Source organism: Saccostrea cucullata, unplaced genomic scaffold (assembly GCF_032062105.1).
Source record: "Saccostrea cucullata isolate Sc308-1 unplaced genomic scaffold, CSIRO_AGI_Scuc_v1 ctg2126, whole genome shotgun sequence".
NCBI classification, from domain to species: domain Eukaryota; kingdom Metazoa; phylum Mollusca; class Bivalvia; order Ostreida; family Ostreidae; genus Saccostrea; species Saccostrea cuccullata.
In genome coordinates, this window is record NW_026936710.1 from 12,501 (window position 1) to 73,967 (window position 61,467).

At 34.2% G+C, this 61,467-nt stretch overlaps 1 protein-coding gene and 1 pseudogene across 1 annotated transcript; one reads left to right on the plus strand and one right to left on the minus strand.

Moving 5' to 3' along the window:
* Positions 1 to 2,114: 2,114 nt before the first annotated feature.
* On the minus strand, positions 2,115 to 25,569 carry LOC134246316 (probable ATP-dependent DNA helicase RecS; annotated as a pseudogene).
* Positions 25,570 to 58,357: 32,788 nt separating this feature from the next.
* LOC134246317 (uncharacterized) lies at positions 58,358 to 61,431 on the plus strand (the record flags this gene model as incomplete). The annotated part of the gene is made up of 6 exons (XM_062728639.1): positions 58,358 to 58,422; positions 58,521 to 58,846; positions 58,949 to 59,766; positions 59,856 to 59,936; positions 60,313 to 60,402; positions 60,522 to 61,431. Coding segments are annotated over exons 2-6 (2,144 nt in total), but the record flags the coding sequence as incomplete, so codon positions are not given.
* Between the last annotated feature and the right edge of the window lie 36 nt (positions 61,432 to 61,467).

Below are 61,467 nucleotides of genomic sequence, written 5' to 3' on the forward strand. Positions count from 1 at the left end.
AAAATAATCTATGTCCCTATTGGGCCTCCATACTTATGAAAATAGTCAAAAATCTTAAAGAGATGAAAAAAAATGTAAAAGGAATGAGCTACATCACCCAATATGACACTATCAACACTCTAGAGTTAATCTGGAAATATCAATACTAATTCTTATAGGCTCTAAAAATAACTGACCCAGAAAATAAACAACACCCAAAAATAAATAATAAATAGTGGTTCTAGAAAATAAACCTGTTATCTACATATCCCTAGACCAGACAGGACTTGGAAGGGGGAAACTAAATTTACTTTAAATACCCTACATCCTAACTGTTTCCTAACATGTGAAAAACGTGAAACTAAATCCAAACCAAAACCTAGAGAACTGTTAAACCATGAGGTTTTCTTAGCCCGCTAAGTATCTAATCAAATAGTGCTCATAAACCATGAGGTTTTCTTAGCACAGAAAAGAGGAACTAACCATGAGGTTGTGTTCCCCAACCCAAGTGAAGAAAACTGCTCGAACACGGGTTTAAATACCCTGACAAGGCCCAAAATAAAAGCCAATGACTATCAAAGATCCTAAAGCTAAGTTAACCAATCAGAACGCAGCTATCAAAAGTACTACGGAAAGACTGCCAACATGGATGACATTTCCTGTGTAAAAAGTAAAACATGTGGAATGTCAACTCATGTTCTAACTTACAAAAGACTTATAATAATGGACTTTTTACGTAAGTAACAACTGAAAACAAATGGTAAATGGAATTATCAGACTGAAATACCAGCAAATACTTGTAAATTAGGAATTACGAAACGATGGCTATGAAATAAAAATCTAAACCACTACACAAGAAATATTTTTATATACAAAAGTAATCAATTTTTGTAATTTCTAACTGAGTAATTCGATGCCCTAGCATCGTTTTAGATAACTATAGGGCTTGAGTAAAAAAAAAAGCCAGCAAATTTCAGTAAATAATTTCACCAGTTATATAAATTGGATTGCGGCCGATTGTTTACGCTTGCGTCAATATGTTTCTTGTGATTATTGTGATGTACAAATACATATACAGATTATGATTTTTTCACGAATGTACATCGTACGGTTTGATATTTAGCTCCACAAGCGACTAATATTAATTTGTTCCTACATTGGCTCGTATAAAGAATTTGCAACTCTTATATGTCTTATGCTCAAGAGCCTACTTGACCAGATAGGAACAAAGCAAATTTACAAGAAGGTACCGAATGTCATCGGTGGGAACAGATGCCAAGGAAGAGTGAGCATCTCTCGTAGGCTGTCCTGTTCGGGAAATAGAGGATAAATCCGCCCACTATTCAGTGTTTAAAGATGGCCTAACAATCAGTTTGATACTGTAGTGAAATTGCTTATGTTAACCAACATCTCCACTATGACCTTTCACCCTAACCTCATAACGATCTACTGGTGCGGGCACGCTTATTACCTCAATTATTAAATAAAGAACATGCAGAAATTGGAGACTCTGTCATCGACTTAAAAGCCAGATCCATGAGAGACAATCTAGTGTTTTCAGGCATTCCAGAACAGGGAGGAGAGGACACAGAGGAGGTTCTGCAAGTTTTCCTTCGGAGGAAATTTAGGCTTGATTGCGAACTTTCATTTCAACGGGTCCACAGGATGGGAAAATTCAGATAAATTCAGTGAAAAACCTCGTCTTGGGGGAACTCGCTTAGTTGATGGTACTCAGGATCAAACTGCTACAAAATATATGCAGCAGTCCCGGGTGTTATACCCTTAGGATTTCTCCACCAAATTATCACCGGGGAAAATGAGCGTCGAACTTTCCGGCAACAATAGGACATAAAAATGCTAACGATGGAATAGCACTTTATTATAAACTTAGGTCGGTAGGGTGAATTCTGGAAATCCAAAAATTGCACCCGAACAATCCAAAGCCTAGGAATTAACTGATTAATAATGGTACATGTAAGATATAAATAATAAAATATAACAATGGTAATTAGCACAATTCTGAGCATGAGTGACAGATGGCTTAAATGGAATAACTCATGACATGTTGAGTAAGTATATAAGATAATTAATTTCCAGATTCATAGTACAATGTATTACTATTGTGTACACAACTTTTATAAGTGGGGAATTACATATTCCTTTGCCAACATAATCTTCTTAATGTCAACGTCTGCTACTCTTTCATGATATCCATTATACAAGATCAAGGCAACAGAGGGCATTCTGTCTCTTCCTAATTCCTGGGTGAAGTTTGAGCAGTTTGTCTGTGCCCCAAACAAAATGACATTATGGAACGCTTTGGCATCCACTCCCATTCCTAATGCACTAGTTGAAATTACAACTCGTAGAGGACTGTCACAGTTTTTCAGTTCCTTAACGATGTACTCCTTCTTCATCTCTTCTGTCTTCGAGTGGTACAATTCAATATACTGGACACTGGATGGTACTTCTTCAACTAAAATGTTATAGATTTTAGAGGAATCATTAATAGAGGTGCAATAAAAGAGTTCCCGTGGAAACTTCTCTTGTAACTCTTGAAGTGGATCAAAAATCCAGAACATTGAGGTCTCAAATCTTTTGAAACCATATTTACTGATAACTTAATGTTCGACTTGTCAGGAGAGACAATTATTTCCACAATTTTGTCACTTAAGTTCAATTTTTTGACACGACTGGCAGTTTCCTTTGTGCAGGTTGTTCTCAAAGCCAACACATTCACATCTAGGAACAGAGATCTGAGGTCGCCAAGATTTCCAAACCATTTTCTGAAGGCTTCTTTGCCATTTTCATTTTGTCCCCTGTCAAACAAATACCAAAAAATATAAACACTTTTTTCAAACCAGGAATGGTTAAAATTTGCTAGAGTTTCAAGACGTCCAGGTACATGAAATATAAGTGGCAAATATATATTTTTTGGTTCGTCTTAGACTTACCATGTTGCTATGGTGTGAAATTCATCGATGACAATGGTTGTAACATCAAGATGACAATGGTTGTAACATCAAGATGACAATTGGTTGTAACATCAAGATGACAATGGTTGTAACATTAAGATGCTTCATAGATTCCCTCCATTCTGGATTGCCTACTCAAGCCTCTGGGGAGCCATAAGATATATCTACTCAAGATGCTTCATGCCTAACAAAAAAATACTATAGTTAACTATAGTTTACTATAGTTTACTATATAGTTAACTATGGTAAATCAAAATGTCAAAGTTTTCGTCAAAGTTTTTCAAAGTGTCAAAGTTTTCGCCAAAGTTTTTCAAAGTGTCAAAGTTTTCGCCAAAGTTTTTCAAAGTATCAAAGTTTTTCAAAGTGTTCAAAGTTTTCGTCAAAATTTTTCAGAGTGTCAAAGTTATCACTATAGTTAATCAAAGTTTTCAAAGTGTCAAAGTTATCACTATAGTTAACTATAGTAAACTAAAGTTAACTATAGTATTTTTTGTTAGGGTAGACCACTGGACGAAAATGAAGACAATTCATACTCAATCGCATTATCTGAGGAATCGCAAGGAAATTCGGATGAAGAACCGGATACGGATGTGACGAATGAATTAGACAAAATTGCTGGTTCAGCCGCAATCGAGGATGATATTATAGACAACAAGAGGCCCATGGGCCACATCGCTCACCTGAGAAGCTTTGACCATTCTGTACTTTACCAGATTTCCCCCTTGTTATACATAATGCATCCCCACCCTACCCCACTGATCATAATTTAGACATTTTGAAATCAACTTATATGGAAGCATCCTGGGGTAGTGTAGATTTCAAAATGTCTAAATTATGATCAGTGGGGTAGGGTGGGGATGCATTATGTATAACAAGGGTGAAATCTGGTAAAGTACAGAATGGTCAAAGCTTCTCAGGTGAGCGATGTGGCCCATGGGCCTCTTGTTGTCTATAATATCATCCTCGATTGCGGCTGAACCAGCAATTTTGTCTAATTCATTCGTCCAATCCTTATCCGGTTCTGATACTTCCATGGGCACATATGTTTCAGCTTTTTTGGTCCAGTGGTTCCTGAGAAGATTTTCAAAGATTTTTCCTCTATATTTCTATGTAAAACTTTGATTCCCCATTGTGGCCCCGCCCTTCCCCCGGGAGTCATTATTTGAACAATTTAGAATCTACATTATACCAGGAAGCAACCACATAAGTTTCAGCTTTTTCTGGCCCAGTGGTTCTTGAGAAGAAGATTTTCAAAGATTTTTCCTATATATTTCTATGTAAAACTTTGATTCCCAATTGAGGCCCCGCCCTTCCCCCGGGGGTCATGATTTTAACAATTTCGAATCTACATTATACTAGGATGCTTCAACATAAGTTTCAGCTTTTCTGGCCCAGTGGTTCTTGAGAAGATTTTCAAAGATTTTTCCTATATATTTCTATGTAAAACTTTGATTCCCAATTGAGGCCCCGCCCTTCCCCCGGGGGTCATGATTTTAACAATTTAGAATCTACACTATACCAGGATACTTCCATATAAGTTTCAGCTTTTCTGGCTTAGTGGTTCTTGAGAAGAAGATTTTCAAAGATTTTTCCTACATAATTCTATATAAAAATTTGATTCCCCATTGTGGCCCCGCCCTTCCCCCGGGTGTCATTATTTGAACAATTTAGAATCTACATTATATCAGGAAGCAACCACATAAGTTTCAGCTTTTCTGGCCCAGTGGTTCTTGAGAAGAAGATTTTCAAAGATTTTTCCTATATATTTCTAAATAAAACCTTGATTCCCCATTGTGGCCCCGCCCTTCCCCCGGGGGTCATGATTTTAACAATTTAGAATCTAAACTACCCCAAGATGCTTCCACATAAGTTTCAGCTTTACTGGCCGAGTGGTTCTTGAGAAGAAAATTTTCAAAGATTTTTCCTATATATTTCTATGTAAAACTTTGATTCCCCATTGTGGCCCCGCCCTTCCCCCGGGAGTCATTATTTGAACAATTTAGAATCTACATTATAGCAGGAAGCAACCACATAAGTTTCAGCTTTTTCTGGCCCAGTGGTTCTTGAGAAGAAGATTTTCAAAGATTTTTCCTATATATTTCTATGTAAAACTTTGATTCCCAATTGAGGCCCCGCCCTTCCCCCGGGGGTCATGATTTTAACAATTTCGAATCTACATTATACTAGGATGCTTCAACATAAGTTTCAGCTTTTCTGGCCCAGTGGTTCTTGAGAAGATTTTCAAAGATTTTTCCTATATATTTCTATGTAAAACTTTGATTCCCAATTGAGGCCCCGCCCTTCCCCCGGGGGTCATGATTTTAACAATTTAGAATCTACACTATACCAGGATACTTCCATATAAGTTTCAGCTTTTCTGGCTTAGTGGTTCTTGAGAAGAAGATTTTCAAAGATTTTTCCTACATAATTCTATATAAAAATTTGATTCCCCATTGTGGCCCCGCCCTTCCCCCGGGTGTCATTATTTGAACAATTTAGAATCTACATTATATCAGGAAGCAACCACATAAGTTTCAGCTTTTCTGGCCCAGTGGTTCTTGAGAAGAAGATTTTCAAATATTTTTCCTATATATTTCTATGTAAAACTTTGATTCCCCATTGAGGCCCCGCCCTTCCACCGGGGTTCATGATTTTAACAATTTAGAATCTACATTATACCAGGATGCTTCAACATAAGTTTCAGCTTTTCTGGCCCAGTGGTTCTTGAAAATAAGATTTTCAAAGATTTTTCCTATATATTTCTAAATAAAACCTTGATTCCCCATTGTGGCCCCGCCCTTCCCCCGGGGGTCATGATTTTAACAATTTAGAATCTAAACTACCCCAAGATGCTTCCACATAAGTTTCAGCTTTACTGGCCGAGTGGTTCTTGAGAAGAAAATTTTCAAAGATTTTTCCTATATATTTCTATGTAAAACTTTGATTCCCCCTTGTGGCCCCGCCCTTCCCCCGGGAGTCATTATTTGAACAATTTAGAATCTACATTATACCAGGAAGCAACCACATAAGTTTCAGCTTTTTCTGGCCCAGTGGTTCTTGAGAAGAAGATTTTCAAAGATTTTTCCTATATATTTCTATGTAAAACTTTGATTCCCAATTGAGGCCCCGCCCTTCCCCCGGGGGTCATGATTTTAACAATTTCGAATCTACATTATACTAGGATGCTTCAACATAAGTTTCAGCTTTTCTGGCCCAGTGGTTCTTGAGAAGATTTTCAAAGATTTTTCCTATATATTTCTATGTAAAACTTTGATTCCCAATTGAGGCCCCGCCCTTCCCCCGGGGGTCATGATTTTAACAATTTAGAATCTACACTATACCAGGATACTTCCATATAAGTTTCAGCTTTTCTGGCTTAGTGGTTCTTGAGAAGAAGATTTTCAAAGATTTTTCCTACATAATTCTATATAAAAATTTGATTCCCCATTGTGGCCCCGCCCTTCCCCCGGGTGTCATTATTTGAACAATTTAGAATCTACATTATATCAGGAAGCAACCACATAAGTTTCAGCTTTTCTGGCCCAGTGGTTCTTGAGAAGAAGATTTTCAAATATTTTTCCTATATATTTCTATGTAAAACTTTGATTCCCCATTGAGGCCCCGCCCTTCCCCCGGGGTTCATGATTTTAACAATTTAGAATCTACATTATACCAGGATGCTTCAACATAAGTTTCAGCTTTTCTGGCCCAGTGGTTCTTGAACATAAGATTTCAAAGATTTTTCCTATATATTTCTAAATAAAACCTTGATTCCCCATTGTGGCCCCGCCCTTCCCCCGGGGGTCATGATTTTAACAATTTAGAATCTAAACTACCCCAAGATGCTTCCACATAAGTTTCAGCTTTACTGGCCGAGTGGTTCTTGAGAAGAAAATTTTCAAAGATTTTTCCTATATATTTCTATGTAAAACTTTGATTCCCCATTGTGGCCCCGCCCTTCCCCCGGGGGTCATGATTTGAACAATTTAGAATCTACACTATACCAGGATGCTTCCACATAAGTTTCAGCTTTTCTGGCCCAGTGGTTCTTGAGAAGAAGATTTTCAAAGATTTTTCCTACATATTTCTATGTAAAACTTTGATTCCCCATTGTGGCCTCGCCCTTCCCCCGGGGGTCATGATTTTTACAATTTAGAATCTACACTACCCAAAAATGCCCCCACATAAGTTTCAGTCTACTGGCTCAGTTGTTCTTGAGAAGATTTTTTTATGACCTCACCCTATTTTTGTCTTTTTTGATTATCTCCCCTTGCGAGGGGATATGTCCCTTCATTTTAACAATTTAAATTCCCCATAACCCAAGGATGCTTTGTACCAAGTTTGGTCAAAATCGGCCCAGTGGTTCTTTAGAAGAAGTCGAAAATGTGAAAAGTTTACAGACGGACAGACAGACAGACGGACGGACGACGGACAAAATGTTATCAGAAAAGCTCACTTGAGCCTTCGGCTCAGGTGAGCTAAAAAGGAAAAGTAAATAATTTGATTGTATTTGAAAATGGAAATATAATAAAAATGGTTTTGAAATGCTTTATTTTTTTTTTACATACAAACATATATGGCATATATTGGACTGTGACAAAAAAGGGAAATTACCATTTTTGTAACAAATTCATCAGTTGTTTTGGGAAATTAATAATCATTTGCACAAAAATGTTTTAATAATTTTATTGACTTTAGACTATAGTCTCTATGAAACTAGCATGGCTTTTTATTTGGCTGTGGGGTTTTTAGAAATTTTTGATAGACAAAAATCCTTAAAAAAAATGGATATTTTACATTTTTTTGCCAATATGGATTATCTCCCCTTTGTAGCTTAAAATTAGAACACATTACTGGTCATAACAATATTTAAACTAGATATGGATAGTAACTACTTATGCTGTATATTAATAAGAAATAAACGTAAATTTGTTTTATTGTTTAGTTTTCTTTTCGTTTAATCTTCATTATTCGTATTTTTGCCTGTTTTTAGAGGAAATTTCAGCCATTTTTTGCCCAAAACAGTTTATCGGTTGCCATGGATACAAATGGCAGAATTAAAAAAAAATTTTTTTTGGAGTATCTTAGCATACTCTACCAACATTCAAAGTTTGAAGAAATTCTGAAACCCCTCATGAATCTCTCTCTGCATGATTTTTAATGGAGCCGTACTTAATTAACTGGACAACTTGTAAATTATGACCTTACTACATGTATAAATTTTTCATTAGTATAACTTCATTTGCATGGTATATATATATTTTACAGATCCAATCCTACAAACTAACAATTGGGAATTACAGGATAAATACAATTTCTCACTATATGTAATTCCTGTATCAAGAAAAATGTTTTATAAAATACCCTTAACCTTTTCACTTCTCAGACTTAATAAATTAATAAGCTGTGTTTTCATTTTTAAGTTCCAGGGGTCAACATGAAAGTGTTCGTGCTTGAACCCACAGAGGAGAGGTCGACCCAAGATGGAAAGTCTTATGGAATTACTTATGTTCTAACAAAGACTACTACCTTCCAGGACCTGCATGAACTCTCCATGCATGAGAAGTGGATTTCAAAGATGAAATCCTCCATAAACAGATCACTCATTGTCAGAGGATATGCCATGAGGCAAGATGGTGGAATAAACCTTTCTGACTACTCCACAGTATGTGTACTGAAATGCTTACACTTATATTCATTTATTTTACTCTGCTTATTTTGTCATCAACTTACACGTATACATAAAATACTTTGATAGATTTCCCTCAACCAGCCTTCAGTTCAATTTACATGTCACCTGTGCACATGAATTTAATATATCTCTATCTTAAAATATAATGTTTACATGAGAACAAGACCTAAGTACATTAACATGATAAATGACAAAAAACTCCCTTGAAAATTTAAGATTTGTTGGAAACGAAATTAATAAACTGATCAATATACTTAACAAAAAATTCTATTTCCACTATTGAAGAGTTACAGTTCTTTGTCACTCTTTTGTGAAAAAGTCGGAGAATGTACAAATCTCGCAGGATTTCTGGGACAAAAGAAACATAAACATTTAAACAACTCGTAGATGAAAGAATCTTAAAGATACCTGGACACAGATTTGAAGTTATTATTTTCTCTTTAATATTACGACTTATATATTTTAATAGCATTTCACACAAAAATTAATTAAAAATCTTATTTCCTTTAAGAGATATTGAAATTTCAAAATTTTCGGCGGGTTTGATTGACATATCCTTGCACTCTCACTAATTTAATTTTATTCTTAATCCTTAGGAAAAGTGGCAATCTCGGTTTGTATAAATGAAAAATATTAATACTATAATCCAGAAAATTCAGAGTAGACACGTTCGAAAGCAAAATAAAAACACAATATACTGTCAGTCCGTGCAGTTGTGGTAAGCAGACTGTGACGATTGAACGCACCCGGTGTATAAACAATAACTGAACTCGATCCCTGTTTACAAAAATGTGTACATAACACGAATGTGCTCGATTTGCTAAACTCTGTACGCATCGCTTAGTTCGGAATGACGATACTTGTGAAGGTGATTTGCTTTCTAAAATTTCTACTCTGAATATTTTTTTTTCTTGATTAAAGTTATAATAACTCTTATTAAAACACATCAAAATTGCCACTTTTCCTAATGATTAAGAAAAAAGTCAAAATTTGTAAAAGTGCAAGGATATGTCAATCAAACCCGCCAAAAAATTTAAAGTTTTAATAACTTTTAAATGAAATAAGATTTAAAATTAATTTTTGTGTGAAATGCTATTACAATATATAATTCGTGATATTATACAGAAAAAATGAGAAACTTCAAATCTGCGTCCAAGTACCTTTAGAACCTAACCCACTTTTTCCTCCAATCAGCATCTGCTAAATTTTCTATTAAGTAGATCACTTAATTGTTAAAATTTTATGTCTATGCAGTAACTCCGCGCGCTGACATATTAGCCAATCAGAATAGGTTCTAAGTAATTTAGATCATATTATGTAAAATTTTAGTGGTTAAGAAGGGCTCGGTCGCTTCGCTCCCTCCGCCCCTTCTTAACCACTAAAATTTTACTTAATATGATCTAACTATTACTTAACAAAATGCATATGAAATACTTTATTGTTGTGGACTTTATTTAAATCAAGAGTAGAGATGACAAGGATTTTAATTTATATCTATTGGTGATCGTATGTTTCTATAGTAATGGTAAATATACGGCATTTTTATTTTGATAAATCTTGCTTTACGGAGCATGCTGCATTGTGGCACGTTTACATCACAAAGACTCTTTATTAAAATTAAAAATTGCACAATTGTATTGCCAAAAGATTTATGATATTTTACCTGCCGCTAAAGTATGCAGGAAACGTCACTGGGAAAAATTTTGAACTAAATTGGAGGGTATATGGCTGTTTTATAGCTGTTTATAAATGATCAACGCGTAAGAACACAGCCAAAAATCGGAACGTCATTGAGCGTCATGGAGCAGTGCACTACGTAAAAATTATGTGTGCAGACAGGAAAATGTCTAAAAAGAGACTAAAATGTTTAAGATGCTGTCGTGAATATCCTACACATACAAAGAACAAGTTTTCAAGTGGTTGTAGCTTCATAAGAATTGAAGGAGAAACATTTTAAATGATTAACTACATCGATACTTCAATACCCCTCTATCGCATGGACGTTGCGTTGCGCCTATGTTTTGCATAGTTTCCATACCTGATCGATTGAATGCACAGCCTTTTTATTTTTTTATTTTTTAAGATCTCAATAATATCCAAAACAGATAAAAAGACATTATAGTTGAAAAGTGACATGTCTTGATATAGATATTCAATTTTAAAGAAGAAAAAATATGAGAAAAATATAAAGAAATTAAAGATTCATAGAACTGCGACAGAGCTTAAAGGGTTGAAATCTAGTTGTAACGTCAAGTGATTGCTCCGTGAATCCCATAACCCCATAGTAAAAATAGTTGTAAAATTTTAAGATTTTATTATATTGACCTGATTTTTTACATACCAATAAACAAAATGTTGGAATTCATTCAGTCACAGGTCATACTTCACAGTAAACAATAGATTTTCTGTAATTCAATGTGTCCGCGAACTTTTCTAACAACCCTCGTACATACACAAACCATTATAATTACTATTGTAACAATAAGCTGTTGCCAGTGTTTCCGTGTTCTCATCATAAATATGACTTTATTTATTGAAATCATGGACTGAATGTTTCTGATCAAATTCAATTTATTGCAAATTAACGGAGTCAAAATGATACCTATTTCCTAATATTACATTTGCTTAGTTGTGTATATACAGGTATGTATTAAGAGAATTTGATCACTGGAGATAATGAAAAGGGTTGAGAACTTCCTGACTGTTGCATCGAGGCGTTAATTGATTCTACAGCACTAGTGCTTCTTCTTTGTAGTTCAAGCATTTCCTCCAGAATCTTAAACTTCTTTGCTCTATATTCCTCTGCCTTTGCCTGCTTCTTTTTTTTCCATTTCGAATAACAACTTGGATACCGGTACTTCACTTTCTATAAAAGCAAAGTTTAAAAAAAATATGAAAATATTTTTTTTTTCTTTTGAATTCAAAGGAAATGGTTGGCCAAATATGAAAAAATAAAATATGCTTTAAGGCCATAAAAAACATATTATTCAAGTCTTATCCCTGCCCACCCACCATTCTATTTCTGATCAAGAATGGTATTGCATCTACCATTCTAATTTCATTTTATTAAAAATAAAATCAAATATATGCAAAACTGAGAAAAATATGAAACAAAAGGTGCCAACCTCAAGAGCAGCAAAGCCATAATTGCTCATATTTATATGGAAGCATCCTTAGGTTTTCTTTTTTTAATTCCGATGACATTGTTTACTTGTTAAGTGTTATTAATAGCAAACGGTATAATGGATAAAACGGAACATGCACCTGCGCTTGCACAGCGTCGTAACCAAGAGAAATATTTTCCTCTAACAAAAAAAGAGCTACAATTTCGTTATTTAAGATAAATCTTAAGTTAAGTTTAAGATGAAAAGTTACGATCGCCTATTAAAACAGACAATTCGTATCTTAAGTATGACCATAAGAATTTCGTAAGTTTAAAAAATTATCTTATCTTAAGATAGGTTAGTAAAACTGAAGCCTGGTGGTGTTTTCCACCAGTTTATGTTGTTTTCTGTGAGGAAATCCTGTGCTCTTTTGGAATGATGTTTTGGGTCATTGTCTTGCATGAATTTATGGTGCAATGGATATATCTCTCTGATGAATGGTAGAAGTGTACTATCTAAGATTTTTATATATAGTTCTGCGTATATTATTCCGTTAAAAATACACACTTGTGTTATCCTGTGTGAGAGAATCGACCTGACTTTTCAATCCATTTAGTGCCCGCTGTAGAGAGGAGAACTGCGTTTCTGTGGAAGCGACATTTCTCTTTACAGAATTTACTTCATCCAGCGCTGCCCTGACTTCTTTAACAATGCTTAAACGGATTAGAGTCTCCTGGTTGATAAGCTGTCGCAGTACATTGATTTCCTTTATTTCACGTCTGTCGTGGATCAAAGAGTTTGGATCTGTAGTACCTGTTAACAAGGAAGCCGTCCTGATTTGTAACAGAAAAAAAAGAATGGTAAACATCATCTTTTCAAATCCAAAATGATCTTAGCAGAATAAAACAATGTTGTTTGTCGAGAACAGATTTTATAAAGATTCCAAGTGATTGAATCTCTAAAATTTCCAGGCTTTTCCGGCTGTTACCATAAAACAACAACACATGTAGCAATTTTTGAATTAAATTTATACTGGCGTCTCATTATATCGCGGTACTTAATCCTTTTGCATAAAAAGTGTTATTCCAATTTTTTACTTTTAACTTTCATAAAAAATATATTAATAAACCAATCTATGGACTAACTTTTTAGTGTAAAATTATATCCCAAGCTTGCATCGCTTAAGTTATTGTCTATTTTTAAAATAGGAAGTCTTATTTACTTCCAAAATTGGAGAGTCTCATTGTTTCGCGGTGTTGGAAGACATGGAAACTTGTAGATGACATGGACCTCAATTTTTTTTAAATTTACTTTGTTATTGTTATTCTACAGGAAAAGTAAATAAATATACGAGGTTAAGACCTTTAAAAGATGAGCTATAGTATAATTTTTTACAAGGTTATAGATTTAATGCTTAAAAGTAATTAAAAAGGTGACTGATAATCTGAAAAATTACGCTTTTTAACATATTTTTTCAAACGGATGTTCAATGAAGAAGGATATGGAAATAACGAACATTATTCAATACTTCTTAATCATCAAAAAAGTAAACATTCAGACAACATAAACATATTCTCCATCAATAAAAAGAATAAAGGCTATGTATCCAAATTTCTGCAAAATACCGCGATACAAAGAAACAGGCGATATAATGAGAATCAAGTATAATATTTAAGATGAACTCCTATTGCTATCTGTTTTTGTCCATCGTCGTTCGTCGTGCGTTAACATTTGAACATTTTCAGCTTCTTCTCTGCAACCACTGAACCAATTTCAACCAAATTTGGTACAAAGCATCTATGGGTGAAGGGGAACAAAAATTGTAAATTTCATGACCCCCCCCCCCCCTGGGCCTGAGGGGTGGGGCCAAAACCACTAAAATTAATGCAATCTTTAAAAATCTTCTTCTCTACTTCTAAAATTAATGCAATCTTTAAAAATCTTCTTCTCTACTTCTGGACATCAAGCAGTCAAACTGTTTGCATGATTGTAATCAGCAATGAGTCCTCTACCAAAATTGTAAACTTCATGGCCCTGGGGTCAGGGGTTCTAGTGCTAGGGCGGGGCTTAATAAGTAGGTAGTGAAAATGCATTATTTCTTTGAAAACCTTCTTCTCTGCTCCTGGGTATTAAATAAACTAACTAAGTACATAGAAATGATGAGCAAGAGTGCCTCTACCAAAATTGTGAATTTTATGGCCCCAGGGTCAGGGGTTCTTGTTTTAGGGTGGGGCTCTAATGATTATATAGTGAAATGCATGAATTCTTTGAACATCCTGGTTAATATGCTAACGATCTAATTACATATTTAAGGCCAGGATTTATTATACCCCCGCAAACGAAGTTTAAGGGGGTATATTGGAATCACCATGTCCGTCTGTCTGTCCGTCTGTCTGTAGACAAGATTTTGTCCGGACCATTTCTCAGAAACTGTTGGATGGATTTGTCTGAAAATTTATACACTTATTATTCACCATATAAAGGTGTGCACCTGGGATTTTAATCATGATTGGATAATTTTTCTGCATTTTACAGGCATTTTTTCTTTTTTATTTTGTGATTTTGTTTATCTCATTACTAGAAAACTATTAGACTTACAATCATCAAACTTGAACAATTTATGCATTTTGGGTAGAAGGTGTGTCCCGACCTATTTCAAGGTCACTGTGACCTTTAATTTAAGTGATTTATATAAAAAATTAATTCTTTAAAATTTTAATTTCATTATCCTAAAAAATGTAAAAATATAGTTGTATCCTTATTAAAAAATGCTAAATTAAGTAAAAACTTATTTTTTAACATATACTTTACAGTAAATTCTGTAAAAAAATGTTAATGATTTGAGAGGAATTCAGTTTGTCCCATGGGCATAATTATCGAGCACTGGTCAAGGAGAATTTTTTATAGCAGAAATGTGCATGTCAAATTAGAGAGAAATTAATGAGTTCATTGTCGGGAGTTAACTGGCAAGAGCATCATACAGTATTATCTTAATTCATCTCTTGGGAGTTGGGCAAAAAGAAATGGCCTTACAGTTGCTTGTATTAATTAAGAGTTCTTGATGGCTGTAGTTCAGAAAAAGATCTTTCAATTGGTATAATGTAATTAAAACAAATTGATGTTATAGTGTATGATTAAAACTGAACTATTATTGTATTATAATAATATAATTAAATTTAATTATACATGTGTTCATTGAAAAAAAATTATATTTCAATTTTTATATATTTGCAGCAAATTGCAGTCATGTCTCACTTAGAATTCTGTGTCAATCTGTTAATCAAGGTTACTTGATTTTCTTGCACCCTAATTTATGATTATCAAACAATATTTGATGGGCATATCATGCTGTGGTGGGGCACTTAATTAGACAATAGTGAACACCTCTTACTAGATCCATAAAATATTTCTGAATTGGCACCTACTCTGAAAATCTCAGCGGGGGTATTTGTCCCTATTGGACAGTTTTAGTTTTATTTTATTTTCAGTTTTACAAACCCTCCGCTCAAGGTTTTGAATGTTCAGAAAAAATAAAACATTTTTTTCTTTCCGATGTCAAATTTGAGTCGGGATCGAGATTTCAAATTTACGAACTCGCACTTCCGGTTTTAAGATGAAACGGCGGGTAAAAAAAGCGAGATCTGAAAAGATAGCTTGGTTAAGTGTAAAATTCATCGATACGAGTGCCATTCAAAAAGTTTCACCTGTTCAAAGGACAAATAAAATGCTGACGACTTTGTTGCACAATGACATGCTGGTGAGATAATTATGTATTTGTTTCAAAAGTATCTGTCTGTAAATTATTTTCCTCCCCCAGGTTTTAAACTGCCCGTGTAGAAGACGACGGACGAAAACGGATAGCAAAAGGTCACCTGAGTTTACTCAGGTGACCTAAAAAAAATTATATATACTGAACAAAAAAAGAAACGCATAATCAGAATAATATGAAATTCTAAGTTTTCAGTTTAAACCTTATATTATTTAAGCGATTTTAGAGTGTGTTGTGATAAAAATCAATATTGCAAATTGAAAAGTCAAGTTGATGTCATTTTCATTGCCCCCCAATTCAAGGGGCATAACAATATGTACTGTGCAAAGTCTCAATGCTAGTGGATTTCCAATATACGGATATTGTGGAGGAATACCATCTAATTTCAGTCTCTTGTGAACACTTTATGCATTTTTATGGAAATTTTACTATCCAGTAATTATAGCAGAAGTTTTACAGCAAGTTTTAAATCGCATGAGGTGATGAGGGGGGGGGGGGGGGGGTATCTGACGGTCCAGTCTGGTTGTGGTTACATGCGGATGGCATGATAGTGGTCTTCAGACGTTATTTTTAAGGTTTCAAAGCCTATTGATTTATTTCAAATACAGTTGCAACTTCCTGTTGCGTAGCTCCATTTAGTATCATCGTTAACCTGGTTGTATTCATCTTTGTTTGGGCGTGGCATTGCAGTATCAACACTGCAATCAAATGTTAAATATGGGTTTAATAGAAGTGTGAAAAGTTTCTCTAAATCCAAAATATCAATGAAAATAGACAACTGATTTAGAAGAAATCATGAAAAACACTACTTTCATAAACATGTTTAATCAAGGGAGATAATTCAACGCTTGGGTTTTAAAACCCAATGTTGTCCTCTAAATAGGTCACAGGTATCCAATGATATAAAAACTAGTTGTTTCATGTACATTCTAAATATTTCTTTGACGAGTAAAACAATATGCGTTTCTTTTTTTGTTGAGTATATATAAATCTACGTGTGAAGCGACCTAATTTCTACCCCCAATATAACTCACACAGGAGAACAAGAAATAAAGAAAATTAAGTAATTGACATGTAACATGAAATATTAAAAATATAAGCCAAGTTGGAATTCAGGTTAGAATAGGTCCTCAGTACCCCCTTGCTTGTCGTAAATGGGGCGATCCTTCGGAGGAGACCATATAAACTGAGGCCCTGTGTCACTGCAGGTGGGGCACGATAAAGAGTCCCCCCTGCTCAAAGGCCCTAAGTGCCGAGTATGGGCATAAATTTGCAGCTCTTCACTGGCAATGGTGATGTCTCCATATCAGTGAAATTTTCTGGAGAGGGACGTTAAACAGTATACAATCAATCAATCATCAAAATTATATAGTCTACAATTCTCCGATGTAACACTCACACAGGAGAACATAAAATGAAAAAATAAAGTATAGTTGACATGTAATCTGAAATTTCAAAAATATAATAGTCTACAAGTGGGAGCGGCCCAATTTCCGCCCCCGATATAACACTCACATAGAAGAACATAAAATGAAAAAAAAATGAAGTAGTTGACATGTAATCTGAAATTTCAAAAATATAATAGTCTACAAGTGGAACGGCCAAATTTCCGCCCCCTATGTAACACTCACACAGGAGAACAAGAAATTAAGAAAATACAGTGTAGTTGACATTTAACATGAAATTTCAAAAAAATTGTGACCTGAGGAGCAGTCAAGTTCATGGAAGTTTTTCATCGAATATTTATTCATATTAGGTAAATATCAATTATTAATATCAATTATCAATGTGTTCATTCCTGCCTGAAGAGATCTGTTCAAGATAAGCTACCATCTTTGAGGAATCTCTAAAATGAAAAAGACATGCATATCCATTTGCATCAACAACACCATTTTGGTTTCTTACATGTGGGTGAAAAATAGAATACCTTTGATGCAAAGTGCATAAGATTGCTATGTTTGAGCCAAACATTCGGAGAATAAACTTTGGTTTGGACTCTTAACGAAAGCAGAAGTTACCAGAGTGTCAATATATGAAGAATATCTAAATGAACCTTCTTCAAGAACTCGAATACATGTACTCTCTTTTATGCCAATTTGACACTGAATTGTATCTTATATTTCATCAAAATCCAGCCTTGATTCATATCTGAGGAATGGTCAGCCTTTCTTCTGAAGAATATCTAAATGAAGTTCGTCGATGAAATCCGAGTTCCAGTCCTTTACAGCTTTTAAGGCTCCTGCTACAATAGCTGTAATGCAGATGCTAGTGCATTGAGTGCTAGCAGCTGCATATCTTAAATATTGTGGTGTGCATGGTAAAAATGTCCCATTGCAGCAACCATACTTCTACTCTCATCTTCCTGTTTACTCTTTGAAATGTATAAAATATTATTATATAATTATTTATACAATCTTGAATTGTTTTTGCTTCTTAAAATTCAATTGATAAATCCTTCATAACTATGCATAACAGAATAGACATGTAAAATTAACATAAATACCCCTTCAGTGGCTACTGGAAGCTTTAAGTACCAGTCCACATAAAAATTAGACAAAACTGTAAAAAAGTGATACATGAAGGTTTTCAGAATTTGATGATTTTCCACTCATAGATTTATTTTGAAGTATGAACAATGTATGTAAAATGAAAAATGGTTTGAGTCATGGTAACCATGGAAACCCAGCCAAAGAAATTTCCTTAGCAACCGGCGGATTTTTCAGTGTTGAAGGACAAAAAATCACCTATCTTTGAGGCTTAAAATAAGTCGCAAATACCATGAGAATTATTCTTACTTATGGGTGTAATAGAGATACACATTTATTGTGTTCTAATAATGTAATAAAAAATATTTAGGTCCTAAGTCAGTTCTGTGGTAGACATTGGAAGGTACACATGTTTTACAAGTTTTGCTGATTCAGCATTTTTCGTGATTTTGGCAATATTCAAGGCCAAATTTTAAAAATGGCCAGATTAATACAATTGTTGCATGTATCTCATATAAAAGCAGAGGTATTTCTCTTTTAGAATTTGAAGTCAAATACATGGGCTCTTTTGAAAATCGAATCTGTTGCCTAGCAACAAAAATGGGCTTTTTGATGCATAAAATGAGAAAAAATGTAAAAAGTTTACGGAAAAATCAAATGAACGGTTATTTATGATAAATAAAATACACATTTTAAAATACTTTAATTAAATTTGGTCTCCCTAGCACATCATTGAATATTGCATAATTCTTTATCTCCATAGCAACGGCAGGTTCTCCATAGCAACAAGGCAAAGAAAGGTAGTTTTGGCGTGTATTCGTTTAATCTTATTTAGGCTCAGACAAATTAAGTCAGAAAAATGTGATTGAGCAAAACTGACAATGAACTGTTGGTCAATCTTAATTTTTTTCGTCTTTAATCAACCCATGACAACGATTCCCAGTGCATGGCAACCAATGTACCCTATGCCTCCTGTAGAGTTTGACTTATGGATCAGTGTTCGCCATAGAAATGAAAATTAAATTCATGTGTTGATAATTGTATTTGTGGAGAGTGCTAAAAAAATATATGAAATGTTCAATCAATTGTTGCCATGGCAACAACTACATGTGAGTGAATTTAAAATGGGGCGAGTTCAAAAAACACAGTACATTTTTAAATTCTTAAACAGAACTGTGACTGGGCGAATTTAACACGGGGCAAAATTTCCTCTATGTGTGAACAGGCAAAAATCATATGATACCATATTAAGGATGTTTTCCATAGATAATGTTTTAATGTAACTTGTACGATATTGTGGATTAGATTCAAGACACTCACGGTGCATGGTTTCAATGGCTGCATTTTATTTCCGGAACTGTTTTCATTTCCGATATTTTAAAGTTTTCATCTCTGACTTTTTTCAAGCAGTACTTTTATCCAATGAAAGTTGCTAGGATTACTTAACTCATGAAAAATATTACAGAATAAATCATAAATAAATTATTGAAATCCAAAATAATGAGTTTTGCAATTGACTTTGGGTTATGTTTTAAACCAAAGCCCTTGACTTGGGGGGGGGGGGAGGGAGGTAGGTTCGATATTCAGTACCTTTCTTTTTCAAACAGCACCACTTTGAATTCCTAATTTTAAACCTATTCAGCAATGTGTGTGGAAAGTAGGGGGCTTAAACCTACGCTGCAATGTTCAATGTCTATACTAGGAAGAGACTAAGCCCTAGCCCCCCCCCCCCCCCCCGTTCCGACGCCTATGTAGTTTGGTAACTTTATAACCATAGACAGAGTAGGGGAATAAAAAAATGTTAACTATATAATCATTTAAGCCCCGTCCTAACACCAGAACCCCTGTCCAAAGGCCATGAAATTCACTACTGTAGAACAGGAATTCTTTCTCATCGTAACTATGTACCCAGGAGAAGAGGAGAAGATTTTCAAAGAAATAATGTATTTTCACTATATAATCTAGTTAGCCCAGCCCTAGCATACAGAACCCCTGACCCTGGGGCAAAGAATTTTACTATTTTGGTACAGTGTAGAAGATTCAATGCTTATTACAATCATTCCAACAGTTTCACTGCTTGATGTCTAGATCGAAGTAAAGAAGATTTTTAAAGACTGCATTAATTTTAGAGATTTTGGTCCCACCCCTCAGGGAACCTGAAATTCACAATGTTGTGTTCCTCTTTTACTCAAAGATGGGTTATTACAAATTTGGTTGAAATTGGTTCAGTGGCTCCAAAGAAGAAGCTAAAAATGTTCAAATGTTTACGACCGCCGAATGACATACGACGACGAACGAACAGAGATAGCAATATGTCACCTGAAAGACTCCGGTGACCTGAAATTCTCAGAGGCACATCTCCCTTTAAAAGTGCAGTTTTAAGTTTGAACTCAGATATGCAAGGATGGAAATTAAAAGGCATACAGAAACCACTTCTGGTAAATACAGACCCTTAGTAAGCAATTTCGGGGGTGGGGTGGGGTGGGGGTTACAACCATATATTTTCAGTTTGGGCACTATCAACAACCGAAAATTCCTTGGCAAACAAACCAAAAAATAGAAGATCGTCAGATATTATTATTATTGAGGGGGCACATGTATATTGTAGTGAAATTTTCAATAATAGCTAAGTATCGGCATAATACCCCCCCCCCCCCGCTTCTTACACAGCCATAGGAAAAAACAATCATCTCAAAGGACAGTAGAATGTTTTTAATACGAAGACATCACAATTACGCCTGTACATGTAGCACAGGGAAAGATATTAATATACTTAGTAAGTATTATTGCTACTTGTATAAGTATGTATTGAATTATAAATATGTTTTTATTTTTTGAACATGAAATAAATTTATTTAAAATTTTATTTCCAGCAGCTTGGTAAGCGAAAAAATTGTCAGAAAGGGATCCTGCAGATATCCAAGAAATACAAAAAATGTTGGAAATGAAATAAAATTGTCGGAATTGAAATTTTAAGCATGTCGGAAATCCAATGCAAAATACTGGAAATTAAATGCAGTGAAAGAAAACAAGAATATGAAATGAGCAAGCATACAAAATTGTGTACACTTAATAAAACCCTTAACCCTGGTAATGTTTATCTAGCATATATTGTGTTCATTTGAGATAATTTCCATTTTTCAAAAGATAAGATATTTATAAGCTTGTATCTTTAACTTGTTGTTGGGAAGCTGACACTTATTCAGTTTACAAGAATCTGTAGCTCTGGAGCTTCAAACGCAATTACCCAGAGAACAGGCCCAAGCAACACGTCTCCAAGTAGTGGGAGCGACCTCCAACATCGCTCACCTGAGCACATGGGCTAGGTAAAAACAAATCAGCTCAGCAATCAAAAGTTTACTTGGGGAAGGGAAGGGGATAGACTTGAATTTTATACTTCTTACCACCATATCGATATAAATTACTGGTATCAATGTAAAAACTTTGGGCCACGAAAGATGAAACTTATGTAGAAGCATCCTCAGGTAGTGTACATTCATGACCCCCGGTGGTAGGGTGGGGCCACAATGGACGACCAACGTCTTACATAGGAATATATAGGAAAAATTTAATAACAGCAAAGCCATGATTGTTCATGTTTATATGGAAGCATCCTCAAATAGTGTAGATTCAAGTTTGTTCAAATCACGACCCCCGGGGGTACAGCCACAATGGATGATCAAAGGATATATAGGAAAAATATATATATATTTTTTAAATATATAAAAATCTTGATTGGTCTTGTTCAAATGTTAGCATCCTCAAGTAATTTAGATAAAGATTTGTTAAAATCATGACCCCCAGGATTGGGTGGGACCACAAAAGTGCATAACTTATTTGGAATAAAGCCACAGTTAGTCAAAAAATATGTAAGCACCCTAAGTTAGTGTAGATTCAAGTATGCATAAATTCAAGTTTGTTCAAATCACCCCCCCCCTTTTAGGATCGGGACCACTTAGGCATTTACTAAATTGATTTTTCCTAGCCACAGTGCTCAGGTGAGCGATGTGACCCATGAGCCCTGTGTGACATGGATGAGTTCGATGTCAATTGTTTTGTTTTTGCTGCATAATATTTCCATTTTAAGATATGAACTAACCGGATACATGAAGATGACCCTCTGACCATCGTTTGCATAATTTTTTAAATATGTTTGCACTACATTAATGCAAATCTCACCAAACAACATACAAAAATAAAGTTTCTACTTGCGTGACTAGCCATGTTTTATTAAATTCATTTGTATTTGTTTGATCTAGCTTCGGACATCTTGCAATATTTCTTTCAAATGGTGTAAACTTCAATTTTACGTAAATAACTGTAACTGACTGCGGTGCGACTTTTCTCATTGTCCCCCGCTTTCGCGAAAGCAAGGGGACATTAAATATCATTCGTCTGTCCGTCACAAAAACTTTAACCTTGCCCATAACTTTTGATTTAGTGGAGCTATGACTTTCATATTTCACATGTGTATTCCTTGTGACAAGACCTTTCTTTGGGTACCACCAAATTTAACCTTTTGACCTTGACGTTTGACCCTCTTTTACACAAAAATTCCAAAGTTTTACTTTGGCCTTAACTTTTGAATGGAAGGTATAGGGACTTTCATATTTCACATATGTATTGTTTGTGGCAAGACCTTTCATTGGATACCAACAACCTTGACCTTTTGACCTTGACCTTGGAGATTTACGATTTTATGAAAAAAACATTAACCTTGACCAAAACGTTTGAACGGTGAGGGCTAGGGCTTTCGTACTTCACATATGTAATCCTTTTGAGAAGATCTTTCATTGGATACCAACAATTTTTACCCTTTGACCTTGACATTGGAGTTTTAACTACTTTTTAAAAAAAAATTAACTTTGGTCACAACTTATGATAGGATGTTCATATTAGACACAATATGTCATAAAAAATAACATCTCATCAACAAAGACACCGAAAGCGGGGGACCACAATTCTTTGAATTAATGCTTGTTTTGGTTTATTTTAATGTGCCGCGTCGCCCTCATGGAGCAGTGGTTAGAGCGTCTTCTCTAGAGTCACGAAGGAAGGAGCTGATCCTTCCTTCGCGGGTTCGAATCCCACTGTGGGACGCAGTAGGTGCTACCTTTGAGCTACCGCGAACGGTTCTTTCGTTTGGAAAAAACACTCTCCAATCTATGACAAGTATCAATAGAATAATTAAAACCTGATCTTCATATTCAATTGGAAATATCATTTGAAATGTTTCCATATTGACGTTATTCATTTTATTTATCTATTTATTTTCATGAGGATTTAATTCATACATTGTAATACTTTCTGAGAAATCTGTGACGAGTGCCTAATCTTTCAATATTATGAATAACGACTACAGAGTATCCGATACTGAAAACGTAACATTGTTTGCTATGTGCTAGAAGTAGTTATTATGGATTAAATGAGTTTAAACATACTTTCGAAAAACAAACATTTCAACATCATTTTTTCTTCATGACGTGATTTAGATTAAAGATTTACAGGCGACATGAATATACGTCAAACTTTCTTTGTGTCGTTGCCAGGGGAGTGGTGTTGTTGCTATGGAAATAAGTCATTGAACAATATTTAATAACTTGATACAACATTTTAAAGTCTTACCGAACTATAACCAAGCAATTATCAGCATATTACTTGAATATCCAATTCCATGACAAACAATACAATCCCAAAGTCAAATCTGTTTTACAGGAGACTTAGGAACTTTGGTGGTCATGAACACGGAATCCTTGCCATATGGGTTGATAAAGTACCAAAAAAAAAAGAAATAACAATAATAAAACCAACAGTTCATTGTCAATTTTGCTCAATCACATTTTTCTGACTTAATTTGAATAAGCCTAAATAAGTTTAAACTAATACACGCCAAAACTACATTTCTTTGCCTTGTTGCTTTGGAGAACCTGCCGTTGCTATGGAGATAAAAAATTAAGATTGACCAACAGTTCATTGTCAGTTTTGCTCAATCACATTTTCTGACTTAATTTGTATAAACCTAAATAAGATTAAACGAATACACGCCAAAACTACCTTTCTTTGCCTTGTTGCTATGGAGAACCTGCCGTTGCTATGGAGATAAAGAATTATGCAATATTCAATGATGTGCTAGGGAGACCAAATTTAATTATAGTATTTTAAAATTTGTATCTTATTTATCATAAATAACCGTTCATTTGATTTTTCCGTAAACTTTTTACATTTTTTCTCATTTTATGCATCAAAAAGCCCATTTTTGTTGCTAGGCAACAGATTCGATTTTCAAAAGAGCCCATGTATTTGACTTCAAATTCTAAAAGAGAAATACCTCTGCTTTTATGTGAGATACATGCAACAATTGTATTAATCTGGCCATTTTTAAAATTTGGCCTTGAATATTGCCAAAATCACGAAAAATGCTGAATCAGCAAAACTTGTAAAACATGTGTACCTTCCAATGTCTACCACAGAACTGACTTAGGACCTAAATATTTTTTATTACATTATTAGAACACAATAAATGTGTATCTTTATTACACCCATAAGTAAGAATAATTCTCATGGTATTTGCGACTTATTTTAAGCCTCAAAGATAGGTGATTTTTTGTCCTTCAACAATGAAAAATCCGCCGGTTGCTAAGGAAATTTCTTTGGCCGGGTTTCCATGGTTACCATGACTCAAACCATTTTTCATTTTACATACATTGTTCATACTTCAAAGTAAATCTATGAGTGAAAAATCATCAAATTCTGAGAACCCTCATATATCACCCTTTGTCTGATTTTTATGTGGACTGGTACTTAAGCTGCAGATCTGTAGCTCTCCGAAAAAAAAATATTTCCCGCAACATTGAAGGGAAAACATGTGGAATTTGCATATTTGTATTGAAGCCTCTGGCACAGTTGATTTAATGCTAGTAATCTCTTTCAGATCTTTATCGAGAAGTTCTACTTCAACCTCGTCGAGATTAATAATTGTCTTCACCTCAAATGTAATGTCTGAATTGCTGTTTTCTTCTCATTTGCTTCAAAGCTGTATGCTACAGACTGACCATAACCATCTTCTACCACAAATGTGTATAATGGCAAGCGATGTTTTTGCAATAAGTACCATCTGTAAACGGCACCTCTGGAAATTTTGAAATTTTCATTTACCCCGTCCCAAGGATCAAAGCCTGCAGGGATCCATTTTCCCCTGAAATGGATGTTTGTGGATCATCATTCACTGAAAAAAACATAAAGTGAAGATAACAGTGATCACAAATCTTGACAGATGGACGTGAGACAAAAGGCTATTTGAGCTAAAATACAAAACATAAATTAATTCATTGGAGTGACAAGCATGATCATTCTTTCCAAATTAACAATTTATAAATGAACTGACACCCTTTGAAATAGTTGACTTACATATTACCTCCAAGTCTTCCAATAGGATGTCTTCTTCAGATTTACTAGACTTTGACTGCTTTGTACATTGCCTGATGTTATGTAGATCTCTGACAATAAGGAAATGATTGTGCCGTGTCTTTAAGTACATGTAGCCGCTTCCCTGGTCTCCAACCATTGTTCGTTGGGTTTGACCTTGTCCCCAAACCTTTTCGCAGATAGGGCATCTTTGGCCTCCTGGACCAGTTTGGCTGACTCGAGATCGCCACATCTGACGGCCTTTGTGTATTGGAAAGCATGTTCCGCTGATTTGTGCGATATTCCTTAGATATTTATTTCACAGGGGAAGAAATTGGAGAGGACGTTGTCTTCTCCATTAAAGGCTATTACGTTTTCTTGGACCTGAAAACACGTACACTTTTCTTCCCCTGGCTGGTGCCCTTCCTGTTTGCACACTTTACAACGTGGGGGGTTGTTACAGTATATTCTGGTATGATCTGTCGCCCAACATTTAGAGCAAGTGAGTTTCCTCTGGGTTTTAGGCTGACCGTAATGGAATATCTGACAGCGCAGGCCTGCACAGTAGTTGATCCTGGGTAGGTATTTTTCCTCGGGTAAAAGTTCTATGTACAAAAACCGGTTACCGTTTAGCACACTCGTCATCCTATTTGTAACTGGATGACGAATTTTCTCGTAGAGAATATTACTCTTAGGCTTAACTTCAAGCTTTTCTAGTAATTCATGGACAGCTGAATCGTCTACAGATAGGGGAAGACCGCACAATCTGATTTTCAAAGTTTTTTTCAGTGGTACTATGGTTACCTGAGGAGTAGGGATTGGTATCAAAGAATGAAACAGATATGTTTTGAATGTGAATTCCCTCTGTTAAAAGCTTTTCTCTACTGGCACTGTCACTAAGGTAAACTCTCCATAAATTCCGATCAAGTTTTAGACAGTGTAAGGAATTTCCAACCACTTTCGTAATACAATCCATTAAATCGAAATCTGTTATTCTGCCATCATCAGAACACTGAATTTCCGAGTCCTTTAAATATAACGGTTTTATCGTACGCTCCTCTGTCCGATCGCCCATGACGGAGTTTAAACCTCACTGTGTAATAGAATCGATCAGGGGGTGAAGAGTGTTCAACAAGTGTTCACCAAAATTTCAGATAAACAAGAAAAGAAAAATCCACAAATAAAGATTATAATATCAAAATCCAAATGAAAAGAACATATATACACAGACCAAAAACTCTCCTGCGCTTCTATAGCAACAGTTTCTAAGTGTGAAGAAATAGAGAATTTGGTAAAATTGTAAAAAAAAAAAAAACCACAGAAACGGATAAAACGTCCAACCTGTTCCGTGTCACGTGACCGACCGGGTCAACCACTTTAACAATTTTTCCCAGAGAAGGAATGCCAGTTCGAATAACAGAAAGATAAGCATCATAAATTGGCATAGTTTTGTAGGGTGCCATGTAAGATTTTAAAGAACCATGAACGATAGTATTGTTCTCCCGCCTAGCTTTAAGTCAATTTTCAAAAGATAACATATTCGATTTTTAGAATTTTTATATATATTTATATGAATTTTCATAAAACGTTACATTTTTGGGATACCAAAGAAAGATAACTCTGTAATTATGGTAAAACTTGAGTTTTTCACTATAGAAATCATTGGAAAACTGAAAATATTTTTAAAACATCTTCACACCCCCCCCCCTCCCTCGTGAAACAAAAAATCCTTTTTACAGGTAATATAGACTGCCAATTTACAAATTTATGCTAAATCTTTTTGTTTTTTAAGGGGGGGGACATATGTTTATAAAGAAAAAACGAAAGAACGTTGAATTTTCACTCATTCTAAAGCTATTTACAACTAATTAAATGTAATTTGATAATTTTAAGTTTTATTTATTTGTGTAAAACATAAGAAAAGATATAAATACATTTTATCATATTTAAGACTATTTCAAAATAAACTGATTCTTCAAAGTACGATTTCACTATAGAAAATGCCGTTTATCCCCTTTTTGAGAGCTGAAATTAATGATCATTTACTATCTAGAGCTGGAATTAAAATTATTAATCAATTACCATAGAACTGTTCGTTGTATTAAACAAAGATTTAATGGCAAAATTGTCATTAAAATTGAATTTAAATGGTGCAAAATGTAGGCGGGAATCAAGAGATAGAGTACGTGGTTCTTCTGGTATTCTGTGTGAATGCTTTCTTTTTCTTGGTCATCAAATAAAGGCTGAAGTATTCGAAGAATAGTTTTCAGATTGTTATTTCCATACACACACAAAGATTCTCTATCCAATGGCCAAGCTTTAAAATTAAAAACCACATTGATGTCTTTTATTGGACTCTCTCTGAAGACTGAAAATCTACAATGAATAAAAATTTTAATAAATTTAAAATTGTAATATTATCAATATGACTTTTACAATTTTATCTTTGATTGCATTAGAATAATATTAATGCATTTGATTATGTAAATCATAGTGACAATTAATTATTTAAACCTTTCGTCCAATAAAGCGATGATTTTCTTCAAAATATTGAAATCCACTACGGGACATTGGCCAGACATCTTTACATCTCCGAAGTATCCTGACTCTGGATTGTACATCTTCAGTAAATCCTTCCACATTTCTTCAGTTGCCTCCACAGTACTGTTATTTTCTTCTTGTGTCTCTTGCTCCCCAAGAATCTCTCCATCATTAGAATAAACTATTTGTTCAATTGACTCTATAGCACTGTCATTGTCTTCTTGTGTCCCTATAATAACTTATTTTTTTTTTCCTGAAAGGGGAATCCAAGTACATAATTACTATTTCCAATTTATCTTTAAATGTAGCATTTCTAATAATTACACATGGAATCAATCAAGCGCAGTTTATATTGCTTTCTATCTTTTATAATCAGAAGTTGACTCGGGTACAGTCTTTGGTGGATCATGTTAAAGAGAAGTCCAAGGAATAATACCAGTCGCACAGGGAAATAGCTGTAGATGAGAAAATGGTACCCTCAAAGCATAAGTTCTCTGGTATTCGCCAGTTTATTAAAGACAAGCCTATTCGATTAGGTATAAAGCTTTAGGTTGTAGCTTGTAACATGTCTGGGCACAGGGACTTGCTCCCGCCGTGTAAAAAATATTTTTTGAAAAAAAACAACAATATATATATATATACTATAAACTACACAAAGGAGGACCTCATTTTGGACCCCTTCCTCGCTCCAACCTCTGTTTTCGTTAAATTGTACCAACTTTTACTTACTCGCCGCCGGGAGTCTGTTAAATAATGATTCTTCTAAAACTTTATGCTTAAATTTCCCCCTTGGAGCCCTTGCAATACACATTTAAGACAAAAAATAACCCAAATGCACTCCTTAGGACAGTTGGTATGGAGTGAAAGTGAAAGTAACCTCGGCGTTTTACATTCGAATATGAATTAGATAATTCGGCAATCCTCGGCGGGCTTCCAATGTGCTATCGCTTTCTGTCCATACCAAATGTCCCAAAGTGCGCGTTTGGATTATTTTTAGTCTGAGATGTGTATTGCAGGTCCCAAAGGCTCATTATTTAACAGATTCCCGTCGGTGAGTAAGTAAAATGCGGTAAAATATAACGATAACAGAGGTTGAAGCGAGGAAGGGGTCCAAAATGGCGTCCTCCCTTGTGTACTTTATAGTATATCGTTTTTTGTTTTTTATTAATAGAAATTTTTTACACGCCAGGAGCAAGTCCCTTTAGTCTGGGTATACATACTACTTTTTTGTTTATCTTGGTAAAAAGAACACCATTTTTACTGAACCTGCAAAAGATCTTGGGTACAATGTTTCACTTACGGTAGATTATGTGAGTCACTTTTTGATCAAAAGTATAGGCTTTTTAATGATTGTTTTTAAACATCTTTACCTCTTAGGAAAGAATTGATTGCAAGGAAACTTTACCTTGTTTTGGTACTGAAATCAAACAGTTTATCTATAACTGATGAACTTAGAGATGTTAAAATTTGGGAAAGAGAAAAAACACGTGGTGACTTTAGATGGCAGAGAGTTGATGAATTTGTATTTGTTCATTGGAAAGATCGTAAGGTTGTCACTTTTATGTCACCTCTAGATATCATGGTTGTGAATTCATATATTTTTTCAAGAATTTAGAAAAGCGCACGAAAGTAAGATTACAAAGTGTTCTTCAGGGTTTGGACAACTTGAATTCCGTGAATCACTTACTTTGTCAGTGATGGGTTTTAATAAAAAGTCTTTAATCGTTAATCAATGTATACCTGAATTTTAAAAGAAAAGGAAAGATTGTTTATTTTGTAATGCTGAGGCAATACTTTAAAAGAAGAAGTCTCCTAGTTATAAGACACTTGTATTTTGTCCATCATGTCAAGTTGTTACAGAAATTGTTTTGAGAAATGGCATAGTAAAAAAGGAGAAGATTTTCGAAAGAGTGCAGATTTGACATGTAAAAAGAGATATCTATGAAATTATTCTGTACATGTATTCTTCAAAGGACATACCATATTTCTGTCCAGTGAATTCAAATATATGTACATTATATAAATGTAACCGACATGAGATATAATGATGATGCCGTGCATAAAAGTTTCTCAACTCTTTTGCTCAATTCTCGATTATCAACTATATGAAATGTACATTTAGGTGTAATTTCCGCACATTTGTTGACATGCAAGAAATAGTGCTATTTGTCAAAATTTTTATGAATTTTTTTATCAAATTTGGAAATTTTGTAAAATAAGTATGAAATTCAGAATTGAAAACCATATTTAAGAAATAAATAACAAGTTTATTAACTTCAATGGGAATTGAAGTGGGTCGGTCACTTGATCAAATCCTGTGAAGGCCGAAGGCCTTCTCAGAAGATTTGATCACGTACCGACCCACTTCAATTCCCATTGAAGTTTATAAACTTGTTATTTATTACTTATATATACATTTGAGACAGGCAATTGAATATTTTCGAATTTTAATTATTGCACTAACCGTCCGTCGTAGATTTTGAAAATGACGCAAGGTGTAAATCGGCTTGCATGGCGGTTACGCTTCGAATTCATTACCACAGTGTCTAACCCACATACTAAACAAACCAGAAGTTCTTGCGTTTCTTCATTGACAACATGATGCAGTCATCGGGTTATGAAAATAAACCGGCAATTAATCGAAGACATGATAAGTTTTTAAATGTGTTGTGTATTAAAACACATAGATATATGATGAAAGGTTCACCAGGGAACACAATTTTGCAAACATGCAGCTTTGTTTTTTAACACAATGCAAAACGCAGTGCTGTGTAGCTGGATCAAGACTTGAAAAGATATATTATGGCGTTAACAATTCATCCTATATTGGTAATAATTGTATCAAATAATGAGAAATAAAAGTATTGGGGTATTCAAACGTAATTTATTCCTAATAACGAGTATATTATCTTAAATTTTACTGATTTAATCAAAATGCGACTGTATCCGTCGTTCAATATTTACTGTATGTGTCGTTGTGCGGGACAGTATTTCCATTGTACGAGTCGTTCGTAAATTATGTGCGTTCTTAATTGAAAAGTTCTAGTATAAATTTATTCTGTTTTTCATTCCTTCTCATTTACATGACTCCAAATTGAAATATCATTGTCGTCTGTGTTTAGGCTGATTCTCTTGTTGAAATGTGATTAAATTATAGACGTTTTGCGATTAGACCATTTTTTTTCGATATAGAAGCTCCTATAAAAGAAAAGTGAATAAAATTATTTACATAATTTAACTTCCTATTTACAGAGACTAAAGTAAAAGCGTTTTTCAATTACTTTCTTTAAAAGACTGATAAAATCTTGTCGCTAAGAAAGCATTAAACGTTACAAGAACTTATCCTCCGATAAAAATTTAGGTAAAAACGTATTCATAAATTAATTCCAATTTATTATTACTGTTATAGGTATTTAAGGATTCCATTCTTATGCTGTATCAACCCTTTTCTTTCAACTGTCAACAGATTCATAAATTACAAGCGTACCTTTTTTTTATGTTCAAACAATATTTTAACTGAACCTTCCTATATGTCAGACTTGGTAGGTATATGGCTCTGTGCATGGCCTTGGGAACCGGGAGCGGGAGGAGAACGGAGGACTTTACCCCCAAATTATTTTGACGATATATATAGTGCCATATGATAATATAGAAAGCAGATGTTTGTGCCCCCTCTATAAAAACGTTTGATATTTGGTAGTTGACAGTGCTCCGAATGAAAATGCACTGGTATGGCTGTGCCCAGATCCCCCAACTGAAATTGCTTCCTAGGGGCCAGCTTTGTGTTACTGATTTTCAAACTGAATAAAACCAAAATGTGGGGAAAATAGGCAACAATCTGATATTTTCTTAACAAGCCTTACCTTTAACAAAAGTATACTATTCAACATCCCTTGCGTACATAAGTTATTTTCTTCTATATAATATTATATACTTACATGCACATTTAATGTGTGAAACATTAATACATGTATTTACTTATAATATTATGTCATATTTTAATTCCAAAATCAATTTTTATTTCCCGCTCTCACTAAAGATGGGGCATATGTATCTTGGAACTGTCTGGACGTCCGTCCGTTTTTCTGTCAGTCTTTAGTACTTTCATCTGTTTCCACGCAATATCTCGAGAAGCCTTTGAACTTTAGCAACGAAATTTTAGATTGAAAAATAAATAGGAGTCTTCCTTAGGCTACGGGCGCAGTTTTACAAGAGAACTTACGACTAAGACCTATATCAATTTTAAAGAGTCTTATTCATTTGTCGAAATTTTACAATCATTTGAATTTTTTTGTCTTAGTCGTACGTTATTTTGTAAAATTCGTCCCTGTCATATATAAATGAGGCATGAGTTCCAAAAATGATTGCATAAAAAAGTTTTCAATTTCGTGGCGCAGTGGTTAGAGCGTCTGCTCTAGAGTCGCGAAGTAAGGAGTCAATCAATACGTCGCGGGTTCGAATCCCACCGTGGGACGTGGAGACCGGTCCTTCGGATGAGACCGTATAAACCGAGGCCCCGTGTAGCAGTAGGTGTTGGCACGAAAAAGATCCCTCTCTTCTCAATGGCCCTATGTGCCGAGTACTGGACAAAATTTGCAGCTCTCCACCGATAAGTGTCAGCGTCTCTATACGAGTTAAAACATTCTCGAGAGCGACGTCAAACAATATACAATCAATCAATTTTATGACCTTATCAACGGACCAAGTTCAATCAGCGTTTAACCTTGTTGCCAGTGCATGTAAATTTTCCAATATTGATTTCATAAAGCCATATACATGTATATTTATATTTAGCACTTTACTAGAACAAATAACAGTAGTTTGTGCATGATTTTACATCATTCATAGTGTGTTTAATATGCCTCTTGGGGTCATGTCTTCTTTTAGCATGGCTATAGAAACCGGAAAGGTGGGTTTTGCCCCTAATGATTTGCGATAAATTGAATACTATAGTAAACACAGCCACATGCACTATAATGCTACTATATGCTTGTGCTCCCTCAGTATAAAAACCGTATGATGATGTTTTTTGCTTGTCAAGGAAATTTTCAGAGTTGATATTGCCCCCCTGAATATAGGTTGCGCTTCTTGGGAGCCTCTTTAGACTAAGTGCTGTGTAAGCACAAAACACAATGTTGCATCAATCTACTTTTGATGTCTCCTCAACTGACATTCATCCTTAAGAAATTTTAAAAAGAAAATTAAGCATTTTCGCGCATTTGTTTAATAAAAACATTGTTAATGCAACATTTTAAATATAAATGTAGGTTTCCTGAGTTACCCATTTGACCTTATCTATTTTTGTTCCCGTTTGTCGATACATGTATATGTCGTATGTCATAGATTTATTTATTGTTTTATACCCCCGCTCGAAAAGCGGGAGGGTATATAGAAATCGGGATTCCGTCCTTCCGTCATTCTGTACCTTCGTCCATCTATTACGCTTACCCATCTCTTATCCGCAACCCTACTCATACCACTAAATGAAATTTGAAATGATTTTCACATAATCTTAATTACGTATTGCCATTGTGCATCTCTTGTTTTACTTTTTGATCCGACTCATATTTTGAGTTACCCATAGCAAAATATGGACATTGTCATTATATTCATATGGGAAGGGTGGTATCATTTAGTGAGCGCATTGCTCACATACCTCTGGGTTTTTTTCTTTTCTTTTTTAATTTTTTTGTTTTAGTTATTTTTATTTATTTGTCTGTGTATTTTGTTTCTATTTGGTTTTTCGTTTTAATCTTTTATTGACAACCATTAATAATGTTGTTAAATCTCAAATTTTAGACTCCAAAATTTGGTATAAATGAAAGAATGAAACTCCTTGACTTTGAGTTAAAATGTATGTATGAACTGTGGTACTCAGAGAACCGTCAAGACTTGTGGATCTCTTGTTTTTTCAATTACATGCCAGTATAACTTGCGTTTTTTAAGGAACGAACAATACAATTCGAACAATGTAGTTTGAAACGACGCATACAGTGATCACAATGACAAGGGTTTTTTAAATTGTGTATTTTCAAACCTTAACAATTAAAATATAAAACTCCAATTCACACATGACATTGTTTTATATCAAAATTTTCAATATTTGCCATTTCGGGAAATAATTATATCTCTTGTGGACTAGAAACAACGTACAAACGATACATGCATGTGAAAATATGTGAGAAAACGATTGCGTTTTTTAAATTTCTACCTAAATATTTATTCAATTTTAATACAAACAATTGACACTTGTTCAGTGGAATATGGCGAATGATAATTACATTAATTCAGCATGTTTGTTTGTCAATAATGGTGCTAAAATTGCAATTTAACGGGTGGTTGTTCTCCTCTAGGCTTGTTTACACGCTTCGATACGCAAGGACTTCCGGTTTGTTTAGTATGTGGGTTAGACACTGTGATTACGCCAAGGAATCTATTTCGAAGGGAATATTTTGTGATTTAAAGGCTACTTGTGATCAGTAGTTAACAGATTGTTGTCTGGGAATATTTTTACTCATGAAAAATTATAATCAATGCCGAATAGACACAAGAAACACGTCCGGGGTTTGATGATAAAAAGTTGGAGGAATTTCGCGTCGCCAGAAAGGGATGGATGGAACCGATGGATTGAGACACTTGTCAGAGCCAGTTAATTAGCAATTTGATCAAAAACATTCAACGGTTTCAGTAACTAATCGTAAAACACTGATAAACATGTAGACACTGGCGACAGCTTTGGGTCCACTTCTACATTGAACTACGAAAACGCCGAGGTGTTTGGCAGCTGTTCATGGCATGATTGCAATGATATTTTTCAACAGATTTACACATTTATCGTGAGTAAAATTTAAAGATAAAGTGAAAGTTTTTATTATGAAAATTTAACCAAAGGTCTAGGCTACCGCAAAATATAAGGATGAACGTTCAGCTGATAAAAGTGAAGAAAAATGTAAACAAACGCTAGGCCTACGCTCCTAGTTTTCTCTATGTACACAGGTTGAATCGATAGCCCCAAAACTATATGAAATACTTGTTTACATTTTAAATAAAATAATTATTATCATTTTACTTGCTTATTTTGTTCATTTTTATACATGATAAGCAAGTAGAAAAAGTCATTTCACAATATATGTACCGGTAGATATTGTTGCGCCGTGTGATTAGGTTACGTATTGACCTCTGACCTCGGACAAACTTCATACAGAATTGAAGATATTTTCTCTCTGTATGTTTATATAATGGAGAGATACCACAAATCTATATATTTCATCTTAATACCTTTTTAGATAATTAGAGTATCTAACTGTTTAGATAATTAGTTTATCTAACAAAGTGAAACAAATTGCACTCTGCGCCTTCTGAAATTGTCCTACCTAAAGGATGATCGCCCAGTTAATCAATATCTACATCTGTTGCACATTGGCATCCATCAGCAGTCTTAAAGTTCGCAGCTGGGTAGATGTCTTTTTAGGGCACCGTTAGTTCCCTCGTTTCATAGTGGGAGTTGTCTCAGTACATGTAACTGTATGTGTTTATGTGTTTAATATTTTTGGAACAGCACGCTTTCGTCCTTTATGTCTTGGAAGTTGAGGCTAGGAAAGAGATGTGGCTGAGAGTTACTGAAAATTGAAACAATATTAAAAAATTGCATACATATTCGTTACTACATGTATTTTATGGTTGAAGTTTCTGCAATTTATATCACTGGTGAAGAGTCTACATTCTGTACTAATTTTGTTTCGTTACACTTTCTTAACAATACGTACATGATATATACATATATATATATATATATATATGTATACTTTCATTCTTATTGAATTATGCATACTTATTTAAGTTATTTATGATAAAAATGATTATATACATTGTATACGGAAATATTTGTTCTTTTAAATTCAGTGGCAAAAATCCTGGAGAATTGAGGCGTGAGCCCCCATGGCTGTAGATCTGAATAAGAAAGAAATTTACGTCATGTTTGTGAAGTTATTTCGTACGTATGACATCATCACTTATGAAAATATTCAGTACTTTGAAGTCAGCATATACTCCCCTGTTTATGAACATAATGAAGTATTTCTCCATCGAAATTTGATTTGGGGGGCAAATATTGGCTATAGATACCGAATAAAGTTCTTTCCTTTTAATGATAGTATCCCTCCATTATTTTGATAATCCCTCTAAACACCCGGGTAGTACAGAAATCCCAATTCCCCTTTTACTTCTTTGACGAACCCTGCTATTTTAATTCTTAGTGACAACCTTGCAAATCGTACATGATAAGAAAATCGGACAAAATGTATGAGAATATATTTTTTTTCTCAATATTCTTTACTTATGACAATTATACAGATATTATAATCGGAAACACAATTCAAATAATTTGTTATAATCATTATACTCATTAAAAGTAATTGCACTATACACATGTACATTTATTGATTTTCAAATGCTTATTATAATCAACGAATTTTACTAACAAAACTGAATACAATGTAGTTTTTCTTGTCTGAAACATGGAGATAATGAACAGTTATCTCTCATGATAGAGTTTGAAGCGGTATTCTCCGTTTACAGTTTTTAGCTCTACTGGTCAGAGACCAGAAGAGCTTATGCGATAGTAATGCGTCCGTCGTCCGTCCGTCTGTCTGTCCGTCTGTCTGTCTGTCCGTCTGTCTGTAAACAATTTTTCAAAATGCTACTCCTCCTACAGTTTTGGTCTGATTTCAGTATAACTTGGCACACAAGTAGACTATACTAAGATACATGATTCTGTGTATCGGTTTTTGATTTCAATGAACGGTGTTGCCGTTGTTACTAAAAATAGAAATTTCTGTGAAATTCTTTCAAAATGCTACTCCTCCTACAGTTTTGGTCTGATTTCATTATAACTTGGCACACAAGTAGACTACACTAAGATACATGATTATATTTATCGGTTTTAGATTTCAATGAACGGTGTTGCCGTTGTTACTAAAAATAGAAATTTCTGTGAAATTCTTTCAAAATGCTACTCCTCCTACAGTTTTGGTCTGATTTCATTATAACTTGGCACACAAGTAGACTACACTAAGATACATGATTATGTTTATCGGTTTTTGATTTCAATGAACGGTGTTGCCGTTGTTACTAAAAATAGAAATTTCTGTGAAAGTCTTTCAAAATGCTACTCCTCCTACAGTTTTGGTCTGATTTCAATGTAACTTGGCACACAAGTAGACTACACTAAGATACATAATTCTATATATCGGTTTTTGATTTTCATGAACAGTGTTGCCGTTGTTACTAAAAATAGAAATTTCTGTGAAATTCTTTCAAAATGCTACTCCTCCTACAGTTTTGGTCTGATTTCAATATAACTTGGCATACAAGTAGACTACACTAAGATACATAATTCTGTGTATCGCTTTTTGATTTTGATGAACGGTGTTGTCCTGGTAACTAAAAACAAAAATTTCTGTTAAAAACTCTCAAAATGCTACTCCAAATACAGTTTAAGTCTGATTATAATATAATGCAAATAGACTACACTAAGAACATAGAGACTTAATCAAGGCTCATTATTCTTTTTATTGCTGTGGTAAAGTTTCAATTCCCAACTGCTTAAGAACTTTTCTTTTCCTTTGCTATAAGAACAAACCAGTAGAGCTTCAGTCTCGACAGAGACTTCTGGTTTCTCACGTAATCTTTAACATATTGTTACGAGGAAAGTCGTCTGTGCCAAATCTGTTGTATGCAACTTAAAGGCTCGTCAATCGCCTCTAATTCCTGATGAAGTGGTTGGGATGATGGCTCCCCTGATGTCGCGCAGCGTCTATTAAGTGCTGCCTATTTTGTGTTATTTCTTCTACAATAAAAATAATAAAACTCGATAGAATTTTACACTTTTTATGTGTTTTTTTACATAATTTTTTCTGTTTCAAAAAATCAATTATTTTAATTTAACAATTCTATGTATTAAACATGTTAAAGACCATATGTTACACATTAACATATACGCATACCTGCTGGAAGTCCATTGTAGTATGAATTAATTCCACTTTAATAGGGTCCAGATGATCTAATCGCTCAGCTGCAGTAGGGCAGCCTGCTCGAAGATTTTAGGCAGATTGTAGATTGACACGTGTCAATTGATCCCCTCCCATAGGAATACTCAGCAACTCTAGATCAGCACCTAAATATGAAAATTATGAATATAATACTCAGTATGATCAACTTGCAATACAATGCCATATTCATTTTTTAGAATGTTTTGAAAAGTTAATGTATCAGTATGGAATTTGATATTTCATCAATGTTCAAGTGCCACTCCAAAATATAATATTTTAAATGAACCAATGTCCACTATAGTCAAATCTCCTTGTCTCGAACTCGTTGGAATTTATATACTGAGGGTAAAATATTTAAATATTAAGTTGTTAAGATATATCTGTCAGAGATATCAGAGTTCCAGTTACCACAGCTTTGACTGTGTCATCCCAATGATCATCTACCTCTGCCAGATTGGGAATATATAGAATTGATTATTCTTTCATATTATACCATAATTCCTACACATTGGTCATGGTGCATTTCATTTTTTAACTGCAATGGTAGCAACAGATGACTGGATTTGTCTGCCTTTTCCTTTTCATGTTTCTCAATCTGTGGATAACACTCTTCATCCATTCAAAAGCTTCAAAATTTTCAGTTAAAGGCCTTCCCACCGGAAACCTATTGGTAGAGTTTTAAATATGTCCTAAAATCCATATTGATCACCTCACCACAACATAGTTTTACTAAGATGTGATTTCAGAGGGAAAAAATGTAGATCGCTTTTAGTATGATTATGTCGTATGTCATTTGAACTCACATGTATATCTAGGTTGTCACCATTGATTCGAAGGAATATGTATTACGCAGGTAGGGCTTAACTACTCTCACTTTTGCTTTCGTACAGAATATTTGCAAGACATAATAAGACACACTTACCTATAACTGGCGGGCATTTGCGTAAATAAATCCTATCTAACATCTTTAACTTTAAGACACAAAATTTTTACAACTTTCAGTTATTTTTCTGCTGATTTATGATGTATTCATTTAAATCGTATAGATGTGTTCTTTTCAGCCAATCGAAAACTTGAGTCACCAAATCTTGAATTCGCCTAAAGGATTTAGCCTAAATGTTGAAGAGGTGAAAAAATTAAACTTGAATACAGAATGTTTTTTGATGTAGAGGATAAGTCCAACAGTAAGGATAAGTCCAACAGTAAATTCAATATTCAATTGAAAAAAATTAAATGTACAGTACAGTTCTCTGCTCTTGGTTATTAATTAAACTAAGTAAGTGCATAGTTTTGATGAGCAAGAGTGCGTCTACCAAAATTGTGAATTTTTTGGCAATGGTTCTGGTGTCAGGGCGGGGCTGTATTGATTATATAGTGAAAATACATGGTTTCTTTGAAAATCCTTTTTTCTGCTCCTGGGTATTAAATAAACTAAATATGGGTATCTTATTCTACATTTTGTATAAAGTAAGCCCTAAGCCTAACAAGAAAAACGAACCCGATGTTCTTATGAAGCGAACCTTACAGTTCTTGACCCCTAGCAGGAATTTCATAAGTAGCTTTATTTATAGGCAGAGTAACCAATAATACACTCAAAATAAATGCCTAATCCGATTTGCCAGGACTTAGTCTCTTAGCCAATAAAGTTACAGAATACATATTGCGTTTGGTGTGACTGACTTCAAGTCACCTGGATCAACAAATTCTGAATTTAATTCTTTTCTATCACTTTTTCCCTAATATGTCCCATGTGCCTATCATGGAATCTTTTACAGTGTCTTGTTATTTCCGATCGTTTCGCGTGTTTTACTTTGGATATTGGGGAGCTGCGGAGAGTGATCTTCCTCTTATTGACCCTGTTCAAGTGTACGGGAATTATTCAAGGTTTTGAAATTGTGTTCTTTATTTTGGCACACCAAAACAGGACAGGACACGCCTCCTTCGGGCCACTTTTCGCCTCTTTTTCATTTCAGACAGTAGACACTCTTGTTAGATGATGCATGATTCTACGTGCAAATTTGGGCTATTTTGTGAGGGTTTTGAAATAAACCATTTTTTTATAAACTTATTCCTATTTTTTTTTTCTCGGTCGTCGCCCGCGTGACGCAATGGTTAGTGCGTTTGATCTATAGTCGCGAAGTAAGGAGTCAATCCTAACGTTGCAGGGTGTGGAGACCGGTCCTTCGGTGAGACCGTATAAACCGAGGTCCCGTGTCGCAGTAGGTGCCGACACAAAAAGATCCCTCACTGCTCAATGTCCCTGAGTGCCGAGCATAAGACAAAATCTGTAGCCCTCCACCGGCAAGTGGTGGTGTCTCCATATGCGTGAAAAATCCTCGTGGGGGACGTGAAACAACATACAATCAATGAATCAATCTTTCTCGGTCAGGTTAGTCTGTCAGGTCCAGTCTTTGAAAAGCAAACCAGCTTCTTCTGACAGACATACAGACCCTGAGACGTGCTACTACCCCACACGCTCGCTGCACGAACGCTACACGGTTTGCACGAAACGCTGCACGGTTTACACGAAACGCTGCACGGTTTACACGAAACGCTACACGGTTTGCACGAAACGCTACACGGTTTACACGAAACGCTTTGCAGGAAAGGTTGCACGGTTTACACGAAAGGCTGCACGAAACGCTTTGTACACGTTTCTCACACGCTTTGTACACGATTCTCGCACGTTTTGGCCTCGGTTTGGATTTTCTACTCGGAAAATCTCGGGCATTATTACGGTTTTATCATAAATTAAATAGAAATCGTTCACAAAGCCTCATTTAGTAGTTGTTTAAATTAAATATCAGTACACTAGTATTATATAAACTGAAAGAAATATTTAATACTCTTACATTTGTAAAAATATTTAATACTCTTACATTTGTAATTAATTAATAAACAATTGTCATTTCGTATTTATTTATTTATTTATCCAACTGTTTAAAAACGAAATGCCGATATCATGAATGACTGTTTAATAAAATACATTTTTTATATATTAGTCATTCATTTCAATGTAATATTTTTACGATTATAATGTGTTTGATTTCCGTAGGCGGATTATTTTTCTTGACTTTGATTTAGTAATAAAATTTGCCTATATACTCTACTAACGAGAATTTATATATTTTTAAATAATTTTTTTTCTTACATAAGCATTATCTATAGGAGGGAAATCGGTAAAGGGGGGGGGGGTTAAATGTGATGTCTTAATCTATTTTTATTTTCTTTCTCTTTTTACATGAAGCTTATCAAATAACATTAGTATACTCATCATACTGTACAATCCTTCATTTCAAAACCCGACTAAACGTATGTATATATGTGTACATTAATTAATAGTCGCGGCATTTGACTATATACATTGTACATACATTGTAGATCGATCTTTACATGCACCGGCATTCACGTATATTACAAGGAAACTGAAATATCTCAGATATAATAAAAAGTACGTGATTTATAAAACAAATAATACACAATTATTCATGATTTACTCATAAGCTTTTCTTACATGATATTCATGAAAAGACTACCACATCAGTTCAGTTTATTTTACTGTTGACGGATAGATATTCGGATTAACAAATAAAAGATGAAATCCGCTGATTTATAAGTTATACCCATTAAATATCTATAGAACCATTTTATTAAAAAAAAAATAAAATCCAGTCGTAATTTTCAGGTGAACACAACATGTACATATAGCAAAACAGGTTTTCGGCCATGCACTCGGAGCCCGTGATCGCTGTTATAAATGACCTTGATCACAGTTGAAAGGCGGAAAGAAGATTCCAATACATTGAAAGGGGTGTTTCTGCACACATATTTAACAAGGGGTTTAAAAAAGAATATAAAATTAAGCATTTATTCAAACTAACATTAGATTGAAAGTTACAGCAATAAATGAAAGAGTGTATTAGTAATTTAATCTAAATTAATAATATTTAAATATATCTTATATTATTACCCCCCCCCCCCCCCCCGTTTCTAAACATGTGGCCGTTAGTGCATGTGAATTAAAATTATAAAATCCATTTATTTGACAATAATGAGCAAGACGTTTTATGTATTAAAAAGTATTAAATGACACATCGTTTCAAAACTTTCACTAACGTACTTTAAATGTGAAGACAATGGCGGAGTCCTGATATATTTTTGCTTTAAATTATAAAAGAATAATACCGGTATTTCTTTCTTTATTTGAGAAAAAATATTTATGAATCCATGATCGCGTTGATAGTATATTGAATTCAATGCCCTAAAAATTGTTGTATGTAGTCGATTAATTTGAACACCTTTTCTTTAGAAGGAAAAGAAAACAAACAATATATGTTATACATTACCGTGTAATTTCATTTTGCTGTTCCTTTTTTTGTTTGTTTTTACTCCTAAAATATCACAAGCATATCTAATTCAATAATAAAATACTAATACAATTTGACATCCTGACCCATCGATAGCCATATTTAAAATGAAATGACTTCCGAATGAAGCTTACACGATTCTTGCACGAAAGTCACACGTTTCTCACACGGTTCTTACACGAAAGTCGCACGTTTCTCACACGCTTTACGCACGCTCGCTACACGGTTTGCACGAAACGCTTTGGAGCTTTCACGAAACGCTGCACGGTTTACACGAAACGCTACACGGTTTGCACGAAACGCTGCACGGTTTACACGAAACGCTACACGGTTTGCACGAAACGGAAAGCGCACGAAAGTCACACGCTTTTTTGGGGTAGTAGCACGTCTCAGGGTCTGTAGTTGTACACCTTGTCTGGCGTTTCCTGTACTTTGAGTGGGATGTTTATTGTAAGTACTTTGCCATTAGGTACCTTAGTTATAAAACAGTCGGCTGTAAAGTATAAAGATTGATGGAACTTAATTATGTATTGGATATTACAATCTGTTATTTTAAGTGTTCAAATTTATATAACAAACATTCTAAAATTTTAATAAATATAATTTGGCCTCAATCATACCTATCATTGTTGCTTTCTTCTCAGGTCTGTTGTTCCTGTAATGTTGTCGAACTCTTTTGGCTTTTGTTAATGTAAATATTGTATAATATTTGATTTTTTCTAACTATATTTTCCTTAAATTTCTTTAAAATAGTGCAAGATATGCAAATTATGTTTGTTTATTACCCTAATTCCATAATGCAAGATATAAAAACTTTGTTTGTCTGTGTTTAATCCACATTTGGGATTTCCCCTGTTGTGCTTCACTCGATGACCGAACAGTGATTTATAGATCTCGATGATTCCAGACAGCTGTTTTCTTTTGATGTTGTTTTCGAAGTGTTCCTATGTACGAACCCCAGTGAACTGCAGTCGTATTGTAGGAAACCCCTGAAAACGCGCTAATTGTCCGAGGGAGCAGCCATCATCAGAATAAGACTTTCTAATGAAATAATCTCCTGAATTGACAAATTCGTTTTCTCAAAAAATGAGTTGGCTGTGCAATTTCTAGTGTAAAAATTGTGAATTTCATGACCCCTGCCCCACTGGGTCCTGCGGGGTGGGGCCAAAACCACTAAAATTAATGCAATCTTAAAAATCTTTTTCTTTACTCCAGGACATCAAGCAGTCAAACTGTTTGTAATCAGTATTTGAGTCCTCTACCAAAATTGTGAAATTCATGGCCCCAGGGTCAGGGGTTCTAGTGCTTCAGCGGGGCTTAATAAGTAATTGAGGAAAATGCATTATATCTTTGAAAATCTTTTTCTCTGCTCCTTGGTATTAAATAATCCTACTAATTACATAGTTATGATGAACAAAAGTGCTTCTAACAAAAATTGTGAATTTTATGGCCCCAGGGTCAGGGGTTCTGGTGTTAGTGCGGGGCTCTTTATTGATTATATAGTGAAAATGCATTATTTTTTTGGATATTTTCTCTGCTCATGGGTATTAAATAAACCAACGAAGTACATAGTTATGATGAGCAAGAGTGACTCTACCAAAATTGTGAATTTTATGGCCCCAGGGTTAGGGGTTCTGGTGTTAGGGTGGGGCTCTATATCGATTAAATAGTGCAAATGCATAATTTCTTTGAAAATGTTCTTCTCTGCTCATGGGTATTTAATAAACCAACTAAGGACCTAATTATGATGGGCAAGAGTGCCACTACCAAACTTGTGAATTTTATGGCCCCAGGGTCAGGGGTTCTGGTGTTAGGGTGGGGCTCTATATCGATTGAATAGTGAAAATGCATTATTTCTTTGTAAATCTTCTTCTCTGCTCATGGGTTTTAATAAACCAACTAAGTTACCTAGTTATGATTGGCAAGAGTGCCTCTACCACAATTGTGAATTTTATGGCCCCAGGGTCAATATTATGGTGTTATAGTATTGATTGTATAGTGAAAGTACATTAATTCTTTGAATATTTTTTCTTTTGCTCCTAGGTTTAATGCAAATGTCAGCAAAATTGTTATTTTTTTATGACCGGTGTCAAGAGGGGGGGGGGGATGGTTACTTTGTCTGAAATTAAATTTATGCTCTTTGGTATTAATCAACCATTTTTTGATAAAATTTCCAAAATTTTGAAATAATTTGTACCAGGGCAGTGGGTCTTTTTTGGTGAGGTACACATTAAACTGGTTATAAAATGGATGTGCATTTTCTCTTTGTTTATACTCCGATCAATCCCTGGGTATTAAGACCTTTTTTCTGACAAATGGTGGCAACCAGAGGTAACTTTTAACTCACAATTTTAATTCTCATTTGAAGAGTATTTTCCAGTAATTTCGAGCTCTGACATCATAGATCTTCATATTTTGCGACATGTTGTGAATGAACAAGTCGTACCCAAGAGAATTTGTACTTACTACAGACGACTAGACTTTCGTTTTCAAACTAAACTGGTTCCAGCATATAAACAGACTACCAGTTCATGACACGTGTTTCCTTCATATCTTAACAGTGCTTTTACGACTGTCAAAGATATGATTTTTTATTTACAATAACTTTGAAGTAATCATGCATTGGCATGATTTGGAATTTTTACACTTAAATTTGGGAAAAGATGTACCTTTTTCACGTTGGGAATGGCGCCGAATATTGGCCCAATTTTAGAGAATCTAGAGCCCTGTAGAATAAATATTATATCGTCGCTGTAATATCAAAATGTCGTAAGTCGATTTTTAGCGTGAAATTTTTATTGCTATTTTAAAATCTGCAATATCGAATACATGTTCTGTCAAAAGGTCATGTCTCTAGGCCAATTAGAAAGTGAGATACAGACGTGTGATTAAAGCGCGTATGTCCATTGGATGCATTTTTTTCTGACAAAAGGTCGTATGTCTCTGGGCACTGACAAAGATGTCACTGGCAGTCTGATATCAAGGGAAAAATTATAATTTTAGTTAAATCCTTGATAATTTTTACTAAAATGTGTTCAACATACAAAACAAAGTATATTTATTTATTAAACAGAGAAATCAATAGAAAGATTGATAAAAAAATTAGATGTTAGGTTACTTCATGATAAACTGAATGATTTTCGCAGTTTTTAACTGCAATCAATTTATGAGTACATGTATGTTAATTCATATAATACATTTTAGAGCATTCTAATATCAGATTCGTACACTTACAATACATTGCAAGGTTTTGTTTCAATGCTTTTCTTGAGATACATTTTGTACTGAAAAAACATCCAGGACAGAAAGGAAAACACTAGACATACGACATTTTGAAAAAATATGTTTTTTGTCTCCCCTGAAAATTTGGGATTTTTGACTCACGACAATTTGATATTACAGCGACGATCTGTGATTCATGTTGGAATAAAGCTTTTGAATAAGGTTTGCTAATATATCTCAACAGTTTCTTAGTAAAATAAAAGCAGAAAGTTTGTTAACTTACCGATCAGCCTTTCCTCTGTCGTTCGTAACAAAAACGATGCAAAAGTTCAACACTACGCCACATGCTTTGAAACTTAATTTTTGTTTATATCTAAAATTCTTATTCTATTGATTTTGGAAAGTGCTGTTAGAATCTTATGGTTTACGGGAATGAATGCATTTTTTTTTTCGATGTCATGAACAAAATGTAAACATTTTGGTAGGTTTCCTTCGAAAGTGCTGAATAATTATTTCTCTGAAAGGACAGTAGGATTCTAGCAGCACTTTTTATGTCACAGAGATGTTTTCACATAACTATGAATACAAATTGAAATAAATTATCCCCGGGGTAGTGTTGAACTTTTCACTTTTTAATTCAGGCATTTTTTTCTAATTATAGACGTCACGTGGTGACGTCGTGGTGTAGTGAGTCTTGAAGTATATGTCTCATTCTAATGCAATTATTTTGTAAAACACCTTTTGATTGGCTTATGCACTGATGTTTGAAGCAGTAAAACGAGCATAAACGTGAGTGAAAGCTTTTCATTGTGACGTCATAAAAGAACGACGCGCATAATAATAGTAAAAGTTTTATCCATTACTTTTCCAATTTATTAGTGTTACATGTAATAAAAAAGGCGTTAATTCGCCAAATTTTGATCCATGTGCTGCTTTAACACACCCGCGAAATCAATCAACTAATTTACATGAACGCAAAATATAAATATTAAATTATTCTTACAATAACAATACAATTTCATCCTTTTGTTAAACTTGCTTGTCAATAATTAAACTCGTGTAAGAAATTGTTCATGCTCTTGCGTATCGAATCAACTGAGATATATATACTCTGTATGCAGGCGATGAAGGTATATTTTGCTTTATATGTAAGGGGAGCTGACAATAGAAAAGTTAGTCATCACGTTTGTCATATAGCTCGGTTGTTAGATTACCATTAGTGTCTTCTTCAAGTAAAATATCCACATATGTAGCAGAATTGTCGGACTCTGTTGTATCTTTTATCTCAAGCTCTCCAAGATATATCGTATCGACGTAGGAATGGAAATTATCATTATTACTTGACAATACGTCGTCCATATATCTAAATGTTGAGTTGAAGGCTACAGCAAGTGTTTTCTTTTCATGCAGAGATTTTGCATTTATTCTGCTAATAACGGAGCGCAATTTGGACCCATGGGAATTCCAATTTATTGTGGAATACCTGTTCTCCAAAAACCACATATATATTGACAATCAAAAACTAGAGCACCTTCTTGATGTCAACTAATAGTGTTTCACAAACGAATTTGTTCCTTTTATAACTTTTATGAAAAAGTTTTTTCGGGCAAGCTATGATTTTTGACATTTTTATTGACTTTGTCCTTCACGATTGACCTTTTTTTTTTTTAAAACGAACTATGGTGATAATTTCTAAATAGCATATGATATTCATCTTTTTCGTCTTTCTTATTAAGACACCAAAAACGGGGGACCACAATTCCTTGAGAAATGCTCATTTTGCAGTTGTGGTGTGGTTTTTTGTGCATGTATTTGTATTGTCCCTTTGTTTTGTTATAGTACCTCTGTGTTTTAATTTATTTTTATTCCACGTTGTGTTTTTGTACCTCTGGTTGTTTGTATTTTGCATAAATTAAGTTTTTCCATGCAAGAAAAACCTGATGCTGCTACTCAGACGGAGGACCAAGTATATGTTGCTGGATCTGTAGTGAGGGAGAATTGGCCTCTAGGGCGATATGAATTGGATGTGAAGGAGAAAACAAAAAGAACAAGAGGCCCATGGGCCACATCGCTCACCTGAGAAGCTTTGACCATTCTGTTCTTTACCAGATTTCACCCTTGTTATACGTAATGCATCCCCACCCTACCCCACTGATCATAATTTAGACATTTTGAAATCTACACTACCCAATGATCCTTCCATTGGCACATATGTTTCAGCTTTTTGGCCCAGTGGTTCCCGAGAAGAAGATTTTCAAAGATTTTTCCTATATATTTCTATGTAAAACTTTGATTCCCTATAATGGCCCCGCCCTTCCCCCGGGGGTCAAGATTCCTACAATTCAGAATTTACATTACCCCAGAATGCTTCCACATAAGCTTCACTTTTTCTAGCCCAGTGGTTCTTGAGAAGAAGATTATTTTCAAAGATTTTTCCTATATATTTCTATATAAAACTCTGATCCCCTATTGTGGCCCCGCCCTTCCCCTTGGGGTCATGATTTGAACAATTCAGAATCTACACTATACCAGGATGCTTCCACATAAGTTTCAGCTTTTCTGGCCCAGTGGTTCTTGAGAAGAGGATTATTTTCAAAGATTTTTCCTATATATTTCTATATATTAAAACTTTGATTCCCCATTGTGGCCCCACCCATCCCCCGGGGGTCATGATTTGAACAATTTAGAATCTACACTATACCAGGATGCTTCCACATAAGTTTCAGCTTTTCTGGCCCAGTGGTTCTTGAGAAGAAGATTTTCAAAGATTTTTCCTATATATTTCTATATAAAACTTTGATTCCCCATTGTGGCCCTGCCCTTTCCCTGGGGGTCATGATTTTAACAATTTAGAATCTACACTATACCAGGATGCTTCCACATAAGTTTCAGCTTTTCTGGCCCAGTGGTTCTTGAGAAGAAGATTTTCAAAGATTTTTCCTATATATTTCTATATAAAACTTTGATTCCCCATTGTGGCCCTGCCCTTTCCCTGGGGGTCATGATTTTAACAATTTAGAATCTACACTATACCAGGATGCTTCCACATAAGTTTCAGCTTTTCTGGCCCAGTGGTTCTTGATAAGAAGATTTTCAAAGATTTTTCCTATATATTTCTATATAAAACTTTGATTCCCCATCGTGGCCCAACCAATCCCCCGGGGGTCATGATTTGAACAATTTAGAATCTATATTATACCAGGATGCTTCCACATAAGTTTCAGCTTTTCTGGCCCAGTGGTTCTTGAGAAGAAGATTTTCAAAGATTTTTCCTATATATGTCTATGTAAAACTTTGATTCCCCATTGTGGCTCCGCCCTCTCCCTGGGGGTCATGATTTGAACAATTTAGAATCTACACTATACCAGGATGCTTCCACATAAGTTTCAGCTTTTCTGGCCCAGTGGTTCTTGAGAAAAAGATTTTCAAAGATTTTTCCTCTATATTTCTATATAAAACTTTGATTCCCCATTGTGGCCCCGCCCTTTCCCTGGGGGTCATGATTTGAACAATTTAGAATCTACACTATACCAGGATGCTTCCACATAAGTTTCAGCTTTACTGGCCCAGTGGTTCTTGAGAAGAAGATTTTCAAAGATTTTTCCTATATATTTCTATGTAAAACTTTGATTCCCCATTGTGGCCCCGCCCTTCCCCCGGGGGTCATGATTTGAACAATTTAGAATCTACATCATACCAGGATGCTTCCATATATGTTTCAGCTTTTCTGGCCTAGTGGTTCTTGAGAAGAAGATTTTTTAATGACCCCACCCTATTTTTGTCTTTTCTTGATTATCTCCCCTTGCGAGGGGATATGTCCCTTCATTTTAACAATTTAAATTCCCCTTTACCCAAGGATGCTTTGTACCAAGTTTGGTTAAAATTGGCCCAGTGGTTCTTGAGAGGAAGTCGAAAATGTGAAAAGTTTACAGACGGACAGACAGAGACGGACGGACGGACGACGGACAAAATGTGATCAGAAAAGCTCACTTGAGCCTTCGGCTCAGGTGAGCTAAAAACAGTGATTACTGGTGTCATTGCCTGTTTTACTTCTTAGAATATATGTGATGTGTGGGCGTGTGTGTTAGATGGGGGAGGGGTGTGTCTGTATTATAAAACATATGAAATGTAACGATACAATAAATCATAACTTTATTTACTGCAATCACTCTTTCCACGTTCCTGCATGCTCTGATCCATCTTTGGTAATCTGGTAGACCCGAAGGAAGTAGCCTTTTCACCTTCCTGTTGAAGCTTTCCAGCACACGATCTCCGCCTTCTCCTTTACAGTCCTTCCCTTAAACACTATATGACTCGGAAGTTTTTCAGGAAATTCAGCGGTGGATATTTAGTCTGCAGTACTGGATCCCTGAAAAAATGATTGATTATTATAATTGTTTAACGCCGAGTCGGAAGTATTTCAGCCATATTTCGGCGATTTCTCTGGCGTTCCTCAATGTGCCAACTCTTTTTCGAAAACCAGAGAAACGATCTTTTTCGTGCCAAGAGGGTTGTTATCCTTGACACGGGGCACCATTTAACGTCCCATCCGACGGACACTAAATTTAAAAATATGTACACAGTTAAAATGTATAATTAAAAAAATATATACAACATTGTTAAGTCATATCATTTTAAATTGTGCAGTAAAAATCAAGTTCGCGTAAAAACTCAAAAATCGTATTAACATTTATATTTGCAAAAAGTTCATGCATAGTTTTTGCATTTATAAGAAGTCTGCTTCGAGATGGAGAAAAATCGATACATTCCAAAAGAATATGACTGATAGTTAACGGACATTCGCCCTGAAAATAAAAACATTTCCATGTTAAATTGCATGCTCAGTCCATAAAAAAGGAGCGCAAAACGTGCTTTAGCAACGTTAATTGCATTGGAGTTATTTCTACGAACACCCGCTATAAACACATTGACTGAAAACCAGTACGTAAATAAACTGCCTTTGATAAGAATTTCTGCATCTCAGGACCTCCGGGTACCCATTGATAATTCCCTTCGACTGTTTGACACTCCTGCTGAAGAGTGGCATGTTCAACATATGGCTGGAGCAATTCAATGGACATGCTGTACATGTAAATTTGTATGATTTTGTGGTGATCTAAAGAGTAAAAAATCAAACTATAAGTAAATTGATATAAAATTAATATTTAAAAAAATACTTAAATAATTATAAACCAACAAAAAAAGAGGAAATAGGATACACTTTGGCAGGAAAGTTGCGCTTCAGGAGGATGTAATGAACTACTTTGACATTAATTGAACTAATACTGCCAGTTCAACGAATAACATTCAACAATTTTATTCATTTCTCTACATGAATACTATGTATAAATACTCGTATTATAATATCATACCAAATTAATTTAATATCATTATCGATATAGCGGTGTAAAACTGTGATCTTATTATGGCCTCACTCTATCATAGTTTGAACAAACAGACGCTTTCATTTCAATCTAACTGCCCATGGCTTTGCGGCTTTTGAGAATAAATTAAATTGTTTTAAACGTTTGGTTAAATAGAGCTCATTTCTAAAATACATGTAGCTTCTCATGTTTAGGGGGCATCTAATTTAAGCATGGTCATTTCAAAAGCATTGACCATACATATTTGGAAGTCTTGCGATATAAACACGATTTTTGTTTCCTTGCCAAAGTAATTTTTTTCCCAAAAATTGTGTCAGTCGGTATAATGTGCTTTTCTTAAGATTTTTTCAGAAGGCTTTATCTTCATATGTGTTACGGAGGGATGAAGCTGTGAATTTTGTCCATAACTATATTTTAATTTCTTCACTACTGGAAAACATATCTTACTTAATGCAAGCAGTAATAAATGACTCACCATAGCAAGTTTTAAATCTTGCATAGATGTGAGAACAACTAATCCTATGCGCTTGGTTATTTGAGTCTAGTTTACACTATAAACGACACAATTAATGCATACATACATACATTTCCTGTTCAATGTACAGATTCAAGTAGAGCGGCATTAAAGGGGTCTGGACACAGATTGGACAATTTTAATGTTTACAATTCCTACCTCAGGCATCATCGATTACAAACATTTTTTGATTAACAAACAAGCTACATAACTTAAAGTTCTTCATTATTTAAACAAGGACCGTATAGATATATGTTGATAACAAAATGACGTTCAGCAAATCAATAGTAACTGAAGAATCGTATTTGAAATTATCTACTTTGAAAGAACATCAATCTTCGTATATTAACCTGTTTAAACAAAAAAAGAGGCCAATTAGTTACATCTACATTATACAGTGTTCCATTAAACATGATGATTATACGCTGGCACTGCGCAAACGGACCTCTAAACTTAAATGAAAAAGTAAGAGAGAGAAAGAGAAATTAACAAATAAAAAAACATAGGTAATCAAAGATTACGAAGCTCACCTCGACGAATGTTATCAGTTTAAGTAACGCAAATCCTACATAATATTTTCTTAATATTAAGTATTCATCCCAACAACAATATTATTGCAAGTTGTGCTTAAACCTCTACATGGCATATACACATTTCTATGCGATTAGTGTGAAAAACATGTATTGTGTAAACAAATATTCATAACTGTTAAAAACTGCAGATATCAAAGACTTCAAGTTCATTCGGATTGATCTGTTCCCAAAACTTTAACCTGGTCTCTTGTATGGAAAATATAGGTCAGATCCAGCATCCCAAGCAAGTCTGATAGTTTCCATCCTAAGGTGCATCATCTACAGTACCGACCGGACACAACCTAACACCAGAGCGGACCCGGAGCGGACCCGGGTTGCTTTCAGAAATTTTGGGACCGCTCCGGGTGCGCTCCGCGTTCGCTCGGGGTCAGCTCTGGGTCCGCTAGAGCGAACCCGGCGTTCGCTTCCTGGGACCGCTTTACGCACTGATGCGTGAAGCGGACCCCGCTTTAATCTCACCGCCAGTAAGCCCCGCCCCTTGTATATTCCAATACAGTTATGGTATTGTGGATCGATCATTGTTGTTCATGCGACGATGCAGACATGTACACTATACATGTAAACAGTGATATAATAGAGAACATTGATTAATTTTCTAAAATTCAACTGTACATTCGAAGTAGATTTAAATGTATATGAAAAATTGATTTCCTTGATTTCTCGATCCGGAGAAATTCAAACTAAATTAAATTAACAGCGAGTTCTAAGGCATTTATTTTACTTATGTTATAACGAGAAAACAAGAAAAAAGAGGAAGAAAAGAGTGTTGAATTGATTTCAGTGTATCGAATGGTGAAACTGATGAAATAAATTTAAATTAAATAACTTTTTAATTCATGCTTTTTAGAGTTTAAAAATATATTTGTTATTCCATAGGTTTTGCTAAATCGTCTGTAAATTACAAGTAACCCTTTTGTACATCTGATATATTTAGATTTCATTTCCAGTAGTTACACATTAAAAGTTCGTAATAAATATTTACCGGACATTTTCTAAATAATTGCACCGACTTTTGGAGCGAGTATGATTTTATCAGAATAAAGAAAAAAGGCAAATAATAATTGTTCTCCCGACCCGACAAGGATATATCAATATATGACACTATTTCACACACACATGGTCTTTTAAAAAATCTTATTATTTAATAATTTTATTTATGATTTCTCAAGTTACGTATTACATTAAATTATTCAAGATTTACATCAAAAATGTTGATCTTCTTAATCTTAATGCGTGTATATGAAAATCTTCCTTCTGGATGTACAGATGAAGTCATCCCGTCCTAATGGTAATAACAAACTGAATGACTTCACCAGAATGAACGTGAATTAGACCAAATTCCTGATGATACTTAACAATATTTTTCTTTCAATAAAGTGTAACTCGACAGTTAGTTTGCGTTACAAAATGTACCTACTCTCGAACAACCCACATACCTATGCACTGCTTACGCCTTTATCAATTATTTTTTCCCAATACTTAGTCCTAAAACATTTCAAATTTAAGATAGATCATATTCATATGTTAAAACATCCCTTCTATATCACATTTCTCTGATTATTCTTTGTCAAGAATAGTTACGCCAGATTTTGAGTTCGAGAGAATGAAACAATGTACGATTTACTAAATGTCGTGATTAATTTGCGTAATTAATTCGTTCAATTATGGAAATCGCACTCCACCTAAGTGTACCCCGATAAACCAGACATATTTCATGCATGTAGCAGTCCGGATTTCTTTCTTTAATATTTCTTTTCTCCTTTTTTGTCAGTAAAAATTGTAATATCAATTGATTTCAATTTTTATGCATTGGCTGATGTATTTACCCAATTTATTTACCAAAGGGACTTTAAATACTGGTATAAAAAAAAATTAGAAAAATAAAAACGTAAATATTCATAGAAAATTCTACGTAAAAAATTAAAACATATAATAAATTAATTGAATTAATAAAAAAAATAAATATAAAATACAATCCGGAGAATTAAAATAAAAAAAAAATTAAACAATATTGTCTTTTATTAATTATGTCTCCCCTTCCGAAGGGGAGACATATTGTTTTTGTCGATTTTCTTATTCTTCTTCTTATTATTCTTCTTCTTCATCCAAATTTTGTCCGGGCCGTAACTTGAATACCCTTTGACCTGAAGACCTCATACTTGGAACTTAGATAGATGACCTTGAGGCGGAGTGTCCGCCACCAAAATTTTTGACCTTGATCTATATATAAGGTCAAGGTCAAACTTTTACATTTAAATAGAGTTTTGGCAATAGCTTGAGTACCCTTTAATATTAGGACTTCAAACTTGAAATATAGAAAGAAGACATTAAATACAAGATGTAGTGCACCTAAACTTTGAACTTGACCCCTTTCTATGTTCAATGTAAAATAGATAAAAAACATGATTTTAACATAACTTTAGATACCTTAGACATTTAGACTTCAAACTTGGAATATGCAGAAGACACATAGGAGAAGGGTGTATGTGATCAAAATTTATGACCTTGATCCAATGTTTATAGGGTCAAGGTCAAACTTTCACAACAAAATAGAGTTTAGGCCATAGCTTGAATACCATTTGATATTAGGACTTCAAACTTAAAACATAGAAGGGAAACATTAAATACATGATGCAGTGCACAAGAACTTTGACCTTGACCCTTTTTTGTTCAAGGTCAAATATAGAAAAACATGATTTGACCACTACTTGTGATATCTTTGAGATTCAGACTTCAAACTGGGAACATGCAGAGGACACATTGGAGAAAGTTTATGTGATCATATTATTTGACCTTGATCCAATATTATTAGGTCAAGGTCAAATTTTCACATCTAAATAGAGTTTAGGTCATAGCTTGAGTACCCTTTGATATTAGGACTTCAAACTTGTAACATAGAAAGAAGACATTAAGTACAAGATGTAATGCACCAGAACTTTGACCTTGACCCCTTTCTTTCCTCAAGGTCAAATACAGAAAAAAACATGATTTGAACATAACCTGAGATACCTTTGACATTAAGACTTCAAACTTGGAATATGCAGAAAACACAAAGGAGAAGGGTGTATGTTATCCAAATTTTTTACCTTGATCCAATGTTTATAAGGTCAAGGTCAAACTTTCACATCAAAATAGAGGTTAGGCCATTCATTGAATACCCCATGATATTGGAACTTTAAACTTGTAACATTGAAAAAAGACATTAAATATAAGATGTGCTGGATCAGAATAAAAGATGGACTTGCCCCATATTAGGACTTCAAACTTGTAACATAGAGAGAAGACATTAAATTCAAGATTCACTACACCAGAAGTTTGACCTTGCCCTTTTTTCTTAAAGGTCATATAGAGGTTAACATGATTTGACTATAAGTTTGACATTAAAAACTTGTTACAAAGATAAAGGACATGGGTACAAAATGCACTGCATCAGAATTTTGACCTTGACTACTTCTATTCCTTCAAGGTCAAATAGAGAAAAAAATCATGGTTTAACTTTGATCTTAAAATTTCTTTGTTATAAATACTTAAAACTTGCATTGGTGGTATGAAGCAGGGATGCAGGCCACCAAAATAAGACTTCAAACTTGGAATATAGAAAGATGACGTTAACTTGCGGAAAAAATAAACATAAGATGAATGGAAAGAAAATACTCTGAAGAAAACGTTTATGAATTACTTAGGTGAGTATCAAATTCATTCTCATTTGTTTTACTATCATATATCTACTACATCCATTCGGTGCCAAGCAAAGTTTGCATCATTAATTATGATTCAAACTTTGCTTAGAGTAGTGTTATCTAATGGTAAATTTTGAACAAGGTTTATGTAGTAAAAAGATTTTAGATAAAAATAATTAGCAAGGAATTTACAGATTGGAAATATATTACTGACATGGACTATTGGTTAATGATTTATTACCAAAACCACATCTTATTTCAACTTTTGCAATGTACTCCATTAGATTTCACTTTGCATGATCTGTCTTTGCTATACATGTCTGGCTACGTATGTATAATGAGGATCCTCTTCGTGGTGGCACTAGTAACAGACCCCTTGCTATTGTAGCCGTTTGAATTACTGTAGTGTTGTAGTGAGCTTCTTTGTCACTATCAGTATTTTTGTCTGTCTTGCTTCACATCTTTTGCATAAATATACCTCATCACAAAACACATCCGTCATTTTAAACAATAAACTCTAATAGCTTAAATATCACTAACCTATTTCATATAGCAATGAGCCTGGCTAAAAGATCATGCTTTTTATGTGATGTCTTACAATGCATATGTCAGTTACTAATATTAGCAGAATAGCTTATTACTATGGTTTCATTAATTTTCATTGGCATAAGTTTTTGACACTGAACTTTTGAAACGCACTGTTTGGAGGAAACATAAATTCATGGTCAAGGACACTCAGAACAAAACTGTTTCATAATGATTGTTTCCATAGATGAACAAAAAATATTTAAGAAATCATAGTACTTTCTGTTATCTCATACATTTTCTGAAATTGTATTTAAGTTTATAACCTGTCATTTTATATCTGTATATTTATACATATTTAAACAGAATGATTACTAATCATGCTTTATTATAGACACACTAATTAAATAAACAAGTTTTTTACTTTCAGAGTTCACTTATCTTGATTTTCCTGATTTTTAGCTGTCATTAAAATGTTTAATTGCCATGGTTAGTTTCATAGATCATTCAGCTTAGAAAGAAACCATTAAATGTTAGCTTTTTTTTTTACAGGAATTTAATCAATAGTGTTCCATTGCCATGGGTAGTTTTACAGATCAATAAGCTTAGAAAGGAACTATTTATTGTTTTTTTTTTATACAGTAGTTTAATCCATGGTACTGGTGTTCCATTGCTAGTCGGCAATTCCAGTACAGATCATTCAGCTCAGGAACCCAGAATTTGGTTCTTTTTTTTGTTTACAGGAATTTTAATTATCATTTTATTTAGATCAGTATGGCGTCACCTTCGAAAATAACGAGATTAGACAGTTTTGTGACTGAGTTCGCGGAAGAAGTAGACACTGAGTTGAAGGCAGTGTGCTATGACATTTCAAATAAGAATAATGCACAAGCTATTAAAGCTGTAGAAAAGATAAGAAGAAAATTAAAAGCCATGGATGGAAAAGTTAAAACACTCATAAAGATGAATGAAAATGAAAATTCTAAGCTTGTAAAAGAAAACATGCAGATGAAAAATGAAATAGAAAAATTAAAGAAAAAAATCAAAAACCTTGAAGAGGATGATTTCCTCCTGTCTTCCCAGGACTGCAGTGGGATCACAACAGACTGCAGTGGGACCGCAGCAGTGTCCTCCCCAAAGTCAGAACCTGGACCATCCAATGATGTATAAAAACATTGACAGCAACAGCAGAAATTAACTTTCACCTGATTATTTTAACAGAATAACTCCTTTATTTCATGTGCAGAGGATGCAGAGATGATTTTATTTGCTGAATGATGACTTTTTTTTTCTTTAGGAAATACCTTTGTTATATTCAGTATTGTACTTGGGAAAAATATTGTTTTTTATTGTTCTATTGTCATGACAGAAATTTATTTCACTGCTTTGCATAGTAATACATGTAGGAGACATTTTTAAAATATTGGATCTTTATTTTACTATTCATACTTATTTTCATCATGTGCTATTTAAACAGTCATTGATATCTTGTATCTCCATGAAAAAAGTCTTTAACATGTGTCATGATTATGTGTATATTGCATTTACTTTAAAGCTAATATAGATCACAAACCCCTTGAACTCATAAAAATCAAGCTTCTAATACAAATATGTTAACTGCTATAAAGTACATGCATGGAATATTTTCATCTATAAGATCCTCTACTGTCATTGAGATATTTGTTTAAATTTCTTAAAATTTCATTTCATTATGGAAAAACATATTAATAATCAATATGTTGTTAATTTTTCTCATTTCAAGAATTCCTGTTTGCTATATGTAATACATATGTTTTCAAAAATAAATTTCTTTTCAGGCTACTCTAAGGTCTGCTGATGTATCATGAGTGGGAGAAAAAAAAGAAAGAAAGACAAGGACAGGAAAAGGAAAGCTCGCACAGAAAAAGTAACCAAAAATGCAGGTAAACATAAACGATTGCATAGATTTAATGAAAAAACAAACAATGTCTTCATTTTTTCAATTTCTTCAGTACAAACAAATTTGATATTAAGCATCAGTTAATCATATTATGAGTAAAATATGTTCTTTGCATTTTTTTCCCTGACCAGGTCTTTGTGCACAAAATTCTGATTTGGAATCGATTGCAGCAGAACAAGACAAAAACTCTAGTTCTAAGGTAAAACTTACCAAACTTTTAATTTTTCAATGTTCAGTCTGTTATGCTTGAAAAAAATGAAATAATAATACAAATTCATATTAAATTTTTATCTTTAGGTTCAAAAGGCAGACTGGTTGTCCAACTATCTTTCGCAACAACAGGAATTTGAACAAAGGAGACTTTTAAGAAAGCAACAAATGAAAATATGGTACCAACAAAATAAGGAGAAAAAAAAACAATATGAAAGAAACCGGTATCAAGATGAAGAAAATGCCAAAAGAAAAAAACAGTATATGAAAGAAAATTATTGTATTCCAGAGAATGCAGAAAAAAAGAAGAAATTTATGAAGGAAAAATACAGAATTCCAGAGATTGCAGAAAAAAAGAAACAGAATATCAGAGAAAAATACACAAATCCAGAGATTGCAGAAAAAATGAAGCACCATATCAAGGAAAAATACAGGATTCCAGAGATTAAAGAGAAAATGAAACAGAGTATGAAGAAACAATACAGAATTCCAGAAATTGCAGAAAAAAAGAAAAGGATTATGAAGGAAAAATACAGTATACAAGAGATTGCAGAAAAAAAGAAGCAGAGTATGAAGAAACAATACAGAATTCCAGAGATTGCAGAAAAAAAGAAACAACATGTCAGGAAAAAATACAAGATTCCAGAAAAAGCACAAAAACAAAAAGAACATGTAAAACAAAATTATAAGATACCAGAAGCAAGAAAAAGGAAGGGAGAACATAATTTGCAAAACTATCACAGAAAGAAAGCTAAATTGATGGATGGTAATGCAGCACTTCAGAAATTTAGAACTTCATGCAAAGAATATCCAATTTTTCCCTGCATTGTATGTGGACGGATTATGTTTCGTTCCCAGGTTCAAAAATTTGTCAAAAACAAGTACAAAAAAGCACAGGTATCTATTTTATTGAACAGCCTTTCATCAACCAATAAAGAACATATTTGTGTTTTATGTGACAAGACCATGAAAAATGGCAAAATTCCAGCACAGGCATTAGCCAACAATATGAATCTAACCACTGTTGGAGCCGAATTAAGTGAACTTAATAAACTAGAAAGACACCTGGTATCCCCAGTAATTCCTTTTATGAAAATAGTTAATTTGCCAAAACATACACAAAAAGGCATTCATGGACCAGTAGTTTCGGTGCGCTCAGATATTAGGAAAGTTACGACAACTTTGCCTAGAAACATTTCAGATGAATCATTCATCAAGATGAAACTGAAGCGTAAGTTGTCTTTTAAAGGGCATCATCTGTACCAGGAGATATGTCCTAACAGAATCTTCAAAGCACTTGATTTTCTAAAGAAAAGAAATCCACACTTTACAGGTCAGTCGTTTTTATCAGTTTATGAAGTATGAAACCATTTCTTGCTTCCTTTATAATGAAAAAAATTATAAATGTTTTCTTTTCTTCAGAAATAGAAATTAAAGAAGATATTTTTGAAAGTGGAGAATATCTAGGTGATGATGAAAACAATTCTGCTCTAGATAGCAGTGGTAAGTTCAAATGCATAAAAACAATTCTCTCAAAGTAATGTTTAAATTCTATGATATTTCATGTAAAAAAAATAGTGTCTGAAATTAATGTGTTCAATAATATATTTTTATAAATTCTTGTAAACACTCGCACATGATTTTAAAAGAAAAACTTATAGTTTAAAAAAATAAAAAAAAATATTGTATACTTTCAGAAGAAAAATTTATAGTTATAAAAATTATATGAAAGACATTGTTTTAATAGCTCGCTTTAAAAAATACTGTTCCAAATATACCCCCAGTATATAATGTTTACATTTTTAACCTATGAATATGAATGTATGAAAAAATATTAAATATAATCAACTATACTAAAATCATAATAATTACAAAACAGGTTCTGGTGAGAAGGGGGAATCTGAACCTGTAAAGGAGAAATCCAGAAATAATGAACACACAGAGAGCAATACCAATGCAGATTATGATGGTAAGAACTTTTGAGTAGTAATTTTGAAATGCATGAAAAAGAAAAGTATTTCTAGTTAGTACACATGTATATTTGCATCAGAGACAAACAGGTAAATTATCCATTATTGATTTCAACAGATCCTGACAAAGAAGAAGAAGAAGAATCAACAGAAGAATCTCAAGATTCTGTACCACCACTTGACACATCTCTTCAACCATCAGACCCAGCACAGTATTTTGCTGATGAAAATCCAAACTCCATTTTTTGTATTGCACCAGCAGAAGGAAACACACCATTGAAAGTCATCAGTACTGAAGGACAGGCATTTCCAATTCATTTTCCTACTGGAGAAAAAACCTACACTGACAAACGCAATACAAAAATATCAATGAAACGATATTTCAACAGTAGATTGTTTTCGAGTGATCCTAGGTTTGCTAGTGATCCAGAGTATATATTTTTTGCACAGTATACAGCAGAACTGGAGGAAGTATTTTCTTCTGTGTCCATTGCTATGCGAAAGACAGTTGATTTCAGCCACTTGACTTCAGCTAGCTTCTTGGATTCTTCCAAAATGAAAAAGATGCTTAAAAAAGATGAATGTTATCGCTTTTTGCAAACCATTCGAGGTTCCCCAGCATACTGGGAAAAAACCATGCGAGATCTTTTTGCCATGCTTAAACAGCTTGGCATACCAACATTTTTTATAACTTTCTCAGCTGCAGAAAGGAGATGGTCAGAAATCATTGAAGCAATTTGTCTGCAGCAAGGTTTGGAAGTTCCACTTGAGCCTGATTGGCAACAGTACTACAACATAATAAATAGCAACATTGTGACTGCTACACGCATGTTCGATAAAAGGCTTCATGATTTTATCAATCAAGTCATTATGAGTCCATCAAATCCTATTGGGAAGGTAACTGATATCTTTGGCAGAATTGAGTTTCAAGCACGAGGTTGGCCACATTATCATGGTCTTGTTTGGATTGAAAATGCCCCTGAATGGCAGAAATCTTCAGATAGTGAAGTGACAGCTTTTATCGACAAGTATATTTCTTGTGAAATACCAAATGAGGAAGAAGA